The sequence below is a fragment of the Melopsittacus undulatus genome, chromosome 5 (genome assembly GCF_012275295.1).
Source record: "Melopsittacus undulatus isolate bMelUnd1 chromosome 5, bMelUnd1.mat.Z, whole genome shotgun sequence".
Lineage (NCBI taxonomy): Eukaryota > Metazoa > Chordata > Aves > Psittaciformes > Psittaculidae > Melopsittacus > Melopsittacus undulatus.
In genome coordinates, this window is record NC_047531.1 from 48,326,575 (window position 1) to 48,398,663 (window position 72,089).

At 42.0% G+C, this 72,089-nt stretch overlaps 1 protein-coding gene across 1 annotated transcript; it reads left to right on the forward strand.

Moving 5' to 3' along the window:
* Positions 1 to 28,630: 28,630 nt before the first annotated feature.
* ISX (intestine specific homeobox) lies at positions 28,631 to 55,930 on the forward strand. Its single transcript, XM_013129340.1, has 5 exons — positions 28,631 to 28,802; positions 36,759 to 37,001; positions 51,391 to 51,542; positions 54,903 to 55,019; positions 55,694 to 55,930. Exons 1-5 carry the CDS (start codon positions 28,631 to 28,633, stop codon positions 55,928 to 55,930), a joined length of 921 nt encoding a protein of 306 aa, XP_012984794.1.
* Positions 55,931 to 72,089: the final 16,159 nt, after the last annotated feature.

The window sequence follows — 72,089 nt, forward strand, 5'->3', positions numbered from 1 at the left end:
TTGAGTCGCTTAACAACCTGCTCATCTTTTAGGCTTTCCCAAACCTTATCCAGCATGGGCTACAAAGCAGATGGGAATGGTCAATCATCAGGTCAGGCAGCAGGAAAGTACAAGAGACTGTTGCTCTCTACTCTGCTGATCAGAGCTTTTGCCTGTGCAGACAGAATATCTGAATTTGGCATTTTAGTCTAAACAGTTGTTGATGCATTAGGTAACAATTTCCCGAGGCAGAGCTTACTAGCTTGGCCACATTAATATGATCTGAATGTCTTTAAACTGGAATTTGTATTCCCAACGTAATGCTGCTTTGTGGAGAGACCCAGATGGCAAATGGCTGGCCTCAATGCTCAAAGACTAGAAGGCAATGCTCGGTAGAAAGAGTTTCTCAGCCTTTTCCTGTAGTAGGCAGCTTCCCTATCACCTTTAATAGATGTGGGATTGGTCCTCTTTTTATTAGTATTTTAACTAGGCTTGCCAAAGGCTCATTGTTACAGCTTAGTGCAGGAATTGCAAATGTTCATCTTTTGATCAACTGCCAAGTGCTTCTTCAGGAACAAGGAGAGGGATGGATGCTTAGTGAAGCCAGCATGCATCCTGAGCTACAGCTTTGTTGCTGCCACATTTTAGATTGCATCCATGTTCAAAGTGCAGCAGAGGCCATAAGTCACCAAAAACTATGAAATCCGATCACAAAAAAAGATAAGAATAAAGTTCAGGAGTATTTTTCTTCCCTGTCCTCTGTCTCTTTCCCATAGATCACAACAGTAGGAGAGAAGTCTGTATGAGATAAGAGTGGGTTTTTTTCTGAAAGTCTGCATCCTTTAAATCTCTTTAAAGTTCTAAAGCATTTGAAACATAGTCAGGTCATTATGCATTAAGAGTAGGGTTACAGGGTATATTGGTTGTTAAAAAAATAAGCCTGTAACCCTATTTTATAAAGACCCACTCCCCACACACTCTGTATGTGTTTTGGTCATTCTGTTAGAGCCAAGGGAACTGCTCAGAGCATGCAAAGCTAAACATTTGTACAAGTCTCTCCAAGTTTAGCATTATAAGGCAAAATTAGGAAGGAAAAAAAATAGAAGAAGAAAAAGCCTTTACAACACATCGTTGGTATGGGATTTTCAAACATTCAAATGTTAGTTAAATAAAAATCTATTTCCTTCATAATAAGTCTGGGCATTGCAACTTAAGCATTGCTATTACTATGGCAAATCACAGTTTTTAACTGCCAGCTATTTTGCCCATATGAATTGTTGAAATGGGTCACAAGATACAATTGGAGAAATATATTCTGCTTCTCATTGTCACTTGAAAATGGTCTGAATGCCTTATATGTAAAATTTTCCAAATTATTCAGCAATCATGGCAAACTTCAGTGTAGAAGGTGGGTATTTCACAAGCTACAACTACTGAAAAACAGGGTTTCATAATAAAACCAATTTTTCCATCTTAAATATAGAGTTAGCTGTAACTTACCTTAATACCTAGTTATACAGTTTTATAAATATACAAATAACATTTTTGTTTGCATAGAGTGCCTTGATTCTAGGCTTTTAAGAGTTCTAGCAAGAAGAAACTAACAGCATATGAAGAAATGTGACAAAAAAATCAGGGCTTTTTTTTCCATTCACTTTTGCAGCACAAGAAGCATAAAGATGTTAGTGTTTCTAGGCATTGGAAGAACTGGTAAAACATTGGCTTACTTGGTTTTACAGAGGGATCATTCTGCTTTAATCTTGCAAGGATTTTAGAGTGATAAATGTAAAAGAGTTCTCATGCTTTTTCCTACACTAAACAAGAGACCCCATCATCACAAACCAAATTCTCAAACTTGAGCACAAGCCTCTGCTGTGCTGCAAGAGCTTCTTTGGAAGATCAACTATAACAGCAAAGCAAAAAGCCAGTGCCTTAAACTGCAGAAGGAAAGCTGCCTTTCCACCTCTCAGAAAGAAGCCCCTACCACTGCAGAAAGCAAATATTCAATATTCATTTGGTTAACTCTGAGATGATGATGATGATGATTAATGTTGCAGTGTTTCAACTGAATTATTTTCTTTACTCACAAGACTTAACACTTGCTGAAGTCATTGGAAAACCTCCTCCCAGCTGAATGGGAAGAGATCAATCTTACAGAGAACACTTGGGATAGTAAGATAAATGGTGCAAATTGACAGCAATATGTGGACAGATACATTGTTCACATGTCACAGCCACTGTTAATTGCAGTAGGATTTGGCTCACTGTGGTATCCTGAGGTTATATCCATATGCCTGTATACATGTAGCTGAACATACCTTTTAGCCCCCTGGTCATGATAACTCCTCTATTTCAAGTTAGTGTTGTGCCTGATACTTGCTATGAGCCCATAAAGCATTTGGCAGGAATTCTTTTTAATTTTTAGTGGAAGATACAGAGTGATTCCTTGGGGCAGCAGATATGCTCCATAGGAAGGATTGGTCCTTTGGAAAGATAGGATAACCACCTTCCAGAACCACACACAAACTCTGCCAGATACAATTCCTCAGCCAGGACCAAAGCAGCTATAGAAAAACATCAGAAATGGCAACAATCTTTACAGTCCTTTCTCATGACTGGTCAGTATGCAGTACCAGAGGGTATGATTCTAAATATGCTCCTGCAAAATACAACCTGCCTTCATTTGCTTTGTTTGTCAGAAGACAAATGCCACCTTCTTTGCTGAGATATGTAACTCCACCTAAAGTGCCAGAGATTGTTGATTTTTGATTCCCTGTTCTCTCAGAATAAATGTGTTCTGTAATGACAAAGAAGGATGTAATTCTTGGCCATTTACACAGCATATGCACTGGCCTGAATTACAATTCTCAGCAGATATGTGTGAAATGCAGAAGCTGACACAATAGAGCTGCAGACTGCCTAGGCCACTGTCCTACCTCCGACAGCCATGGATGCAGTTATATCTAAAAGAGACAGCCCTAATCCCACCCTTATCTCAGAACCAGCACCTTTCTTCCAACACTGCCTCAAAGCTTTCACTGGCACCAGGGATCTTATACTCTGACTGTACTAAAGACATATCCCTCATTTATGCTGCACAAACTGTGGCCTCCCAGAATCTCTCCTAGGTGACAAAATAGTGGGGAAAATACCTCTTCAGAACAGAAGTTCACATTGTACCACCTGAGGCAGATACCGTAGTAGCAGCTGTAAATGTAGAGCTGCCATTAGCATTTTCTTCCTCCCACTAGACTTTGTGCTGCTTTGGAGTAGCTAAGGTGATGCTAACGGCACCTTTGTTACCATTTGGGAGTATGAGTAGTTTTGGATATGGCAGACTTTGCAAAGATGCAAAGTGACATTCAAGTCACATCTAGCCTTAGGGCAGGGAAGCAGAAGGTAAATTCAGGCAAATATTATTGAGTGATTTTAATACATTTGTTGTTCTTGGTATTTTTTCCTTTTTTACTTTCTTGCTGGTGTAATTGATCCTTTGGAAATTAAAAAAGAAAGATTCAGCAAATTCATTTTGGATTGTAATGAATAACAGCTTATGGGATGATTGCAAGGTGCCTGAATTAAGACAAAACATAAATGTGTAGATGCACACAGAGAAAAAGGAGAAGGAGAAATGGAAATTTTAAAGTAACATTTATGATTTATAAAAAAAACCTTCATTTTACTGCTAATCATAATGGACTCCTGCTGCTCATAATCTTATTGTAATCAAAAGGGTATATTCCTTTCTTGCATAGTTATGTGCACATAATTCCTGCTGAGGCTAATAAGTGTTATGTGCTCACTGTGAGGGGCAAAGAGGTACCACACAATTAAATCTTTTGCTATAGCTGCACAGTAAACGATAAAAATAGCCTAAAATCTTATAATTATAAATACCATTGACCATTTTTAATTTTTAAGAGGACGTATAGCATCAGCCCTTTGGCCTTGTGATTGGGGGAAGACAGAAATGGTCATAGACAGTGAGGCAGTGGGAGGACAGGTTTCGCTGCATGGTCAAGCTCTCTACAGGCCTCCAGCAAGTCTTGCTACATGCTATAAGGAGATTGCTTAATCACTTTTCAATAAAGCTTTTCCTGGGTGCCTGCTGGGCTGGGTAAAGTCACATCACCATGCCTAAAGATGTGGAAGAAACGTGTCTTGGTGGGACCAGACACAGTGCTGAAAATATCATACATAGCAGCTTTGAAGAAATACCAGCAAAGTCTGTACTGACCAGCAGGAAATTAATATCCCTTTCTTAAGGGTATTAAGGAACCTGCAAGCAATTTTCTTGCATACCTTGGTTTGGTGTATTTTAGATGTAACCCATTGGTCAGGTCTGACATCAGTGTTCAAAACAGTGGCGGGATGTTCAGCTGGTGCAGTTAATTGACGTGCTCCCTTCTGAGAAAAGCGATCTAGATCCCTTGGACAGTGTAACCACAGCTGCAGGTAAACAAGAAAAAGATCTTATTTATATATGAATAGTGCCATTTTGGCTATATCATTTTAATTTTATACGGCAGGCTGAGATGAACTTTCAATATTAGAAGCCAAAATGGTGTAGCTTAGCTATCAGACTAACCTAAAAGCTCTTTTGACAATGCTTAACCAAAACATTTCCATTGTGCTAAGATAATGTCACATAAGGTGATGTTGATGAAATGGATAAATCCTAAAAAATAAAATACTTTGATTTTAATAAATTACTATTTTCTAAAAGACAACTGAAGTGATATTCTCCAGTTCTAAGCAGTATTTTCCAAACTGTGACATTTACATCAAAAAGAAATTTCTCAAAATGAAATAACATAAAAAGAAAATAATGAAAAGTTACAAACCTGCATAAGGGACTATGCACTCAGATGGTGAAGGAACAATTCATCATAGTAAAATTCACTGTGTATAGAAGCATTTGAAAGATGACTATTTTAGGCTGCTGCCCTTCACATGGATGTCCTGAGATGAGTGTTCCTGAATACAACAGTCAAGGGCACCTTAGCAAAGAAGGATAATGTAGAAATCAGAAAGAAGAAAAAAAAAAAAAAAAAAAAAAAAAAAAGAAGCAGGTTCCAAAGCTGAGTTCTTCAGAAATTTTGGGTCTTGAGTTTAGACAGCCTGATTTGGAACAAAAGGCACCTCATGGATTGATGGATGTCACAGCAGAACTCCCCTTCCTCTTACTTCATAGTAGAAATAGGCATCATTGTCTTCTCATGTGTTACACAACACTTAATAGAGGAGATGCCACCAGTAACTGCAGCAGCCAAATCTTCAATACTTACCCAGCACACAAAAGCCTATGAATGTTACAATCTGGAAATAAGGACAAATATCCAAATCTCTATTTAGTTAACTAAATAAGTAGCACTTATTCTCAGATGTACCAGACCACCCAAGGCTCCAGTTTAATCGTTTTCAGTGGCTGTAGACAAACAGTCTCCTTCAGATCCAGCTGTGCTGCTGAAGACCTCATAGCAGCCTTTCATTATCTGAAGAGGATTTATAAAGATACAAGGGGACGGACTGTTCATCAGGGACTGTAGTGATAGGACAAAGGGTAACAGGTTCAAACTTAAACAGAGGATGTTCAGGTTAGATATGAGGAAGTTCTTTACTGTGAGGGTGGTGAGGTACTGGAATGGGCTGCCCAGGGAGGTTGTGAATGCTCCATCCCTGGCAGTGTTCAAGGCCAGGCTGGACGAAGCCTTGGGTGATATGGTTTAGTGTGAGGTGTCCCTGCCCATGGCAGGGAGGTTGGAACTAGACGATCTTAAGGTGCTTTCCAACCCTAACTATTCTATGATTCTATGTTACCACTGTAGCTGCTCATCTGTGTTCCTTGTCGTCTTCCCATCCCTTCCCTCCCCTAGTGCTAAGCACCCTTTAGAACCAGCCTGCACAGCAGTTTTCGTCAGCATTCCTTTATTTGTGCCAAGTAAATTCATCCATGTTAGTTTAATCAGTTTAAATGGGTGGCAGTAGTGACTGTAGCCTTGAAAGGCACCAGATTTTGGACAGCAAGGCAAAGATAAGTGGCAAGCCATCAGCAGCCTGGGAGATCATGAAGAGAACCAAGGTAGAGTACCAGTTCAGAGCTATTTAATCCTTTAGTGGTGCTGGGGTGTGTGGGGGAAAGGAGAAGCAGGACTATCTGCACTAGTTGCTCCCTTAGGTGGGACCTACTAATCTCATGCCATCCTGTATATCTGGTTTTCCAGGCTCTCCCATGATCTGAGGTGTCCCACCTGCTGTGAATGAAATACACTATTCCAGCATAGCTACCATCTATCCACTACGTCCTTTATTCCTCTGCTTGTAAATCCTGTACCAGTGACTTTTCAGATCAGTCATTATTCAGTATTTTTCAGGGAATCAGGCAAACATTGCTAATTGAGAATTGTTGCTTGGCACAATCAGTCCAGAAAGGATTTGCTGCCCCCAAGATACACACTGAGCAGCTAGCTGTGATGCAACCAGGGAGTGTCTAGCTCCCCATATGTGGTTGTGCTTCCCATCCAGGAAATCCCTTTCAGAAATGTGGCAGCATTACCTGGATGGCACACATAACCTAGAAAGCTTGACTGGTCCCAAAAACACTGGCTGTACTATGTTTGGGGACGCAGCATTTGCACCTGCAACACATTCTCTTTCGGTCAGCGGCTCTGAACAGCAGATCTTGTAGCCCTTTACATGTAGGAGATGATTCAGCCTGACTTCCTCTTCTCTTTCCTTTGCCCAGCCTGAACTGTTTGAAGATGCTGCTATGCAGTGTTTGCTAATAATACTAACGTGTTAAAATGGTGACAGTAGCACCTGTGTGAGAGACAGCCCAGTCTCCTCACCCGTCTATTTGGGGAGCCCAGTGATGCGTGAAGCATACCAGCAGCTTTCTCATCAAGTGAAACTCAGCTGCAGAGAAGTTGGGAATCCCCATCCAAACCAGCAGACCAGGCTGGAGACCTAGGGCATGGGAAGAAATGGCAATCCATAGGAAACCAGATCAAGATAGCAATTATAACCACCTTGCTCTCAGTGAGGAGAGGTCATAATCCTCCTTGCATCCCAGTGGGAACATAAGAGCTTAAATACTGAATCTCAAAGTCTCCTTTGTGAGATGCAACACCTCTTTCTGCTCCTCAGCTTGTCCTCTGCAGCAATTTGATTCCCAAGGAATTGCAGTGAACATACAGATTCTTCCCTAAAACCCAGAAGAGGAGGGAACATACACCAAAGAGCTATTCTTACATTTCCAGTCACCTCCTGTCCTGCCCCAGACAAATTATGAAGCTGTGATAGAGACTTTTAAGTAGTGACTATATTCTGCCTCACTAGCTGCATTCAGAGGGGTGAGCAAAATCTGGCCTTCTCTCAGTTTCAGTGTCCTCTGGATTAAAAATCAAAGGGGACATACTTGTGTTAACTTTCCTCATAACCTGGGGAAGTATTTAAACAATTTGAAACCTCAGATAGCTTAAGAGAGACATTCTGCAGTTATGCTGCTAGACACAGTTACTCCTCGTAACCCTGAGGAAGACAGGGCAATGGCTTACAATAACAAGTATGTATACACTTCTGTGTATACAGGCATACACTTCTGTGTATACACTTCTGTGTATACAGACACTGATTCTTATTTCCACTCCCCTTACAATGGACCATAAGATGAAGGTAAATACTATTTTGCACAATTCTTCCTTGCTGTTACAGCAGAGATAGACTTGTAGGGAGAAGAGTTGATGGAGCTATAGCTCTGCTTTTGGCATATACTGGATGCCATGTATCCTCTTAGCTGCAGGTTGGAAAGCAGCTGCTTCTCTTCCACAGTTTCTTAGATTGTGGTCATATTCCACTCACCTCCACACCACCAAAATTTGTAAAAAGACCTTTCTGTAAATGTGACCATAAAGCAATATACTTTTTTTTTTATCAGTTCCTCTTTTGTTTTGTTTTGCAACAGGCAGTGAAAAATATTATTCTTACAGTTACAGATGTGTAACACAGTTCATCTTGGAAACTTTCTAAAGTGAGATTAGAAAGTAGAAATGATCTTGTGGTTGATAAAATGTGCATGCACATTATGAGATGATGAGTGGTTCCTTAAGAAGCTCCAGTAAATTATGTCCTCAAATGAAGATATTCTGCTGTCTGTGTCCAACGTTACTAATTTCCTTTGTACAAGAAGAACAAACATCATGCAGAGGTATGAAGGACACCTACAGTATCCCTCCTTTATGACTCATGTATGCCCATCTTCACAGCCTTTTCTTCTGGACTGACCCTTTGAAGTCTTTTTTGCTCTTCCTTTTCCAGAAAATATTCATACTCTGAATGGCCAGATTTCCTAAGACAAATTAATCTAATTCACTGTAATTAGGAACATGGTAAACTTCTACTCGTGTACAAAGATGAAAGGTAACATCTAGCAAGTGATTATTTCTATCAGTAGGCTTCTCTATAGCATTTCAGACAAAACATTCCTGCTCTTAATAGCTTGAATGTCTCAAAAGAAATCCATGGTAACTTGATCAACAGTGTCTGAATCTTTTCACAGGCTGGATGCTTTTCAAGAAATAATGATATTTGAATCATCTTTCTTAATGAAGAAGAGAGCAGCAATACAATGTGCCAGTTCTGTTGCTTAGGCACTCAAAGTTGGCACTGGCTTCACATTAGGGTTGTTCTCTTGGTGACTGCAGATTGCTAAGGCCCTTATCCAAGACAGTAATGAAGCAAGTGTGCCTAAAAATAAGCCTGGAGGTAATTCTTCAGACTATCTCATGTTCAATACCATGTTCCTACTCTGAGTACCTTGCAGAAACAGGATGGGAAAGCCAGGAGGAAGGGGAGGTGGGTATTATTTGCAAACACTTTTGACAAACAGATCCCAGTGTGGAAGTGCTTACGCAGCCCCAGGAGTGGTGGTCTCCTGAGCACATCCAGGGAATGTAAATCATACACATCAGTCTCCTTAACTGCTTGGAAGATCGGGAGGCACAAAGCCATTGTAGTGAACTGCACTACATAGGATTGCTGCAGCTGGCACCTCTAAGCGCGTTAAACCCACTGGAGCAGGGATCCTGTTACTAGTTCTGCTTTTCTTCCTGTGAGATCTATGACAATCAGCCTAAAATCACTCAGTTAAAATGATCCTTGCATCCACTGAGAAGTGTGAAGCAGGAACTACAAACAGATGTGGAGCCTAGTAATTATTTAATCCCAAATTCACCATTTGACCGGCTCTGGCAGTTTGTTCATGCCAGAACAGCATACAGCATGCCCCTACCCCTGGTCTAGGTAATTGATCTATGGGCAGAGAAGGGATTCTTCTCTCTCTAGCTTCTCAGGACCATTGATCAATAGAATCTGATGCCCTGATATGCCTGATTCTGCAGGCCTTCTGATGTGAGAAAATAAGAAACTTTGGCCTGAAGCAATGGAGTCTGGCCACAGAAACCACAGACCTCAAGGTTCCTAGACTGAGGAAAATCTGTGAGAGTTGTTGGGAGATTATGGCTCTGCAGAGACCCAGTAAAGCAGAAGCATGCCTGTATAACATCAGTCTGCGTAAGAGGGAGGATGCAGTAAGTGAAGCACACTTCAGTTTATGAAGACTGTCCTAAAGGAAGATATTGTTGCATTTTATTTCATGTTAATTGTGTGCATATTTCTCATCAGCATCCCATGGTCAGACTAGAATACTGGAAACCTCTCCTTTTTTATTTTTTTCTTCAGCTGCATTCCTATTCTTTGCAGAGGCAAAATCACTCATGAATCTTAAACAGCTTTTGCACAGAATCAGCTCAACTAATGAAAAAGCAGAGAAGATTGCCATAATCTCTTGAATCTAAGGAGTAATATAGAGCACTGATTCCATCAGGATGAGGAAGAAAGAAAGACATGAACAAGACACCCAGGTGCATTATGAATGTTTTGCAATATATTTCTTTTTAAAAAAGTGGGGGAGGGAGAGTTGACAGTATTTTAACAATAAAATTATTTTACATCATCCTTCTCATTACTTATGGACAGGCTAATGTTGAGATTTAGCACAGGAAACAGTTTCAAGAATCCATATATTCTTGGCTACAGTTCATGCCCTCAGCCTGTGCCAGAACTCCAAGTGAATGTTAAATATCTAATCTACCTATGCATTTTTAATGCATGCGTTACCATAATATTAAAATAACACAGAAAGCTAATGACAACTCTTCTGTATTTTAGCAAATAAAAGGCAGTACCCAGAAACTATATTGAAACAGGAGGTGTAGCCAAAACTGATTTACACTGTAAAAACATATTTATTTTTTCTTTCCCCAGAGATGTTGTGACATGCACAGTATAGTGAAAAACATGGAATTAGATGTGACCAAACTTGTGGATAAGGTTTGCTGGACTGGGAGCTCTTCATCTGGAAGATTTAGGCAGGTCTGCAATTCTAGCACTGCTCCTCTGTGTGCTCTCAGCTAAGCCACTAGGTGCATTTGTCACTGAAGGCAAGATGAGTGATGGCTCTGTTGCCAGTGCTTCACAGACTTGCTGTGGAGCAATCCTACATCAAAGGAGGGCCTCTGGTACAAGCACAGCATCCCATCTATGCGGATTTTCTGGGTCCAGGACTTGCTCTAGGTTACTGTGTGCACAGTATTACTGTGGGACAGTTCAAGGCACTTGCTTGGTCAGCAGTATCTAACCAAGAACTGCTTTGTGTAAAAGTTCCTTAGAAATTATGGGGATAGTCAGAGAAATTAAACAGGGAAGATGTCTGCTCTCTCTTGCCATGTCTTCTCTTGTCTAGTTAGGCTCTGACAGCTTCAAGGCTAGGACTCTTCCTTAGTATTTTGCAGATACAGCATAAGGAAGCTTCAATTTCAGCAGCAGCTGCTAAGCACCATTGCAATACATGATAATTAATATGAATTAATTGTGTACGCCAAAGAAACCAGCTGACTAGCAGGCCCTATGTACTGACTTCTGAAAAGATGATTAGCCCTTTGTTTTTCTCTCTGCTTATAAATATGTACAGAAGTGTATATACATATTTCTTTTATACAGAAAAAAAAATTAGTGATTGACCATTTAATAAGGTATATAATGTACATAAGGCTTAAGATCTGGAGAGAATGAAAGGAATGTTCTTAAACCATGACATTTTCAGGATTATGAAATGGTGTCTTCCATTTCTGTAATTATTTCTGGAACAAACATACTCAGTATTCATTACTGCTCAAGTCTCTGATCCATTAAGCTTTTCTGTTGAAAACAGAAAAACACCCAGTGCAAAGGGAAGGAGATCAGCTACTACAGAAGCAATTAAAAAGAAAAGAAAAAAAAAAGAATAAAATGAGAGAAATAATCTGTGTCCCTGGAACAGATTCATACAAAGCTAGTCCCCTCCTTCCTACCTTCTAGAACATACAGGTTAAAGTATTGTTGTATTCGCATTACCTTCTGCAATATTCTGCTTTGGTTCTGCCCATTATTAATCTAAAACACTTTTGCTGAAGTTAACTTGCTAACTCTTGCTAACCTAACCTAATTCTGAGGAATGCTACTTCCTCACTGTCAGAAGGCCTTTCTTCCCTAGAAAACAATGAAATCCTGGCTAGACAAAGCAATTACAGCTCTACAACAATTCACTAATAACCTAAGGTGGGATCCCTATTCCATAATCCTGCGCAAAAAGAGATATCTGTGCTTGTAATGCAAATACTGTTTCTGGGTTTTGCTCACTCGTTCTGTCATTGAGACACTGAAAAGAATGGGTACTATGTTACATCCCAAAGGCAAACACTATCACATTTATTTTCCTTGGGAAAATTAATTTGTCTGCTCATGTCTTTACCCCAAGGTACCCAAACACCATCATCTTCATTCCCTATTTCAGATGCCAGAGAACAGGAAAGGTGACTTATGCTCTTGATCCTTTAGTTGTTGGGGTTTTTTTAATCTGGGAACATGATATGTATTTTGTCCTTGTTTCCTCTGGCAAACTTGGTACCACTGTAGACACACTGTGACAGGAACACATACCTCAGTTGTGTAAAGAATAAGCACCTAGTTCTCACCTAGTTCTCACCACCAGCTAAAGTTAGCTGAAATGAATCCCACTCATAGTCACTGCTGCTTTCTGGGTAGCTCAAAGCTACCTGTTATAAGCTGCTCATGCTGTGCCAGCAGTCTCGCTTCAATCAATGCAACACCTCAAACAGTGAGACATGACCCAGCTAGAGGCAGAACTGATTTCCCTGTTCTTTAAATCAATGAATTTTGGCATTGATTTTCCTTAGGACTAAGATATTTTTTTATCTTTAGCATAATGATATAAGTATGGCCTTGCTGGTTAAAAGCAAAGGTCTGTGCAGCCCAACAGATAAACAAAAGTGTTAGAAGCAAGGCTGGAATAGAGTGATTGTTCCCTATTTCCATCAGCCTTTCCAGCAGCTAGAAACCGCGTTGTTTCCTGGGCTTGTAGTTGTGTCTACATCACTCAAAAAATACAACCTTTGTTTGGCCTAATGCCATGCCAACAGTTTTATTTAATTGTTGGTAGCTTAATTTCAATACATTTGGGCTTTCAGAATTTCCTGTGGCAATGAGTTCCACAGTCCTGTGGAATACCTCAATACTTGAATGTGCTCTTGAATTCTTACAGTGCTTCTTTTAAACCTGCTGCCTAATAAATTGTTCCCTCCCTCCAGTGAACCTTGTCATTTTCTTAATGAAATTTCTAGTTCTATATTTCCATAACTACCTCATGCTTTTTTTTTTTATTCTACCAGGAGATCAGAACTCCAGGTAGCATTCAAGATGTGAGCACAGCATAGACTTGCATGGTAACAAAACGTATGTTTTTATTGTGTTGTTTATTTCTTTCTTCTAATATTCCATTTGTCTTTTTGACCACTGCTAGCTTTGAGATGATGCTTTTGAAGAATTATGTGTAATGATTCCCAAATCTGTCTTCTGAGTGGTAATAGCTCATTTAGAGTCCATCATTGTGAACCTACAGTTAAGGTTGTTTTCTTCTGTGTGCATTACTTTGCATTTATTGACACTGAATTTCAGCTGCTATTTTATTACCGAATCACTCAGTTTCTCGAGTTCCTTCTGCAAGCCTTCACAAACAGTTCTAGCTCTGGCTGCTGTAGATAATGTGATGCCAACAGCTGGCTATGCCAATTTACTTTCACCTCTAAATACTATGGGACAACACCAAAAACTTCCCTCTTCTGCGAAACTGTCCCTACCTTCTAAGGTCTCCAAACTGACATGCTTCAAACTGCCCTGTATCTTGAAGTACCCAGATGATGTGGCTTTTCCCTTCTCCTTCTAGATGCTCACCCTCATCCGCAGCATCTCCCCATACCAAAACTCCCTTTGGCCATTCCCAGAGCCAGGCCTCCTAGTCCCAGCCTTGAGGGGTTAGGCGAGGAGCACAGTTATAGTTTACTTCCCGCACAGGGCCCCCCGAAGAACCCCCTCCAGCCCAGGGCGCTGAAGCAGCCCTCCGCTATCTCCAAGCCTTCGGTGCCCTTTGCCTGTGCCGCTTGGCCGGACCACCCCATAGGCGGAGCACTGACCCTGCCGCGCTCATGGCTCCCTCTGGTGGCCGCGACAGGCATGGCTCTCCCCTGCGGCACCCTCAGCATGGTGGGCACCCCTGTGGGGGCTCCGCGTCGCTTACAGAGCAAGCAAGAAACGGGCTACTCTGCAGGTAGGGGAAGGGAAGCAGCCAGCCTCCTTGATAGATCTCCGAGATCGCATGGGCAGCGCAGGAAGCACTCCGGAGCTTGGCGTTTGAAGCTTTTGGAGAAAGGTTGTTGCAGCTATGGTCCCAGATCCTTGCTAGCAGTGTCAGTCATTCCCTGACGTAGTTGTTCCCAAGCCATGGCACTGCCACAGCGCTTTAGAATTGTTGTGGGTCTCAGCAACAGTGGCAGATGAATGTTTTTACATGGGGGAAAAATACAAATCCTCTTTACCATTCTGTTCAAAACTTCCCTAAAGGGAGATGGGAGAAGAAAATTAAACTGAAGATCCTGAAGAGGAATAGCTGATGAACAGGAAGCCAAGGACCCTGACAGAGTAGTTCTCATCTGGAAACTTACCTGCCATAACTCAGAGCTCAGTGTTTTCGTTAGCATACTGATAACTGCTGACAGACTAGCTACCTGTGCTGTACAGGGCAGACTGAGAGAAGCTGAGAAAGAAGTAAATTTCTAGTTAATTCTTCACTTCCTCACAGAGAGGGCACTGAGAGTTGAGTTTCATCTCCATCACTCTGGGCAACACTGTGTGTTGATGTATAAGACAGTGTTGTAATAGATAATTACTTCATCAGGCTCACAACACGGAATGGGACTAAGTAGCCTGTTTAGAACTATGTATTAACTGAGATAGTTCCACTGGTCTTAGAAGCAGCTTTTCAGTACACCAAAGTTCAGCACAGTCCCCCCTGGAAGAACCAATAGGTTTGAAACTGTCCCATACATAGAATCTCTGCAAGGCATAGTGCTGACATTCCCTGATTCACCTGGAAGGAAGTTCAGGTACAAATGCTTAAACTACGTCCATGGTTTAGCTAAGTACAGCGCATTCCACCAAGGACAGCATGAAGATACAAGATTTTTTGTAACATTTTTGTTTTAATAAGATCACTGCTTTATTCTGGCACCTCTCGTCTTACACACCCAAGTGTCTCCTTTTACAGCACCTACTACAAAGAGGTTCTTAGGTACTAAATGTGAGCTCTAAACTCAGGTTAGTGCCTTGAGAAGTCCAGGTGGAAGTTGCATTTCAGATAATTAACCAAACACAGAATGCAAACTAAGTGAATATGACCACATTCCCCACTGTCGTGGTTTAAACCAAGTCCCCCAACTCCCGGAGAGTTAGGAAGGAGAATCCAAAGAATGTAGCCCCCACGGATTGAGATAAGAACGGTTTAATTGCTAAGGCATAACACAAAACCCCTACTGCCATTTACTACTACAAATAATAATGATACAGCAAACAGCAAGTGAAGAGAACACAACACCCCACCAGCCACCGACCCATAACTCACTCCACCCTGCCCGGCCGAGCACCATGTGCTCCCTCCTCCATTTTTCTCCAGAGCTCCCCCCTCCAGCCTTCTCTTTCCCAATATGCATCCTGGGCATCACGTGCTATGGTATGGAATACCTCATTGGCTAGCCTGGGTCAGGTGTCCTGTCTCTCCTTCCTCCCAGACTCCCCCTGGCTGGAAAAAACCTTGAACAAAAACACCCTCAAAACATGCTCAAACCATGACACCCACGTTAATAGAAAACTGCAACAATTTGGAGCGTGTTTCCAAGCTGATAGCTTCCAGTCTCTGTTTGTGACCTCAGGGTATTGGTCTGAAGGCTACATGCTTGGACTCTTTATGGAGAGGATATACTGCAAGGCAGAATGCAGCCACAATGTCCAGGAGCACCTGTGAGCACACTGAGCTATTCTATTTTCCTCTGGCCTAGTACATGTTCTGTTTGGCCTGGGTGAAACTCCAGATGCCAAATGAGGTATTAAATCATCCTCAATCAGAAAGCTTTGTAACAGTTGTGACTAAGCCAAAAACCGGATCAATATTTCAGGTCAGCCAACACATGAATCAGGTACACTGCACAAACTGCAAATGGCTTCACTCCTTTTGTCTATGTTCCTCCAAATGCTCTCACTGCACTATGCTAGTGTGAGCCAAACCCTAGTGCTTTTCTCAGCCATGAATTAAGTCTGTATGAGCAATACAAGAAAGTGCATAAACCTTATTTCCTCTGCGTATGAAGGTCCTAGTGCACTGGAAGTCCAGTATGTGAGCTGTGGTCCAGGGATACTCAGCCAGCACCCCAAGCAGGAATCTTGACTGCATGGTCATAAAGAGTACACAGACCACTTGCTGGTCATGTTTTGTCAAGCAGAAGGTAAGGAAGCAAATTCATGTTGTCGTTCTCTTTTTCTCTCAGGAAGCAAAGAATACTCTCAAGCTATACTCATCACAGCTTCCTCATCACAGACACATGCCTGTGGAAATGTTTTCTCTCTCTCCATGTCTTTAAAACACTTTATGTGTTTGGTCTTCTAAAGATCACTGGGAAGATTTGTCAACAATTCATTGTGGAAACAAAAGCTAAAGATGAAGCTGACCATTAGCACAAAAGAGCAACTTCAAACTGGGATGGCACAAGTCACGATAAGCAACCAGCTTGTACATGAGGTTAAAAATGTTTCCCCATCTTTCTCCCTGCTCCAGCTGCAAATAGAAGAGATATGCAAGCTGGATTAATCATTGTTATAAAAAAGTGAATTCTGGTGGTGTTCATGGCCTAAGGACATTGCACTCTCTTTGGACTGAATTATCCTGAATTTGATTGGCTCAGTTACATATGGTGAAAAGTTCTTAATGGAAAGATTTTTGTGGAAAGAGAAGACTGTCTTTTTTGAGGGTGAAGCAAGAGATAAAAAGACTCTCCTTGATTCTCTATATGCCCATTATGAAAGTTGGATGTTAACTGTGAAGTTACCTGTGGGTGCTTCACTCGAACAGATATGCTATTTCCATATCCACAGAGGACATTGGCATGGTCCAAAGTCAGACATTGCCTCTGCTGGACATTGCCTTAATGGTGTCTGCACTGAAATGGTCTCTTAACTGCATCCTCTTCTCTATTGCATCTCTACCCTATTTCAAATGCATTCAGTGCAGATGTCTTACTGCTTTTTCTGGATTGTGTTATGCCATCTGTATCACTATTACCTTGCATTATCAAGATAAAAAGTCTTTGGCTGTGTATGACTCTCTGTTTATGTGTGTGTGTGCAAATTTTTAGTGCTCTGGAGCTCTGTGATGTACTAAGGTGGAGCCAAATGAATATTTAGCCATTTAGTTTGTTGTGCCTGAGGTGGATTTTTATTGGAATGTGATATTTCTATAATAAACTACAAGCCCCAAAGTCCAAAATGTGCATCTTCAGAACTCTTCAATTCAAAATATATATACAGTCTCAGAAAATTAATATTTCAGATGCATTTGTTAGTTCTAGCACTTGGGTATTAACGAAAATGCACCAACATGCTGCAAGCTTGATCCAGCCACCATTTCAATCACAGGAACTATTTATCTGACTTTTATGAGAGCTAAGTTGTGCCCTGAAAACACAATGTTTCAAATTTTGTCTTAAATGTTTAAGTGAAACTATAGATCTTCAGCTATAAGCAGGAGAATGCCTGAATGCAGCATTCAAATACCTTGGCAGTACAGCTTTGTTTATTTAATACAGTTTCTAAATAACCTATGCTGGAATATGCAATGGGGTCTAGACTTACTGTTTGTGTCACTATTGTTAGCCAAGTATTATTAGCTGAGCACTGGTTTAAAGGTGACAGATTTGGATATGTAAAAATAATGTGAATTTGCACTCCATATTCTTCACAGTTCTTCAAAGGAGTAAAAAAACCAACCACCCTTGTTATTTAAAATAGGAAATGATACACAATTATGAACTGATTCTTAACCTCATCTCACCTCTACTATTACAGGAGTACTAGCATGTAAACAAAACTTAGAAAAGTGTTTACAAAAAACTTGTCAAAGCTGACAGTGACTGTCTTGTGTATTCACCTAGTCATGTCAACAGCATAGGGATGGCAATTAGTATGTGGTGTCTGCAGGGAAGTTCCTGTATATAAAGCACGTACAAGGCTGTACCTGCCTTTGCAGAGCCTGAGGAACAAATCTACGTGATGCCTGGGACAGATTAATGCACAGGCATGTGCCTGGGGCTCCAGCTCTGCTTTGATGACAACAACATCTCTGTTTGCATTATTGAGAAATGCTTTTAGCCCTCCTAGACATGAAGAAAACCTGGAAATGGCAACCTGCATGTCATGGATAGAGCAACATGCACTTAAATCTGCTGCCAACATCCAGCAGAGGGAAAACCTGTACCTAAAGCTAAAGGGAAATGACAGGGACTTTTTTTCCCCTCTAAATATGTAAAGAAGACAGAAGAGATTTTTCATTTTAAAAAATGCTCTTTTTATAAATTTTATGAAAGAGCACTGACAACCTGAACATGTTTTAATTTTTCAAACCTTACTGCCATAGCAATACAACTAAGTAGAACATTTCAGCCAATTAGTTTTATTTTTGGCAACCTAAATTGTGAATAAGCTTCAGTATTCAGTCAGGAAGGAAACTCACTGCCCTGTTACATTACCACTAATGTAGGCAGAGGCAGAGAACCTGCACGAGCGGCCCCTAACAGCCCTCACCCATCCTTGACCAGATTTCTTTTTTGGCTGTGCAAGGGGGTTTCTTGGTGCTTTGTTTTGCCCGTGTACAGCCCAGCCACACTCCGTTGACATGGGGGGGCGGGGGGGGAATATTTCATTTTCTCCCCAGAATGGGCCATGGAAACATTTAGTGGATCATAAAATAGCGCTACTTTTGTAGCCCTTTTCAGTGCCTCACCAATGACTGGCAGCTTGTCACCAAAGGAGGCTGAATGAGCCAGGAATAAACCACAGAAAGGGGTTTATCTACCTAGCAGGTCCTGTCTGTTGCCTTCAGGGCTGGAAAATGCCCTTTCATTCCTCTCAGAGGACATCTGAACCAGACAGTCTTCACCTTCTGCATCCTTCTCCTCCTCTTTCCTGGTCTGCAGTGAAGTGCTTACAGCCCCCCTGGTTTTACTCCTACTTGGAGTTGTGGAGGACATGGACAGTAGACCAAAATGAGCAGAGGGAAGGGGTTTGGGTGCCTGGGCTGAGGAAGAAAGAGTTCATGCAAATGAGTTGCTTTTCAGGTAATTCATCAGTCCTACCTGTGAGACAGACCCTCCCACCATCTGCAGGAGTCTGACCATCTACAAGAGCTTTTAGGATGTCCTGACGCATCTGTCTCTTAATGTATGAGCAGAAGCACTCTCAAGTCTGGCATTGCCTTAGCTTTCCAGTACTTGACTCTGCAGCCTCAGCTAATAATGTTCTTTAGATGGACTTCTTGGAGTGTGATTTTAGGGATAAAAAGCAGAGAGTGAGCTTGAAGTGAGGCCAGGTTGGCACACAACTACAGAAAGGTTGTTTTCCTACTAAAAACTGCAAGGGGAAAAAAAAGAAAAAAAGACAACTATATAGCCCAGACAATTTTCACAGCCTGTGCCAGCAGCACGTCCGAAAATACAGAAGTATGTTTGAAATGTCTGTGGCTATAAAAACACAGGATGGCTTCTCACAGGAAATTTATTTGAAGCGCATGCTACATTAGGTGCCTCCTGGGGGAATCAAACTAGCCCTTTTCTCACCCAAAGGCATAGGCAGCTTTAGCAGCTGGAGCTAACCTTTGGCTCTAGTGTATGTGCTTTGTGGGCCAGACCATAGAAGGACTTGCAGTCAGCAGGCAAGAAGTGTGTATTTCCCTGAAGCTGAAGTTCTTGTGCCACTACATGAGTGGAAATACCATGTCTCAGAAAGCAACTTAGAAGGAAAACTACCCAAAACATACTTCTGTCCTGTAATTGGACTACTTATTCCAGTATGTAACTCGGTCCCTGCAGCAGACCCCTATGGGCCCATGTAGCTTTAGAGATATCATGCCTTTATCCAAACCCTAAAGTGGACTTGCTGCTCCCCTCCAAAAATCCTGTAATTCCCAGAGCCAGGAGACCCTCTCTCTACCCCTTCTTGTGCCACTTCAGCACCTGGCCTTTCTCTGGAGGGATGCAGCAAGGAAGCTTTTAATGGGCCCCTGTGGGATATCACAGAGAAGTCCAGGAGTGAGGAAGAACATCAGGCACATAATTCATGACCTGCCTCAGGCAGAAGGGGACAAACAACAACAGCAGCAGCGACAACAAAAAAGGTCTTCTCTCTAGAGTGGATTAATAGGAGTTCCCACTGGAGCCCATTAAACAAAACAAAATGCCGAAAGCCTAGGAGTATTGTGCACTTTATCATTTTTCCAGTATCCCCAGGGAGAGGGCAGTAAAAGTTGCAATGCTACCAAAGTGAAGGAGCCTGGGAGAGGGCTGGTTTAGGAAGAGAGAGCAGTGCCAGATGAGAGAGGCTCATGTCTCCTCAGTAAGTGGAGTGTGCCTGCAGGTGATACTTTTCCTTCTCTAGTCTGTACACAGATATCTTGTGCTCTCACAAGATTTTTGAGGGCCTCAGTGGACTTCTTGCTTGTTTTGCCATCCTGCCATCTGGGCAGCCTAACACAACTGTCCCTGGCTGAAGTTGAAATCTTGATGTATCGTCTAAATTTGGAAGTGACATTTTCCGCAGGTTTTGTAAGCAGAACTAATGAATCAGTACAGCACAATCTCTTTCACTCTTTCTTCATGGAATTTGACCTGAATTTAGCACTAATGAAGACTATGTGTTGACAGGACAGGTCGCAAGGATATTTCCCAGTCTGCTCTACTGATGTATCTTGCTCCTGTTCAGTATCTTCTCCTGCTATCAATACTTTTTTGTTTACTGCTCTCACTCCTCCATCAGCAAAGAGTTTATTCTCCTCTCGGGACCCCCTTTGTATGGCTCTGAGGATACATCTTCATGCGCTCCTGCCATTCCTGTTTTAGACATAAGAGAAATTGGAAAAAATAAACCATTCCAGCTCCCAGCTTATCCTGAGATAATAGTTAAAGTCTCATCAGGCAAAAGGCTGTTTGGCCCAGCAGGCCTGGATCAGGATCAGTTCACTCCCTATTCTTTCTTGGATAAAAAGAGTTTGGGGTGTTTGACAGGAAAATCATGAGTGATTGTCACATTTCCCATTATTAATTTCTTTAAAACTGCATGTCTAAGTGCTGGGAATTCTGAAGTTTAAAAAAGACAGGACAACTCTCAACTTCCGTTTGTGCTTTCTAGAATAAGTCAACTGGAAAAAATGGCTTTAGTGACTAGCCTTTATAGATTTTTAATTTACTGGCTTGCTTTATATACAGTGTGCTCTCTACAGTGCCATTAAGAACATGCTTTACTTGGTAAGCCCTGCATTGGTCAGACAGTTGTGCTACATGATTGTTGTAGATCCCTTCCAACTGAAGCAGTCCTGTTCTGTTCTGTTCTGCTCTGTGCTGTGCTGTTCTGTTCCAGTCATTTCTGTAATTCTTTCCTACCCTGAAAAGCTGCAGAAGCCCATACATGTAAGAAATCAAGGCTGTTCTTGGCTTGGGGCTTACTATGTCAAGTAACTGCAGGAGAATATTTACATGGAAATAAGGTGCACAAGAGTATCACTTCTTTGCATTCTGCGACATCTTGTCACCATAAAAATGACTCAAAGTGGAAAACAAGGATGTAGGACAATTTTCACTTCCCTTCCTGGGCTGTTGCAGCCCCGATGTGCTGTCCCATGGGACATTCTGCCCTCTCCTGCTTGGCTTTGAGAAGCAGAAATGGTTCAAGCAGTCATCACCTGATACTGGCTCAGCCAGAATATTGAACTAATCACTGGTAACTAGAGGACTGTTTTAAAATACTGTTTGCAAAGCCTATCACATGGAGGGTGTTGACTGATTAAAATCTATGCAGAGTGTCAGAGCCAGTTGGGATCTTCATGACACAGGATTGCTATTTTCTTGTGGAAAACAGAACAGTTTTAAAGAAAGGTAAGGTTGGCAAACTTTTATACACTGAAATCTGTGACTATTCCAGACAGATAAGTGCCCTGTTATTCATGCAATATAGAATTTATTTATTCCCACATAAACTATCTCTGCAACAGCTGCTTTCCAGGATGCCTCACAGACTGCACTCCTGGATTTGAGAAAAATACCTATGCAATTAGAGGAAAAGCCTTTTAAAAAAGGGGGTTGATAATTAAGTACACCACGTCTTTATCAAGACAGGTAGCAGCCTTAGGAAAAGCATAAATAATATACTTCTGAATGGTTTCTGGCAAACAGCTGATTTTCCCATTACATCTAGGACAGCTAGGTCAGTGCACTAGGTCAGTGGCAAACACATTTGTTCTGCAGACACAGAGCACTACACCACCAGGCTGGTGGCGTTTGGATTCACTATTAATTAAATTTTAAAAGTATTATTAAAATACTTCAAATTGTTTAAACTTGTTCCAATAGTTTTTTAAAAGGTTGTTTTTCTGTGTTTGAGAATACTTCTTTGTTTAAAAATAAATGAATTATGGTGAAAATAAATAATTGTAAGTTCAACAGCAACACAACACATTTTACTACAATCAAAATGAAGCATTTTTATTGAGCTGAGACTCATGAGCTGGAAGTTTTTTTGAGTCCTTGAGAGTTTGACTTTTTGCTCTGATTTGGAATAGTTGCATCTCTTGAAATCTCAAAATACTCCCAGCATGAGAAGGCTACTTCTCATGAAACTGTACCTAGGAGGTAAATGACTCTAGACCAGTCTTCTCAAGAATGAGACAATATCTAGCAGCTCCACCTCATTAGAACAGCATAAACATTTCCCATATAGACACTGATAGTCGGCTCAATCTCATTGACTTCTGCCTACTGCTAGGCTCACTTTGTTTGTGTGCACTTTTTCTCATAGAAGCACATTGAAAAAGCTGTCTACCAAAACAAAACAGTCCAGTGCACACATCGTTAAGAGCACAGGACAAAGAAGGTCAGTCTTACACTCCCCATCTGTATTGCATGATCTATTTGATGGGGGGTTGTGTATGTGTGTTTAACCACATTCTAGACTCCTAACTTCCAGATAATGAATCTAAACTACTTCTTGAGACTTTCTCTGTTGAAAATGTAGAGAACAAGTGCCTCCTGAAGGAGGTTAGGAACACCTCTCAGACACTGACCTGATGATAGTTTGAGTTGCCCATGATTCTATGATTTGGAAGTGCCGTTCTCTTCCCCACTGGTGATTGAGACAGCTTGCCATGGCATTGTTCAAAAGATTGTCTTCTGCTGGCCATCTCCACAATGGGAAATGCAGTGAAGGCCTAATTCTATAATTGCAGATAGCTTTACAAAACTACAGCAGTTCAGCACGGGTTGAAACTTAAACAGCAGAGGTTTCGATTGGATATAAGGAAGGGTGGTGAGGTACTGGAATGGGTTGCCCAGGGAGGTTGTGAATGCTCCATCCCTGGCAGTGTTCAAGACCAGGTTGGATGAAGCCTTGGGTGATACGGTTTAGTGTGAGGTGTCCCTGCCCATGGCAGGGGGGTCCTTTCCAATCCTAACTATTCTATGATTCTATGATTCAGTGCCTTCTCCACATCTGGTGATGAAGAAACATTCTGAAACATGGGAAGTTCATTTTCATGCATCACTATGGACATTTATTCACCACCAAACTGCAGCCTATTTGAAATTATGATCTAGAGGTCATGGACTTTCTGTTTTATTCTGTTACCAATTCCTGGAGCTTTTTTTTATTTTTTCCTGGAGAAATGTTGTTGTTTCTCTACATGCAGCCTCTGTAGCCTTCTTCAGCAGTTGGAGAGAGAATTGTTGTTCTTCCCATGTTTGTAAGGACGGACTACATTAAGCACATTCCTTCTTTATTTTTAACTTTCCATCAGCTAAAGAGCAGGCAGATCAAAGCCAGTTTATAGCCATGCCAGACAGTACTCCATGGCAATTGCTGCTCAGAGGCATGAATTGCTGTGAAAAGGACAACCTTTGATCTCTCCAGCCGTTCCCACATATAACAATTCCTGCTCTATTTGAAGCAAAGAGCTCCCCATCATGGATTAACTAAAGATTTTTGCTAGAAATGCCTCTACGAAGGGCTCGAGGGGCCTGGCAGGAACGAATACGCATTATGAAATACAGGAATGAATCGAACTGAGCGTGAAGTTGCTAAAAAACACCTCCAGATTATGTAATCAGTGATCTGATTCAGACTGGTCTTGTGCTTCCTCTCTTGCAGTCCTGCTGCTGCTGCTGTTACTATTATTTTTTTGCCTGGAAGAAATATCTTTCTGAGTCCGTTTCACCTTGATGAATTATGATGCCATTTTAAATGTCAATTGATAATAATTGTGCCATTAAAATAATTTTAAAAAAAGTTATCATTTTAAACCTACAGTGTTCCTTTTATTAATATTTCTAATAAATTAACTTGTTGAGAAATATATGGAGACAGCAGGACTAATAAATCCAAGGCTAAAAGGACTCCAGAAAGTAGGCTGCATAGGCTTTCTGCTAGATCACAGGCAGCTGTTGGACTTTGAGAAGAGCAGAGCAGCTCACCTGTCACTGGGGAAGTTGTCAGAGTCCAGTAAGGCGTAAAGGATGGAAGACAAACATACAAGGATATGAGGCTCCAGAGGTGATGTGGGCAATTTACAGCTGCATCATCCCTGGCAATTGCCAATGCACCTATGCACCGGTGCCTCTGACTGCCTGAGCTCGTAGACTTGCTCTGTACAGCTGATTGAGCACCAGCTGATAGAGGAGAAGTGTTGTGAGCTGCAGCATTCATTCTGTAACATAAACATTGGACAGCTCAGACTCTGAGTCACATAAAGAAGTGAGAACTTAAGGTTTTAAGATGTTTCAAATATCATGTGGGATATTGTCCCATCATCATCTTTATCATCTTTATCCAGAGGAAGAGACCAGCAGGGCTGAAACAGTTGTGCTTCCCTACTAACAGCATAAATACAATTCTTCTTCCTCTTTGAGACAGGCAATATAGGACAGAAAACTCCCAAGTATTGATCCCAGTTGATTTTGAGTCCATGCATCCAGGATTCTTCACTTTCTGAAAGTACACTGTATTTTAAAAAAACATATTTTTATTGGCTTTGTGAGCCTCTAGGTTTGCCTGGCACAGGCAGGGCAGGTTGAGAAAATCAACACAGCATGATTTTGTTCTAGACAGCTGCCTTCTGGTGTAAAGAGTTGCCCTCAGAGCTCAGCAACCCTAAAAGAAGGTGTTTCCTGCCTCAATGAATTTATAGATTAAATTAGACAGGTAACATGATAACTGTCATGAATAAGAGTCATCTGCATTTCCAGGTCAAGCATAAATGCAAAAATATCCCCAAAATAGCCTTCAAAATCCATCACATTAGAACTTGGCAGAAAAAGAAATTCTTCATTCTTTGGTAATTTTAAAGTATACTATTTCTTGGTTTGAACATAAATGAATTGTTACATTTCAGCAACTTGATCATTTGAAAAAGGGAGTCAACTTAACTATTTTAATTGGCAAAATGTTCATTTGCATTTCAAGTTCTGTTTTTTGCAACTCATCTTTATTTTAACCTAGCACAGAGAAAAGGAATTCAGTTATTCCAATAAAGTTTTGGGGTTTTGGGTTTTTTTTTTAGATTAATGAAATAGTATTTGTCACTATTTTTCCATTTTTTAATTTAAAAGTATTAAAATGTTCAAGTCTTTTGGTATTACTTAAGCATTTTGATATCAAATTTACATTTTTTCTGAAGAAACTTTTGTACACAAAATGTAGGATTTATACACCACTACACTGCTGATTTCTAATCCCCTTTCAAGAACCGTCACTTATTCATCCTGTTTCCTACTCTGGTGCTTTCTGGTTTTTTCTATATAGAACAGAAATATATTTCTAAGTTGGCATTGCTTTCAGTTACAATAAAAATAACAATACAATAAGACAGAACAAAAATAAAGCCTTCAGAAGGAAGCTTTCAAGTTGTAAATTTGCATGAGAGCATCTCATTTAAGCACACATAGAAAATCAACTTGTCCTTGCGAGCAGCAGGGAGTTTAAAGTTGCAGACTAAGACAGAATAGTTATACAAACAGGCACAATTTGATTTTGTGACATTGGACTACAGTGTTATCTCAGCAGGTACCCACCCAGAGTGAGTTGATGGCAGTGAAGATAGGCAGCGCATACTCTGAATACAGAGATACTCTGGTTTCAGTTGGTACATGTTGTCAGCGTGATCATTGAACAAAGGTATTTCACTGAGATGAAAACTTGGAGTGTGCCTGTCTCACCTCTCTCTTCTTCAGAAATTTTCTAACACAGAGGCTCATGTATTTCTTTGGAAGCTGGTGTGAGCGTTCATAGAGACATAACTGCCAAAAGGCTACGTTTCTTCCTTTCAAAATGGTGTGTATTTAACTTGGCTAAAACAGAGCTGGAGCAAAGAGGAAAGACAGGAAGTATGGTTTTTCCCCTGAGATGCTTTAGGCTAATTTACCCAGTCAGTGATCTCCAAAGATATGAGACCTCTTATAGGGAGTGTGGGACCTGTCAGACTTTCCTGTGAAATCCTCCTCCCCGTACAGCAAAAAAAATTAGCTCTTTGAACACAAAGAGACTTTAATAACAAATCAAAGCCAAACATTTCCACAGCAATGGAAAGCGTATCCTTTCTTGGCCTTCACTTGGCAACTGGAACAGACAAATCCAGGGTCTTCACTCCTTCACCTACATAGAGCTTTTGGAAAAATGAACAGCAGGGGAGGCTTAAAAAACAGAGGCTCCAGGTCCCTAGAGGTGGTTGCCCTGTGCCTGAAAGCTTCCTTTAAATAAACGGTAGCACAGTAAAATCAGAGAGTTCAGACACTTTCATATGTGCTGAATTAATACACTGAAGGCTGGACTTACAACTCATGACATCTGGGAAGTATGGGTGGAAGCCACTGCTCTATGAGAAGCTGGTAAAAGCAAGAAGAGTGGCCCATTTTTAGTGCTTCAGGCAAGCTGAGTAAGGAAGGCAAGGCATTTGTAAAAGAATGCACGAGGTTTTTCCTTGTGCTTTTCATGAGTCTTGAATCAGAAATCATGAGGGAAAAAGGGCAACTCTGTTGTTAAATAAATGGTTTTCAGCCAGGGTGTAGATTCAGAGCATCTTTCTTTCCATTCCCTCTCCACACAGATGACATGCTCACCTCTTCTCAGCCCATAAAATTACCCACTCTCTCATTCTGCCTAAGCAGAGAAGGGGAAGGCATTCCTCTTTGTGTCCCCAGCCAGAGTTACAGGCACTGGCAGAAAAGCAGCAGAGCATGGCTTGGCTAGAACAGCATTCCCTTATGCATATCAGTTGAAACAGCAAGGTGTCCTCTGCTTACGGAGAGGGCCACAAGCCCTTTTGCACCCACACAACAGCTGCTACCTCATCACCTAACCAGGGAGGCATGAGATCCTCCTTTACACAAACAGGTCCACTGAGCCACCAGGCAGAGGGATGAAAAGGGGACAAAGAAAAGCACTTCCCACCCTCTATCCCATGCATTTCATCAGTGTGAAAGATACTCTCTTGTCTACCCTGTCATCTGGGCAGAAGCTTGACTAATAAAATCAGACAATTAAATATTCTTCATCACCACTGGCTGCATCATTTTTTACCTCTTTCATTGTTCTTTTCCCCACCTCCCCCACCGTTTTACCAGTATCTTGAATATGGAATAAGCCGAAAGCCTTTCATCTTATCAGGTGTGGTTTATTGCCCCCTGGTTACATAGTAATTTTGGTCTCCATTCTTTGGAGAGGTCATATGATGGGATATCAGCACAATAATTGTCAGTTCATTGGACAAATAAGGCAGGGCCTGCCAATACAATTATAAGAGCCTGATAAGGAAGACACAGAGAAGAGCCAGCAGGAGAGGGAGACACAACCATAACAGTTTAAAAGGTGAGGGGCAATCCCAGAAGAAGGCAAGAATGCCAGTGGGGGCAGGGAAAGAGAAGGAACGGGAGTGTATCTAACCATGCATTCTCCCCAAAGTAAGAATTAACAAGACAGAAAAGGCTCAGGAAAGGAATCATTGGCATTCATTCTCATTATCCAGGAAATCTCCCATTCAGTGGATGCCAGACTAGGAAACACAAGCAACTGGTGGGATAATTACCAAGCTACCTTCCCTCATAGCTCAGAAGGGAAAGAAAATAATGTTTTATCTTTAGGATTATAGGTGGGGGGCAGAGGGCACTAATTCCTATTCCTAAGCATGTTGCAGGGGGCATCGCTTTTTCTCTTGTGACTGATAAGATGGGATGATGTTGAAAAGCACCTGTTTGGAAAGTTCAAAGGGTTTCCAAAGCAGAAAAAAAGAGAATCTGAACTAAAGCTGATGGATGGGGGACATAGGTGAAGGATAACCTGGGAATTGCTATTGAGGGAGGTTTCTCTCTTGTTGCAAGAGAAGTTCACAAGGTTTCTCTCTTACTAGTAAAACACACAAGGGACAGGTATTCATCCTGCTGGTTAACTCTAATAGTACAAATCCAATGGGCTTGCCAAAGATTTCAGCATGAAAGCAGAAAAGGAGGATAACTGCCCCACCAATAGGCTTTACGAACAAGAAGCAATCCTTCCCAGAGCATTTTCCGCCTGGGTCTGTGAGGAGCACACATCTTCCCAGGAGGCTCAGAGCTCTGTAATCTGCACTGGCTGGGGGATGCTGGGCAGTGGGTAGGATGGGCAAGACTTTACACCCCCCCTTGTAATGCTGTCTTCCCCAGACACAGGGGCGTATGCCTTGGTCCCAGGCTGATCAGCAGAGAGGAGCAGGCGCATGTGCTCACTCTGAGTGGCCTTTGTTTTTTCTCTGAGTGCTGCTGCAGGTCAGCTGGGCACGGGTGAAGAGAGACAGGCACATGCGTCTTGGGGCACACTGAGAGCCAGGAGAACAGGAGAGGACTCTCTGCCCCGTAGCCACTTTGGCGAGAAGATGACAGACCCTCAGGGGTGTGCTGGCCAGGGGAAGCCCAGCCTGTCCTTTTCCATAGAGGAGATCCTGAAGAAACCTTCTGCCAGCACTGCCCTAAGCAGGGAAAACAGGAACAGAAGTAGCTACACAGAGAGACCACCAGCCCTAAAAGCAGTGTCACCACTGGCCTTTGGTAAGTACCAATTATAACACTTAATGAAAATGTTCCTTTCTTTTTAACCCCTAGAGCTATCACATTTGACACAGGGGGGTGGAACTAGATGTTCTTAAGGTCCTTTCCAACTCAAACCATTCTGTGGTTCTATGATTATATAGAATTTTTATTCTTTAGCTTTTGTAGGAATCTAGGATTTCCTGAATCAGGTATAAATCATAAATTGTATATACAGAAATGATCCTTAAAAATTATTTGCTTTCAACCTTGCAGTAGACTGGGCTCTGTCCCCAGGCTTTGGTGGGATTTTATACATTATGAAGTTCCAGTGTCATTGGAGAGGTGGGTATGCAACCTGAACAGTTACTGCAGGTAGCTCTCTTCAACAACAGTGAGAACTGCTTATAGTAAACAAATACAACATCATCCCAGTGTCTTTCCCTTTAAAGGGCAATATTCTTGATATTAAAAGAAAAAGATCTCCTGTCATAAGGAAAGACAGCCATTCAAATTCAGGAAGTTACCTAAAACTGCTGAAACATACTGAAGTTGTTGCAGTTTCACTTAAATCAAGAGCTGACTATTGTCTGGAATTACAGCCAAATCTCATATTAGTACCATTCTCTGATAAATTCAGCTACTCATCCTCAAGCAGGAGAAATGGTCTGCAAAGGTAATGGTAGCTAAGGAGTGTTAGAACTCAATTGCTGGAACAAGAAAAGAGAAAGCATTTGTGTTTAATCATTTCTCCTTATCATCAGGGACGCTAGGTTTTTTCATGAACTAAAGCAAGCCAGCTAGTAGAAAACTAGCATGACTTCAGTCTTAGCAAACCAGCAGTGCATTAGCCTTTTTCAGTTTCCTCAGATTAGTTGCTTTGGCCTTGAGTGAACTTTTACCCTCAAGAAATTCTCTCTTTTATTTTCCTTAAACAAAGACCAAGGGCCAGAATTTTCAGGATTTAGTATTCCCTTTTCTTTTTTAATTTACATCATCCATGAAATGGAGATGTTTTAAGCACACAAACACACCCACTTAACTGGAAAATGACCTGTAGTTTTGACAGAAAAGTGTCACTCACCTCTCGCTCAACTGCTTTTAACAAAGCTTAAGGCTCCACTTCAATTTTTGTAACGCACAGACATTCTTTCACGGTTCAGGACCCCATTTCCCAGGACACTGGGTGAATCACCCACTAGTATGGGAGAGACTTTTTCCAAAACCCTGGCAGTCTAAGTAATCGTTGTTTATTTGCATAGCTTCAGCTCTGTTTATGTCCATAAGTGGATACTGATCTGGACTAGAAAGAAAACAAGATCTAAATTGGGAAGGAAACTACAATGACGTGAACACCTCACTTACTACTGTAACATTAGTCACCAGTCCCACTAACACTGCCTCTCAGTCATGCTTTGCACAGGATTTGCCCTTTCTTGTTCAGCTCTGACACAGGGTAATTTCATTCACTCTGCACAGTTTGTTTCCTAACCATGGGACAGAGGCAGCCCACAAGACACCTCACAGCTGTGGGAGCCCCAAGAACGGGGCTGAGTACGCAACCGCTGCGCCAGTACCTGCGGCTTTCCACAGAAACCTATGTGTGGGGAAGAAGGATAGCATGCTGCTGAATTTTCACAGAACCATAGGATAACTGAGGTTGGATGGGAGCTCTTGAGGTCCTGTGGAAGTCCAGCCTGCTTCTCAAAGAAAGGACAGCTTCAAAGACAGACAAGGTTGTCTATCTTTGAAGCTGCCACGGTGAGTGTTGCTTGGTTGTTTCACTACTGGTACTGTTGGAGGACGGCAGAATTTAGAGGCCTCCTAAAGCTGCCAGTGCAGATTGGACTGGAACAACAGCAGGCCCAGGTCATGCTTTAAATGTGGCCCAGCCCTGAAACAAGTAAGAGCTTGGTAGTTTGTAGGGTGGACAACATATTATGCTTTCTGGTGCAAGCATAATGGGGCTTGAGTGCCGAAGGAGCCAAATTGCTACATTGTGAAGGGGAAATGCTGGTGTGAGCTCCATGGGAGTGAGTTTTCGTGAACTGAAAGTCCTTTGCAGAGGGCAGTTTCTGTGCCACTGGATCCAAAGTGAGACAGATAACACTGCTGAAAATGAAGTCAGTGCTGTTCATAACATGGACCATAGAACTGCATTTTAACAGCATGAAACTCTTCTCTGGGACCAGAGAAGCGTGTCAGAGACAGGACCTTTTTATATTAAGTCTGTTTTGCGATCAATACGTTGAAGCCCTATTTCGTTGTATGCCTCAGCTCAGTGTGCTGCCCCAAGAGCAAGGTCTGACAAATCTGTATGCAGGACATGATGGGTTCCTAGGACTGCATTACTGAACAGCCAGTACTGCCTCATCCCAAATTGCTCCACCTGAGAGTACAGTCAGTTTTTCACCTTGAAAGCAATGCAGGCAGAAAAGCCAGGCCTTGCCATTGACTTCGCTTCATCACCTAGCCAAGAGAGAGACTGTAGCTGTAGCAAGAGAGTATAGTAACTCTTTTATCCCCTGCTAGAAAACAAAGTTGGATTAATACACTTAAGGCAATGTAAAATGTTAACTTATGAAAATAGTAGATTCATTTAGCTGTCACTGAAGCTGAGCAAACAGGAAAGCTGTAGAGTTATTCCAAACTGTTTTTGTTGGTTGCTCTTGCAATTGACCAAGGGTGTTTAAAAAAAAAAGGCTGAAAATGAATCTTTTTCACTGTTGGTTTCTCACTAACACCAAATTGATACTTAGGATTATTACCCTTTGCTTTCCCAGCAGAACTGCCGATTTTTGCAGATAAGGTTTATTTATTTCAGAAGTGCAATACCCTATGCTGTACATCTTGGGATAATTGCTGTATTTCATCAGTCATTCAACTTCATGCCATATAACTGCCATTAAGCAAGTTGTGTAAATAGTCAGCTATATCTAATTTGCCTCAGTGCTGGCCAAGGTCAGGGCACTGAAATGCGCAAGGGAACTTGTTGGAAATTCCAGAAAGGGACACACATCCAGCTCCTTTCCCAGAACAGTTCAGCACTGTTCAGCAAAGAAGGAAGTATTGCAGGTCAGACCTGAGTTATACCTTACTACGGATTTTAAGAACATTTCCCATATCCCATATGGTATGTATCTGAATCAAGCCATGATCCATATGAGAGCGAACTGGCACCACACACATACTCATGGCTACCAAAAGGAAAATACCAGGGCCAGAAATTATCATCCACCTCATCTGCTACTCTAGGCAGCCTAGGTACTGAGATCACACTTGTCTAAATCTAAAATTAAGAGCTGAGGAGATGGGTAGTACCAGAGAACCAGAAGATGCAGAATGTCAGAAATTAGGGATACAGACAAAGTTTGCCCTGGAGTAATTTTCTAAGAAAACCTGAGAGTGCTAGGTCAGATGGCTTACTAGAGGTTGCTTCTAACCTAAATTATTCTGTGATTCTTTAACAAAAAAGATGTTGTGATGTACCATTGCAGCCTCTTATGGAAAGCTGGGGCAGGACTTGATGATGTATGAGAAGATCTCTGGACCTGACTTTGAAGTTCATGGTTTTCTCTGAGTGTACTTCCAGTGGGACTTAGAATAAGGAATGTACAGTCTTCCCAGGAGTGTGTGACTTTCCAATTTTAGTGAGTTTACTGCATACAAACACAACTACTAGGTAGCCTGAAACTGCATCTGTTGATCTGACATCTACTGAAAGACTCTTACTAAGTTAAAAAAGGAACAGTGAACAAGACATTTTAGTATTCAGTCTATGCTTTCTTCTTTTTGTCATAATGCCTCAAAAGGGTAACCATGGCTTTTGCAAGTGACACAAATAAGCATCCACCAAGTGCTGATCTCCTCCCTAGTGCCAAATCTTTAATTTTAAACAAAGAAGACTAGGAGGCTTATTTCAGAAGAAATCCTTCTTCTGAAATCCCTGGGAACTTGATTTCAGTGTGCTTGAAAGTACATCTGAAATAATTGTTCATTACTTCACCACCAGTGAAGTTCCACCAGCAGGAGGTTCTTCATCAAGTCAAAGGAGAGTTTGGGATGAGTACGTTACATCTGGGAAATTAATAGTAAAACCAGTAACAGATACAGCAATTTTGTCATTCTGCCTGTATTATGATCCATTATGTTAAGGACATGCAAATTAACAGGAATACAACTGCTGCTTCACATACAAAAATGTCAATATGGTGATTGTTTACTTCACCCTTAGCAACACTCCACCCAGCTTTATTGCAAAAGAGGAAACAAGCTGAAGGAATAAAACTGAACAGATACCACCTGGCCAATATCACCAGTTCACCCCACCTATTATAAGGCAAAACAATCCACTTTAAAAAAAGGTAGAGAAGCAATAGAAAAACAGCACAATAAAAAGATGCTTGCATATCTCAGTGACAGACTTCTCTGTTCACAGCCATAGTAAGATCTTAAAGTCGTAAGCCCTATGCCTACAACACGTCTTTCTCTCCAGCGATTACACAGAAAGGCTTAAATGGAACTTAGGCCATCTGAAATAGCCTCCCACTTCCAAAAGAAAATCTTACTATCTTGAAAGAAATTTCCCATCCTTTCTTATGCAATTGAAAGTTAAACTAAAAAGACCATTTTGAGCCACAAGTCAAAGTAATTTCTGTGCATGACAGTAAAAAGTGCCTCATGTTGTGCCAGGCTGAAATGTCATAGCCATCCCTGAAAAAAAGAAAAAAAAATGGAAAGGAAAGAGAAAAGGAAAGAGAAAAGGAAAGGAAAGGAAAGGAAAGGAAAGGAAAGGAGAAAAGAAAAAAGAAAAAAGAAAAGAAAAGAAAAGAGAAGAGAAAAGAAAAGAAAAAAGAAAAGAAAAGAAAAGAAAAGAAAAGAAAAGAAAAGAAAAGAAAAGAAAAGAAAAGAAAAGAAAAGAAAAGAAAAGAAAAGAAAAGAAAAGAAAAGAAAAGAAAAGAAAAGAAAAGAAAAGAAAAGAAAAGAAAAGAAAAGAAAAGAAAAGACCTGCATTTATTGAAGAAAATTTTACCCCATGCCTATTTGTAGGTATTTTTCATAGCTCTCTGCTGGAGTCACATGAATATGCACTAAAAAATACTACCTGGCCTAAAGAGTTATCACTTCAGTCTCCTTGCTTGTTCAGGACAACAAGCACCAGAGAAGGTTGCAATGCAAACAGGACTAGACTTTAGGGCTCCTAAGTCTCAGATATGTGCTTTAAACTCAGTATCATCTACCTTCAATCTTATCCTCCAGAAAACTTCTTGATCTTTTCTGACTCTCTTTAGGGTTCATAGCATTCTAATTTACTGCTTCTATCTCAAACAACCGATCCTCCCACTCCTTTTCACCAGTTCACAGCAACATTGGTATTTTCCCATCTGCCGAGGACAGTCTTCCATTCCCTCCCTGTTTTCTCCTCTTCGGTCTATAATTATTCTATCTGTGTACACACAAAAGTTGTGCTCATCACTGGGGTACGTAAGCATCTCAGAAAAAAAAAAAATCAGAGGGAGGGAAGTTGTGTATGAAGGATGAAGATATGTGAAAAGTCTTCTATAATTTAGAAAATGCCAGTGTCATTCTCAGAAAGCTTTAATCACTGCTTGGAAGAGCACCTTGCTCAGGCATTGTTACGTTCTTTATTACTGTAGGATGTAAGCACCAGTGATTCTGTAGCATACCCATTTTCTCAGCATCACATCTAGCAAAGGAGTGCATCTAGTCCTCAATTTAGGGATGGGAGACTGAGATATAAAAACCTATGCCAACACTAATATTCTCTGAGTTCTTGAATAAATCATTTAACACCAGCCACGAGCCAGTGACCACTGCCAGGTCTATCCCTCTCCTTCATTCCACAAATATTGTCAAAAACCTCACCTGTTTTCTCACCAGAAAACTCAAACCTAGTTGATCCAAAAGGAATTAAATTAACCTCATTTTGCACAATACGCCTCAAACACAGAGGTGGATGTCATACCAGGATTTTAAGTTTCACAGGCAATTGTGTTTAGAAGTTTACCCAAAGATTGGTGATAATTTGAAAAGATAACATTTGAACAGTCATCCTTTATTGACATGAGGCTTTGGCTAATTTCCAGTGCTCTTGTAACTGCATTTTCCTCATGTCACTGTCAACCCTCTGTAAAATTCCTCTTGTGTGGGCTTTTGCTGAGGGCAAAAAAGGGCACTTTGTCTCTGGATGTTATAATTATCATTGCTCCTAGGCTGGTTACAAATAGAACTGTTATTTGTTCAGAAAATAAAGCTCTGGACAAGTTTAAAAAGTTAGATGTTTTGCCAATGCACCAGAAGTAATATATGTATTAAAATAACGGAGTTTCTTCCAGTATAACCTGTTGGGGTTCATGCAAGCTGCTATTTAGATGTAAGAGGGGAACAGCCACAGGTGCTGCAAACCCCAGGACCTAGGTATGGGTAACTGCTCAATAAAAAGATGTTTGCAGTCCATTAATGCATTAAGATTTTAAAGTTCTTTGATGGCAACAGCAGCCAAACCTGTGCTGCCACATTCACTTCAGTGTTATGTTAAACATGGAACCTAATGGGTCCATTATATTTATGTGTTGCCTCTTCCTCTGCCTTTCCCAACAAAGAAATCCAGGCATGGAGGAAAACTAGATCAAATTCTAGGTTTGCCATTAAAACAGATGCAATCAGGGCTTGACTCTTCAGAGACAAGATAACTGGGGTTGTGCTGTCAAGGGCAGCACATAAAGCACTAGGAAGCAGGGATTATGGTAAGGCTTTAGAGTAGAAGAAAAGGGGTAAAAGAGTGGGAGTATTTGGTCTAGCATCCTCTCTTGGGATACTAACAGCCATCAACAGACCCCAGCCTGAACAATGAAGCTTCCCAGCAACTTATACTTCAGTGTGTGTCTTTCCAAGCTCCGCTTGCTCTTAAAAAAGAATAAGGATTCACTAGATCCACAAGGGCAGAAAATTAATCTGAAAGATATTTGCAGTACTCCTGTCCACACAGAGATGGTAGTGTTTGTAATGAGGCAGAAGAAAGATTATGGTTTCTGTGACCAATTTTATCACCAGTCAGTGACAAGAATCCTAGCACATGTCACCACTGGCTACTACTGATGTTACCTTCAGCTCCCAAGGTGACTGTTTGTAGTGCCCATGCTCAAATCTAAGATAACCATATGGCTGCACTTCCTGAAAATGGGCCAGTATGCACTTCTCTTATGTTTGTCCTGTCAACAAGAGCATGCAGGGGATTTCATGAAGATGAGTTGGCTGTCAGCACCTTCCTAGATACCACCAGTGTCACCTGTCACAAAGGCAGATGGGTAATGTTGACATCATGGGCAAAGGCTGCTTTTAGAATTATCCAATGCCTAAATCTGAGAGGCAGGCAGCCCAGATGTAGGAGAAAGGACAAATGGACCTAAATCAGGGAAGACAGTGACCTTTAGCTTATTCTGGCTCATTTTCCTTAGGGCAGATGTACCTACAGGGACATTTAAGAAAGGAACAATTTTTAAAAGCATTTGACATGCAGCAAATTCCATAGTGATCTTGCTGACAGATTTTCAGAGCACTCCACATCTACTGCACTTCCAAGTTGTTAGAAAAGGCAGCTACTGATTTGGGTACTGACAAGGAAGTTGAGCTTTCTTGACATTGGGTGTGCCTCCCTTCTTTTACAGTCCCTTCTTGAAAATATTCCACAAGGACCACTGAAAGTTTTAAGGCGGAAGGAAGCAGAGAACAGGCTGGATTTTGGGGTCAAATTCACCAGGATCATGCCTCTGCAACATGGGTTCATCTTGGCATTGATGCACAGCACGAAAGGATTAAGGCCATTTTAAATATTATCAAGTTTGAATACTAAAGTATTTAGCCCACATCTGTGCTTCTATTTTTTCACACAAACTGGAAGATGCACTGAACAATGGCTGATTTATTCAAAGCTATTTTGTGCTATGTCCTTCACAGATTCCAGCAGCAGGAGTCAGTTAGACTGTGACTTATATTCAGCCAAAATGCTTTTCCCTGCCACGCATGCTACACCCGGAGCCAGGGCAAAGAACATGCAGGCAATTCACTGCAGAAGACCTACTGACAGCCCAACTTCCCTTCTGGGTGAGGACGCACAACATCAACACCTGGAAGGCAAAAGAAAACACGAGGAAGAGGAAGATCAGATATGTGACTTTCCGGTGGACCATCCACTTCTTGGTGAGTATTTCTACATCCGTATTTTCTCCCAGAGTACCCAAAACCAGAGCTGTTATCTTACAGTGATGTACATGGCTGTTGTGGTTTAAACCAATCCGCACAGCTCATTCATTCACTCCCCCACCTCGCTCCCCCAACTCCTGGGGAGTTAGGAAGGAGAATCCAAAGAATGTAGCCCCCACTGGTTGAGATAAGAACAGTTTAATAGCTAAGTTATGACACAAATCACTACTGCTACTACTACTACAAATAATAATGATAAAGCCAATAACAAGTGAAGAGAATACAACACCTCACCAGCCACCGACCCATAACTCACGCCACTCTGCCCGACCGAGCACTGACCAATACCTCCTCCATCCCCCCAGAGAGCTCTAGCCCTTCTGGGTAACTCTCAGTTACCTCCTGGGTATGATGTGCTATGGTATGGAATACCTCTTTGGCTAGCCTGGGTCAGGTGTCCTGTCTCTGCTTCCTCCCGGCCTCCCTCCTTCCCTGGCAGAGCATGAGGCTCAGAAAAAGCCTTGGACAAACCAAACATTTGAGCAATAACTCAAAACATATTTGCTATCAGCAACCGTTCTCAGCCCGAAAGTCAAAACACAGCACTGCACCAGCTACCGAGAAGGAGAAAAAATGATTGCTACTGCTCAGACCAGGACAACGGCAATACCTGGTAATAGACGTCACAAATATGGATGATTCACAGGAATGATTCTGCAGTGTTGCCATCAAAAACATGGAGACTCACCCTTTGAGCTAAAGATCTAGATCTTGCCAACCAACCCTACCAATTTTAGTGATAGGAACTGCTTGGGGTGTTTATTGCCCTTCTAGTTGGGATAGCAATCTACAGAGTTACCATGCTCAGCAGCATCTCTTCCCGGGTTGTGCAACACCTGTTTCCTGGCAAATGGGCATTGCACAACGCTGGGAACAAGGCTAGTGAACGTGACAAATCAGCTCCATGTGTTCCATACACCTTGGACCCACTGTGCAGGTGATGAGGTCATCAGCATGCACATAGGCAAACTGTCCATGTGCAACAGGTCTGGCATGCAGGATGGGCCATGCACAATTTTCAAGCATGGCTATGTTGGCAGGTCTGGTAATTTCATTAGTTGTGAGCACTGGTGAACAGCAGTATATCTCTTAACTAAACAAAAGGGCAATACAAATACATTTTGCCAGCGTGTTACACAGAGGCTTTAAACTAAGCAGGGTACCTGGTACCTGAGCAAGATAAATTCGTAACAGACAGACTGCAATTTATTAGGAGCTTGTAGCAAAAAGTGCTTTAAGTTCTCTGGGTTTTAGGAAAGGTTAATAATACAGATTATCATACTGCACTCCAGAAAACAACTCAGTAGCAGCAATAAGGTGTTTCCTGCATAGTTTATTATTATTCACTCCTTTCTGAAAGAAAAAAAAAAAAAAGCAATTCCAATTAAGGCCATGGAAGACTCTTAATGGAGCTCATGTGACCACAGATGCAGTTGTTCTGCTGTCTTCACTGAGATTCACAATCTTCCTCAGCCCATACTTTGCACATTGGCAAAGGAAACATTTCTCTCTGTGAAATACATTTGAAAGAAAAGCTTTATTCCTGCTGCTGCTGCTATGGTATGCACAAGCCTTGTGATGAGCTGCTGTCACCTCCTTCTCCTGCATGAGACAGTATCTGTCTTGACACAGACAGAAGGCTTGTAAGATAACTGGATATTTTAGCCTATCTGTGTCCTGTAAGCTGCATGCAGCTGATGGCAACAGGGCAAAATCAAGTTCCTCACAGAAGAGCTAAGGATGTAAGTATCTGGCATTCGGAGTCGCCCATTAATGCTAAAAATGAGTATATTTCATGCAGGAGGGAGTCCCCAGCCACAGGGATCACACTGGAGCTGGCTGGTGGCTTTCCCAGGGTGATAGAGGAGGGAGGCAGCTATCCCGACTCAGCACTTAGCCTCACTGACCAGCACAGTGGTTGGTACCAGCCTCATCAGCAAAGCAGGCTGGGGAGGATGTAATTATCTGCACAAAACCAAGCCGATCTGAACAGGCCCTTTCAATGGAAACATATTTTAAAGGCATTTTAAACAAAATCCCTCTGTTCCCTGGTGGCAGTGGGGTTTTGAAACCAAGCAGAGGTTTAATGATCTGCCATTTTCTAGGCTAATGGATCCTGCAGTTGCTGAGCCTTTGATAGAAACTGGCTCAAGGAGGGGGGAAGATCCTGAAGCACTGAATTGGCATTTTCCCTGCAGTGCATAGTGATGTTTCATATCCCGTTCATTCACTGTGTCATTCTTAGCAGAGAGCTGGAGGCCTGGGCTTAAAATCCTTTCCAGCATCATAAACTTCAGCCTCTTTTCTCTACATTAGGGGAGAAGAGCTGGCAGCTCTTTTTCTCCTGCCTCTGGCTGTGGCATGAGTCATCTTTGCCAGACAAGGTCAGTAACAGTTCCTGCAGGAAAGGTAGACCACATCACCCTTGAAAACAGTCTCTAGTCCTTACATTTTGTGCTGATAGCAAATTAACTTCAGTTTCAATGCCTATCAACTCTGTGGTGCTTCAGACACACTCGTGGCATGGTAACTATAGTCATCCAACAAGGCACAAGAGCAGTTCCAAATGCTCATAGAATGTGCCATGGAGGTGTCCCCAGGACCTCCCTCACATCTGCACTGAGGATGCCAACAAGTGGCCAGAACAATGGCACCAACCCTCTGCACCAGGAGAACTTTCTGATGTGAAAGACACCTGAAGATTTTGGCTGAGCATTCCCTTTCCTCTTTCTCACAGCCCACCTCTATTTCTATAAAACACCTGCATAATTTGTGAGGAAGGGCACTAGGCTCTGGCTAAGAACACGCATCTGTACAGTTGTCAGGGAGCAGAAGAAATCAAGAGTGCTGTGCAATCACCTTGGTGGCAGGAGAGCTGGGATTTGTCTGGTGCCTTTTTGGATAGGAAGAGAAAGATGGGGAGGATGCTATGACATTACGCCCTTCATGGGCAGGTATTCTGAGATAGCAAGAGCACCCCAACTCTATCATGAGTGTGAATTTGGAGTGTATTTCCAGCAAACTCTGTAACTCTCTAGTGTTCCTAAAAATGTTTCTCTCCAAAAATGCCTTCTGTGGCAAAGTGGTTTAGAAATGCAGTGTCTTCTAAACTTAACAGATTTATGCCCTTATCACAAACCATTTACAGGTAGCAATGCCTCTTGCACTTTGAACTTAGAGGCTGCACCGTAAGCAAAAGAAAGATAAAAGCCCTCACATGCAGGAGACCTGCTGACAGTGACATTTAGTTTTGCGAAGCTCCTGTTTGAATTTGGAAGCTTTGTTCTGAATGTTGGATGCTCTCACCTGTAGCCTTCTGCATGAAAAACTCAGCACAGCCTGTTCAGAAAACCTCATTCCTGAAAAGAAGTGCTTATAAAATCTGTTTTAGGAGACCACTCTGAGAGAGGCCTTACTTTGGAGCTGGGTATAGACTGTGCTTGGGCCAGCTCCCTGTGAAATGATTAATTGCTGCTGGTTTGCTGTGTACAACCATCATTGCCAGGGTCTTCAAAACTTAAGAACAAGAAGGGCAAGCTGTTGTGGCTGTCAGTCAGCATCACAACAGCACATCCCAAGTTGTGAGCTCCCACTTTCCATTTAATTCTTTCTCTCTGCCCTACATGACACCCCTGAGACTTGACCAGCTCAAGACAGACAAGTGCTGGAGCCTGAGAGGATTACCTGCCCCCATGCTTGCGTGACCTGCTGGAGACTGCCACGTACTAAATCCCAGCCTAGTTCACATCCTTATGGGCAATTCTTTTGCAACGTGTTCTACACATGCTGGATCTGGCTGCATACATCCATGTGCGTGTGCTGTAACTATTTACATCCAAATGAGTGTGCCCAACACTGTACGCAGGCAATAGTTGCAGACCTTTACTCCAGCAAGGGAGCAGCTTGTACCTTGGAGAAGCCAGACAGATAGCAGCATCACCTTAAGACACTGGCAGATGCCCAGTCTTGTTAGATTTCTTCTCTGAGAAATAATTCAAGTACAAGGTAGAACAGGCTTCAATAAATGGAGCTGACTCCTAATTCCAGCAGAAATTGAGGGTTTCAGGCCATCGGAAAAAGCTGGAATGTATTATTTCCTGCAGCTCATGTTTTCTTTATTCACTGTAGAGGATGATGCCATCATGAGTCAATATCACCCAAATATTTCCATAGCAGTTATCTTCTGCACATTTCTGACTGGAAGCCTGGGGACCTTTTTATTAATTAAATTATTTTATTATTATGATAGCATCTTTGATCCCAAAGCATAGTGTCAAATTCTGGTGGCAATTATAAAGACAATGGGAAATTTAGAGATTATCTCAGCTCTGGAGAACTTCCGGTGTAAGTAAGTCATGTCCCCTCTGTACTGATGTCAGTTGCATGCATCTTTAGCTTACTGTTAATGTTCTCTTTAACTCCATAAATTAATTTGTACTATTCATTTGTGGACAATATGGTTAAATCCATGTACCCCTGTGAAACAGCATGGTTTATCTCTTGCAGAACAGTCTTTCCCCCAGTATGCTGACTTATCTTAATGCATTTATAAGGCAGCCAAGAAACTATGAAGCACTGTGTAATCACAATCGCAGATAAATATCAGCTGCCCAGAATACACCAAAGGGACTGCAAGAAAGGGCATAAGCATCCCATTATCCTGCAGAACAAAAGAAAGCAATCCTAAATGAAAAGGAAAAGCAGAAGGAAAAAATAAATGCCTATATATATATATAATTTGCTGCCATTAGCTGTCTTACCAGTCTTCTGTTTATCAGCATGAATAGTCCCTGCAGCCATGTGTCTCTGAAGTGCGGTATTCCTATAGACATTTAGAAATGCAGCAGACCATTGACCTTGTTTTGGTGCGTTTACCTGAGGCATTGTTAAAGGCTGGCTCTTTGCTTTTCTCCCTCTTTGAAGACTGACTGTTTATAATCACACCCTGGATATTAAAAGAAAGGCATGACACCTGAATCCTTTACTCCCACCCTTCAGATTCTGTTCACATAGAATTCTCACTGATACAAGTGAGCACAGAAGAAAGCAAAGCTGTTAGCAGTTAGGGGACTATAATAAATACTGTTTGTATTGTTTCTTTGTGGATTTGTGGTTTTGGGTTGTTTTGTATTTGTTGTTTTTTTTTTTTACTTAGAGCAAATGTTAGCATTCAATGCTTTCCTCTATCAGCCTCTGCTTTCCTGGGAACTCTGGATCTGAAGGGTATATTACACAGGACTCAGAGATTAATTTGTTCCTGCTAGTCAAATCTGTGTGATGTGACCATTTGTAAAGCTGATTGCACACCTTGATAAGCTTATTTCAGAGGTCTTATGAGTACTTATTTAGCTTCTTCTAAATTAGTATCCCAGAATCATAGAATGGTTTGCATTGGAAGGAACCTTAAAGCTCATTCAGTTCCAGTCCCCTGCAACCCCTTCTAGTGGAAGGCATGGACACCTTCCACTAGAAGGGGTTGCTCTGAGCCCTGTCCAACTGGCCTTGAACACTGCCAAGGATGGGGCAGCCACAGCTTCTCTGGACAACCTGTGCCAGGGCCTCACCACCATCATAGTGAAGAATTTCTTCCTAATAGCCATTCTAAATCTACCTTCTTTCAACTTGAAGCCATTCCCCCTTGTCCTATAGCTACATGCCCTCTCCAGCTTTCTTGTTGGCCCCTTTAGGTATTGAAAGGCTGCAATAAGGACTCCCTGGAGCTTCCTCTTCTCCAGGCTGAACAAGCCCAACTCTGTCAGCCTGTCTCCATAGGAGAGGTGCTCCAGCCCTCTGATCATCTTCATGGACCTCCCCTGGACTCATTCAAACAGGTCCAATTCCTTCTTATGCTGAGGGGTCCCAGAGCTGGATACATTACTGCAGTTACCATATCTCATCAGAGTAGAGCGGAGGGGCAAAATCTCCCTCAACCTGCTGGTCACACTCCTATTTATGGAGCCCAGAATATGGCTGGTCTCTGGGCTCAAGCACACACTGAAGTGGCTCATGTTGAGATTCTCATCAGTCAATATCCTCAGGTCCTTCTCCTCAAGGCTGCTCTCAAACCACTCTCTGCCCAGCCTGTATTTGTGGTTGGGATTGCCCTGACCTACATACACCAATGCTGTAACCCCATCATGGAAGGCCACCAAATTTGTCAGACGTGACTGTGAAGCCATGCTAGCTGTCACAAATCACCTCCTTGTTTTCCATGTACCTCAGCATAATTTCTGTGAGGATTTGCTCCATGAACTTGACAGGCATTGAGGTGACACTGACTGGCCTGTAGTTCCCTGGGTCTTTGTTTTTTTCTGGTTTTAAAAACAGGGGTTATGCTTCCCCTGTTCCAGTCAGTAGGATCTTCACCGGATGGCCACAACATCTCAAATATAATGGGTAGTGTCTTATCCACTTCATCCACAGGTTCCCTCAGGACCTGCACATGAATTTCAGGAGGTCACAGGGACCTGTGCACCTTCAGGTTCCTTAGATGGTCCTGATTGCCTCTGACAGCGGGTGATTCTTCATTCTTCCAGCCCCTGCCTTTGCCTTCTGCAACTTGGGCAGTGTGGCTGGAGCACTTGCCGGTGAAGACTGAGACAAAAGTGTTGCGGAATATCTCAGCCTTCTCCATATCCCAGGTAACCAGGTCTCCAGTTTCATTCCAGAGAGGGACCACATTTTTCCAGTCTTCCTTTCACTTTTGTCATACCTACAGAAGTTTTCCTTGTTGCCCTTGATGTCCCTGACCAGATTTAATTCTATCAGAACTTTAGGTTTCCTAACCTGATCCCTGGCTGTTTGGACAATTTCTCTGTAATCCTCTCCCTGCTTCTACCCTCTGTAGGTTTTCTTTTTCTGTTGGAATTTCTCCAGGAGCTTGTGGTTCATCCATGCAGGCCTCTGGCATCTTTGCCTGACTTCCTCTTTGCTGGGATGCACCACTGCTGAGATTTGTCTGAGAATTTTTCATTACATCCCCAGGATTTGGTACTTTTAATTACTGTTCTTTGAAATTGAGGGCAAGCCTTTACCTGCTGTATTAGCAAGCGTTTTATGCTGAAATGGGAAACTAGGGAGTGCAGACTCTGAGGCAGGGATGTAAACAAGCATGTCTGATTGATGTCTAGAGGTTTGCAGGTACAAATAACCACAAAGAACAGCCAAAACCAGGCTGCCTGTGACCTGCAATAAGCTCAGCTTTCTCCATGGGCAGATGGCTGTTTTCTAACAAAGGCAGTTGATCAAACAGTGTGAGGATAGTGGTGGGGAACCTGTTTTCCCCAGTGAGAGCCATTATTAGATGAGGCTCGCCACTGCTTCTAAGGTGAAGTTTGACAACTGCTGAACCTTCACAGAAAGTACATTTCAAACTTGATATTTAGCTGAATGGAGAAACTACACATATACCTACCCCAAATCCATTAGGATCTGAAGGAGTTCATGAGGGTGCAAGCCATTTAGCCTAAGTACAGATTTGAACACACACTCCTGTCAGTTAGGGTCTTTCATATCATGGCCTGCATGCTTCTCTCTCCATATATATTGCTGACTGCTGGCTATGCCAGAGTTACACACAGCACCATTTCAGGGCAGCAGCATTGTAGACACTGACATCATTTTGCAGGCAGATGGGAAGGGTTAAACTCACCAGGGGCTCAAGCTGATGGCGAGCACCATCCTCCACCACCAACTTCCAAGTGAATGGTTTCATATATAGCATCTACTCTGACAAGCAGACTGAGAAGCTCAAGTGGTCACCACTAGCCTGGTATTTTTAGAATCCCGTCTCGTTCCACCTAAAGTCTGCACCTCTCTGCATTCCAGACATGCTGTCGGGTGATTAGGCACTGAACTCAGTGCCAGGGTGGAAGCAACTCTCCATCAAAGAGTTGTAGATTGAAGGGAAGAAGTCAGGTCTTTGTAGGTTCAAGTCGTGCTGCTCTGTCTTATCTTTGGCAGTGCCTGAACGGCCAGCAGCTGGATCCTAAATGCTGCATTTTGCTAGCAGGAGGCTCTATCCAGAGCACATTGTACCTATCCAATTAGGATCAGTATCACTGGCTATGCCAGTCCTTCATAACAAAGGCAGAAAAGACACTTTAATAAAGATTACCACGCTGCCATACTCCCACTTAAATATTGCAGTGCAAGCTCTTTCGAAAGCCACAAGCCACCTCTTTAACTAGGAGAGGGACTATAATGGGAACTTCTCTGTACACAGGCAAGCACATTTTGTCCTGATGCCATCAGCACCCTGTAATAACTCTGATAGAATTGCAATTGGGGTTTTTTTTTGCTATGGGCTTGGTGGCAGGGTGTCACCACAAGAGGCAACATTCAGAAAAGCCACACAAAGGAATTGGCTGGGAAACCCACATATGTGTGATTGGATGAATTAAAATGAAGAGACAGAGGAACACCTTTTAAAGGATCTAAAAAGGAAAAATAGAACTTAACCAGTTATAATGAAGCCCTTTTTTAGTGCTCTCGAGTTTCTTTTTGAGAAAGAAATGATACAACTTTATGACATAAAGAAAAATATATTTCTGAGAATATGTAGCTAAAGCCACTTTGTTGCTTATGTGACTGCATTCTCTCTTCTTGTCAAAGAAGCTGCAAAATCTTTGGATCTGTTTATTGCATACCATGAGAGGGTATCTGTCCAGAAATGAGAGTATTGCAGCAAGATAAACCGATCCCAACAGCTTTCATCTACCTATATTATGTATTCCAAAGCAAATATGTGCCACCACTGACTTCTAGCCTTCCTCTTGGGTTTTTAATTTCTTATCCCTACAAGCGATAAGTATGCACCCTTGTAAAGAGACCAAGTAGTCTTGATACAGTAGTCTTAGACTGCTAATAGGCTAAGTGCAAATGGGAGATGCAATTGCAAAGATCTCCCTGAAGTAGCATTTATCTGGCTGGTTCAGGAACACAGAGCAGCTGAGAAACAGCAGTACAAGGTGTACCTTAGGATATATACCAACTATAGATTATAGTCCAGAATGAATTTGCCCAAGCATGGCATTGCTGCAGCTGCACATCTTTTACTTTGCAAACTCAGGTACAAGCAGTAGTCTTCAGTACTTGTTTGTTCATACCTCTAATATCTTGTGATTGTGTTATACTAGACAGTGGAAATAAGTTGTAATACACTAAGCTAAAACTGTGTAAACAAGCAATTGCAAATCAGACTCCTTGAGCTATGCATAGTATCAGAGCCTTACATTCCCTTACTCATTAGGAAAGGAATGAATAGGGGTGAGGCTTCATTCCATGTGGATATTTGGAGATCAGAGATCAGATAATAAAGTCAGTTGGGAGGGACCTCTGGAGACCATCTTGCCCAATACCAGCTCAAAGCACAGCCAGCTTAAATCAGGTTGCTTAGACCTTTGGCCAGTCAAGTTTAGAATATCTCCAAGGACTGAGACTTCTCAGCCTCTCCAGGCTCATGTCAGACCACCTTCATGGTGGAAACCATCCTGTTGTGCAACCAGAATTTTATTTGATGCAGTTTTTACCCACTGATCTCATCCTTTCACCACACATCTTCAAGAAGAATCTGTATTTCTATGAAGATCGGATGTTTCAACTTGCTCCAAGTCTGACCTAGTAATAAAGTCAGATCTGCAGGGACAAATGGAGCCTGTTACTGAATTTAGAGGATCTATACTGCTTTACTAGTGTAGAGAATCTTGGTCCTTCCAATGCCAATTTTCCAATTGCCAAGGAAATGTATAGACAGCTGTATCTCTAAGTGTCTGTAAACGCTAATGTATTTAGCTGCCTGGTATTTTCAGGCTTGGTTTCAGCTAACCTGCAAGTGACTTTCAAGAGAGCATAAAACCACACTTGAATATCCCCAGCTTTTACATAGAAAATAGCTCAGGAAACTCAGACAGAATCTTATTTCCCCAGAGACTCTAGAGCCACGTTTGTAAAGCCAATGTTACACTTCCAACACTTTCTAGCCTTATATCTTCCACCCACATTCTTTATTAGACTGTAATTCTGAATGCAGTTGTTTGCTATGGGATCTCTAAGCTAAGGTCCCAAGGCAAAGAGATGTATCAACACTATAGTCAGAAAAAGTTTTATCTTGCAAGAAAAAATGTTAACGGATAGTCCCAGATTTTTTGTATTTTTATAGGGGTTGTTTCATAATAAACAAAAATAGAATGACAGAAAAAATGCACTTTTCTAGATTTCCTCCTGTCAAAAGCCTTGATTAGCTCACAGAGTCTATTTTGTTAGCAATTTAATTTAATTTCCAGTTAAAATCTAATCCTGTCTTTCAGTCTCTACTGGCCTATAGCTGATGTCATGTTATTGTATTTTGTTTAGTCTGATGGGTTTCAGCTTTGAAAAATCTGGTTTCAGAAGGATTGGCACTTCTGAGCATTGTGTAGACCTTTCCCTTACATAAGAGTCTCATCTGTAAAAAAGTTCACCTTTCAAGAAGGAAAGATGTAGAGGATATAAGAGTGAACTAATAGTGAGTTTCTTTTGCCCATCACCAAGTTATCTGGGTCATATTCATACCAAGAAAGGTGTTATGAGACCCCAGAAACTCACAAACCTGTTCTCTCTGAAGCTATGCTCTCTAGTTCTGGACACTTCTTAGCTACCAGTGGGACAGAATACTGTAAGAGATTATCTGACAGATCAATTTCCCATCCCATCTCCAGCACAGTTTTTAAAATACTGTGTGGTTCAAGGCAATGGATCTACCTCCTAGGTACCGTAAGGTGTTCCAGCTCAACTAAAAGTTTCTTCTCAAACCTACACTAGCTATGCACAGCCTTTGTCATCTCATTCTTGCATATACTTTGTAGGGTAGACTTTGTAGCTCCTTCTAGACTCAAGAACTTCAGTACTGACTTTGTTCCATGCCTTGGCCCTGCAGAGATGGTATTGCATTGCTTGTAGCAGCTGATTTCTTGAGATCATCTGAGTTGATTAATCCAATGAGCTCTGTACCAAGTGCCCTGCCAGCGTCCACAAGTTCTTAAGGTGGTAACCAAGGACAGATAGCGACATCATTGTCTCTGGTGTGTATGAATATACTCTCTATGGAGCAGTCCTCCAGCTAGCATGGTCTAATAGTGTAAACCATTCCTTTCTAGTTCAGGTAGTAGTTTCTGGTTTGGGCACTAAAAGTCTTGCATTAGCCTTGATTCCCCATTAGAAAGAGGAGATGATAGCTGTCATCACATGTGCTTAAGGGCAAGAACTAATGAATGCTGTTTGTATGGTGTCTGCTACAATGAGGGCTGATGGAATACTAAAATCTGCCTTTTTTACTTATTATTTGATGTGACATCTTAGGTTTTAAAATGTAGACTGTTGGTTCTTAATTTTCTTAGTTATGAGATTCTATTTCAGTTCATTAATAGTTTTTTTTTTAAAGGAACATTGGGATTTTTTGCTAGTTCAGAAATCTTCCAGGAGCTGGTCAGGTTTGTTCTCTTTCTCCTGAAGGCTTTCTGATTGCTTGAATAGACTGCCGGGTATACAAAACCTGGCAGGACAAGAATCCTGCCAGAATCCTAGATGTTTATGTGCAGTGGAGACCACAGGAACAAGGAAGTGGTCACAGTTTGAGCTTGGATCTCTTGCTCCACTCTTGAAGTGATGGAGGTAGACTGCAGCTTCTCCCAGGTTTGTGGAGCCACTCTTCTACCTTGCATAGATGCAGGAGCTCAGCTCAGTGTTCAGGGATACATAAAGGACATCTCAGGGAGGCCTCAAATTTTTGGGACCGTGACAAGGTTGGGGCAATTTTCACTTGCTGTCAAGATCTGCTATATGAAATGCCTTGTGCTAGAGAAATCTAAATACCATATGTTGTCATGATACACATACAACTGAGAGATTTATTACCATATGACAGAACATGATATGCTTGACAAAATATAAGCTTGGTGCACAAACTTACCTCTCTGCAGTACCTCCCAGAACTATATAGAGGCCAGCCTCATACCAGAGATGTATGAGGTGAAAATCTTCCAGACAAGAGACACCAGCTCTTTCATATCTACAGGGGACATAAAGTGTCCTGAAATTTATATTATCAACACTCCCTTTTAATTTATATAGCAATATATCCCCCTTACAGCCTTTTTCTGGGAAGGTTCAAGCAGATGCAGCTTTGTAATCAGGACTTATTAGGAGAGGGTGCCTATTGCTATCTTCAGCATAAATGCACAAAATTATTTCTCATTTCAGCTCTCTATCCTAGTAGTGCCAGCCACATTCAATGTAAATAACATTTTTCTCTTGGGGCTGAAGCCAGCACTGCAGTCTAATGAGTAGTACTTTCACAGCCCAGTGAAAAGTCTAATGATACAGATTTAAATGTGTTGGACATCATCTTCATTAGGCTGCTTCTGAGATACATGAGTATTGACAGTTATTTATGATAAATGATGCTTCTCAGTTATTCTTACATGTCTGTTTTCCTTTCAAAGTGCTCAAGAGGTTTTAGTGAAGATGAAATACAATGGAACGTTTTCTCTTACTGGTCCCCAGGTATTGTGTCCTAGGCACCTTCCTACTAAGTCAGTGGACAGATTTTTTTAATCCCTTATTTTCTGTCTCAACAGAGTTACAATGAGGTTTCAAATACAGAAAGAAAAATGTCATTTTCTGATTGGCACAGAGCCCAGGTTATATTGGCCAAGGTATTTAGTTACCTTTTTTCACTGTTTTAGCCTCCAAAAGGAAAAGTTTATGCCAATGGTTGAGCAAAAGGGGCACACAAAGCAAAAAGTCTCTTTGAGGGACTAAGGTAGTCTTCTCTGGTTAAGCGTTCCCTTTAGGAAGTGTATTGCATCTAGTTACATAATATGAATTGGTAGTTGTTGTGAGACCATGTAAGACCAAAGCAGTTATTCAGAAAGGTAATTTTCTCATTGTGGTGTCATTGCCAGTTACTTCAGGTCGTTGAGTAGCAAGCTTATCATAGTTACAAGTGATATTAGAATTTTTATGCTCCTATCAGGCTGCAGTTTTCCAAGCTCAGCAGAAAAGAATCCTGTGACTCACAACACTTAGGGGATAGTTTTCTACACTGGCCATTCAATATCATCTGGAAGATACTTCCAGTGCCATTTGTGCATCAGAGAGGATTCCAGCTCTGGGACGAGGCGGAACTCCACGTTCTGCAGATCATCTGCCTTAGAGCTCACTTCTGTTGCTCCTTTCTCCTCATCCTTGCAAGATATCAGCCCTTCAAGCATCATTTCAGAGCAACCTAGACTATATTTAAATTTACACCATGTGGCATACTGAGTTCATGATTTGAATAACATGCTCTGGTGTACAAACGCATGTGTAGGAATGCAGAGGAAAGTGTTTAGTGTGGTCCCACCACCTCAGATAAAGGAATAGAGCAGCCTGGGAGTCTCCTTAGGAATTCACAGCAGCCAAAATTCCCTGTAGGCTGCTCCATGGTTTTTAAAGCCTTGCAGTTCTTCAGGTTAAGCTTGTTTAGAAAGTCCCCACACCACAATAGTGCAATGAGGAGAATACCATGGATTTTCTTTTAAGGTAGCACTTTTAATGACACAGTCACACTGAAGTGAAAATGTTGGCTATGTCTAAATACTGCCAGAGGAATGGTATGGAAAGAAAACATCAGTCAGTTTGGAATGGTTGACTTCTCTCTACAGCATTCATGCATTTTGAGTACTCTTTGATACTGAAGGACGAGATAATTCATCAAAATCAGTAGAGTGACAATGGAATAAAATAACACCTCACAGCTTGAGGAAAGCAAGTAAGACCAGTATGATGGGAAAAGATAGGGATGGAAAATTTATGAGCTGAAAGATGGCGATTTGTTACAGGCATGAGAACAGCATCAAGACAAAATACAGTATCTACTCTTCCATTCTGTTTACATTTAGGGTTTCTTCACGAATAGTTAATACAGGATTGCATATTAGCAACAGATGTGTGCATGTGACAGGGGCAAAAAGGGGTCAAGGGTTGGTCCAACACTAATGGAATTTCATGACAAATCCAGGGCTGGTGTGGTTAAAATACATAGGGGTTTCTAGCCTTTTACATGAAGTGGATCCATGGAATTAGCACTGCAAATGGGCTCATTTGACTCCTTGAAAGACAAAGGAATCCATTCACATTCACTGCTGGGTCAGGAGACAGTCACCTATTGCAAGCATATCTCTAGAAGGTGCAGTAGGTGCCATCCCACCTACACAGCAATTTACAGAGATTGCTGGATTTCTCAATCTTCTTGTGGCCCTGTAGCATTTTCCTATAAAATGCAATACACCTTTTCTTGTTTACACAGTTGAGAGGAAAGGGAAGCGGAGAATCCGGACAACATTCACAGCCGAGCAGCTCCAGGAACTGGAGAAGATTTTCCAAGTGACTCACTACCCAGATGTCCATATTCGCAATCAACTGGCAGCAAAGATAAACCTCCCAGAAGCCAGAGTTCAGGTACATTTGTCTCCAAAAGGCTATGCTCACTGCAGCAATTCTTTATTCAGAGTACATTCTTAATAGCTTATGCCTGGCTGACAACACTAATGAAATACGTGACCTCCCTGTTACCTCACAGAAGAGGCCAGTATCACTGCTCTCCTTTTACAAATAGGGAAAAAAGTATTTATCACTCAGCTGGTACTAAACAAATGGGATTAATCAAAGGGTTAACAGGAGCTCTAAGCATACTAAATGAATAGCAAATAGGAATTACAGATGGTTATGAGCAACCTGTTGGACTCTGTACTGACAGAAGAGCCATTTATGAAAATAATTATTAATCGTTTTTCAACCTTTTATAGACTAATGTACATCCAGTACAAACTGTCATCCACATCCATCTTCTACAGGGTTTCAAGAAAATAAAAATAACTGCCCAAATGAAAATGCTTTCTTAATGTTCTGTATTTTGATATCACAGGCTATAAATGCCCTGGCTGTAATTTCAGTCCATGAAAACTAATCCAGTTCCCCCCAGCTGTAGTGTAGTCTAGCTGACTGTGCTTAAAATTGACCCCAAATGTTTACTGCATATGAAATCTGCTACATTAAAATATACTTTCCACTATGTATTGGAATTTGGTGTTGTTTACCAGGCACTGTTGTGATGATTTTTGCATGAGTCAGTTTCTGTACTTGCCATAAGGCTAGAATCATCAGTGTACTTCCATGCACGTATTCCCCTGTAACAATTAAAGTTCAACACCAAGCAGTTTATTGATTATGACATGTCTGGGACTATTGACTAACCATGATGATATTACTTCATAGTTAGGTGACAGGAAGAATTGTAACAGCATAGCCATAATATGTCCATCAACAATATCGTTGTACCCACAATGCATTTCCAATGGTATAAAGCACAAGCCGGGCTACTAGTCAGTGTTCCCAACAGAACAGCAAATCACATGAAAGAACAGGGCAATCTTCTGTTTAGAAAATATTTATAATCTGTAGGCTGAAAAGTAAAGAAGAGTTATGATGGGAAACATCAACCTGAAGCGTAGACAAAAGAAGAAAAAGCCCCTCATGTATGAACTGCAGATGGCAAATTCCCAGTTTACACAGTGTTATACATGACACAGGAAATTCTGTGTTTGACCTCATCTTGGGAATCAAGGACAACCAAGGGATCAAGGGAAAACCAGACACAGAACTAAAAATAAGCAGTATCTTAGGCACAAGTTACAAGTTGTTATATTTTGATTGATTGTATTTGTCACATATAAACAAAACAGCATGCAGAGAGATTGTACATGCTCTTGTACTTTGAAATAATAGTTTTGACAAAGGTAAGAGCAGAAAAGTCAAATCACCTCAGAAAGATAATTTAACTGGAAACAAAAAAAGCAAGTGAGCAACTATTGGGTAACCAAGTGAAGCATTTCATAACTGTGAAAATGCTTGGGTCCTCCAATCAAGAAACAAAGGTATGATTACTGTGAAACAGTTTAAGTGGATAAATGGAATTATATCCCTGCATGTGTGCATACCTACCTGCAACACAAAATGAAGAATGCTGTACGAGTAAATATTAGAAAAAAGAAATTATAAAAAATTAATAAGCAAAGCAGAAGGACACAGGCCAAAGCTTTGGTTGGGAATTTTAAGGATCGTTAGAAGCTCAATAAAAGTCCATTAAAAATGAAAAACCAAACAATCAAGTCAACAATTATATTGATCTGCTACTTTCTAGAAACTCTGGGACTGAGAGGGATAATGCAGAAATGGCAAAGATATTCAGTCATAATTTCTGCTCTATCCTTGGAAATGTCAGGTAAGGTGATAGTATCACATGATGATGAAACACTTATCCATAAGGACAATGTCAAACAGCAGGTGCTACAGACAGATATTTTTAAATCCAGACATCTAGGTGACTTACCTCCAGTAGTTCTTAAAAAGTTGCTTGAGAAGCACTTCAGGTCATCAATGTTGATATTTAATAGTCCTGGGTCAGAAGAAAACAAAAAATCATTTTAGGGGTAAGAGTATTGGAGAGCTGGATGGGCAAAAAAAGAGCCACTTGGTCTGTGAATACTGTTTTGCCTTTATGAAATAAAAAAAAAAAAAATAAATCCTGAAATGAGGACTTTATCCCATGTGCAGACTTCAGAAGGAGCACTTCAGAGGTTGAATTTTGGCTTCAGTCCCCCTTCTGCCCTCAATCACTTTGTCGCTGTTAAACAGGAGTCATTTTTATGATGCTGTTTCACCATATAATTCCTGCATGGCAGAAAGGGAATGGAGCAGTTTATACAGACTAAGCAGTTCTCAAATACATGCAAACCCAGATAAACAAAACTGTCCTTTCAGTAACCTCAGATACTGCTAACTATCAGCAATACAGCAGAGGGCTCCTGACATTCCCATTAGTTCCTGTGCAACAGATGCAGAAATTATTGAGCTGCTTGTTATTTGGTTTAAAATACATATATATTTACATCCAGTAGCATCTGGTTCTGATCACTAACACCTTGTGTTCGTGTGAAACACTTGCTTACATCCAAACAGCAAGTTCCTAAGCCAGCTAGAAACTACAGTGAAAGGGGGATTCAACTTTTCACAGCAGTGCAGCAAGATGCACTACAGTGGCTGCACAGTAACTACTTGTGTACCCATGCCAGAAACCAGACTGGTCAGATGAAAGAAACTCCCCTCAGAAAATTAGCTTTCCAGTGAAAAAGAGATGTCAGATAACATACTCAGACTGCTGAGTGATCCCCTTTGGTCTGCGCTTAGTTCTCTTATGTGAACTTCAAAATGTTACCAGTTAAATATAGAAAGAGCCCTGCTACTACGTCTCCACTGGTAACACATTTTTACTGCAGCCCAGCAAAATATCTAAGTGGGTCTTTTCTCAGTCTATTAATTTGGGAACTGGGAACAGGGTGAAAAACCCATGTCATGAAACAAATCACACCTCCTAGGGAAAACAGAATGCCATTTGCCTTGACTGCTGCAAAGCTTTGACCACAAAAGGATCTGCTTCCCCAGGAGAGCCCTGGAAGGCATGCTCCTCCCTATGACATTGTCTTTCCAGTAGATCCTAGCTATTTCACAGGTAGAGCCTAGCTCTTCTGTGAGTTGCAAGAGAAAAAAGGATGTCATCCCACATCCCACATGCTGTGTGAAGTGTGAAAGCTGCTGTGTCAAACCCAATGTTTTCCCTCAGATTCAGTCCCTAACTCTGCTGAGCTGGAGGTCAACTTTTTCTGATGTTTGCTTAGAGAATAGGGAAATTAGTTGGATGAGAGCAGTTCCTCCTTCATCTCCTGTTCATTTCTGTACCTTTTCTTTCTTGCCTGTATTCAGATCTGGTTCCAGAACCAGCGAGCCAAGTGGAGGAAACATGAAAAATTTGGCAACTTTGGTGGCCTTCAGCATCTGGCAGAAGTTGATTTCATCCCTGCTCCCAAGTCATATATCACAGTGAGTATCAGGGGCTACACAAAAAGCCACTAAAGGAGAGATAGCTATCATTTACCAGGTCATCTCTTCACATGGGACTATACCAGTGAAGAAGGACTGGAAAAGACAAACATGGCAATATGATTAAGAAATATCCCACCAAATATGGTTAAATAACACATTTCTTCATTAAATTAATTCTGGTTTGTAAATATGTTGTGAAGTGCCTCTTGCAGGATGGTCCTTCCCCATTTTACTTCTGAATCACTTCCCTGTAAATTATATTTTGATTGAAAATACCTTTACCATCAGAAATTTCCTAAACAGGAAGAAATACAACATTTTCAGGGACAAAGCCATGTTTCCTTATAGACATTGTCTCTTTACAACATCTAGACTTCTTATGTTGACCAGCCATTTTTTGCCTCTGACCTACATCCTTGCCAAGTCCAGGACAGTTAACATGATCTAGGCTGGCACATGTGCTTTCCCTCTCAGGAGTTTTTCTACAGCTATAAAAAGGGTATTTTGCCTTGATACATGGGTGACAGCAAACCATTGGGTTTAGGGAGTCTATTCTTAAACTTTCCTTCTTAATTACTGAGCACCAGGGAAACAGATAAGGTTGATTGTAAATTGTATTTAATTAAAAGTCTTTATTGATTCACCTGTGACTTCATTTTTACTCTTGAAAGGCTCCAAGCTTGATGCCAAGGAAGCTTCCTGCTACCATCCCTGCTGTGGGCTACTACTCACCGCTGCAAGGGCAGCTGACCACTGCCTGGCTGCCCAGCACACTCTCCTTTGTCCCCCACCACTTGGAGCTGCTGCCCTTCCCAAAACCATACTTGTTCTTCAATGTCCTCCCCACTTATGGTGTGCCGCTACCCCACAAGTTGGAGAGGAGCAGTATCTGCGCCAGTTCCACATAGAGAAGCATACAGGGGAGCAGGGGAAATCTGGGGCATGTTTTTCCCACCCATGACTAATTTGGGAGTGTGCAGTTCCTCTCCTTGAACAAGACTGCTGGGACGATGGGTGGCCTGTGGTGCAAAGTCAGCTTCCTGCAGGAGTGCCGCCATGAGTAACCACAGCCTAGCAAGCAGAGGCAAGAGCCACCATGGACCAGGAAGGAATTCCCCATCCAATAGAGGAGCAGCATTCTCTGAAGAAACCGAACCACTCAACTGATAGCCTCTTCCTGGGGGAATGGTGCATGGAGCAGCCCTGCAAAAGAACTAGAGTTTTACTCAGCCCTGAGACAATTCTGGATGACCCTATTGCACTGGTGGATTGAAGCAGACAAGATGCCTGCCAAGGTGTGCATAGACACATGGTCCAGCCAAAGGGGCTTTTCTCCTGAGGTTTATGTTGCTTTCCTCATATATTCTGGTCCTCATCTGCTGGGGAGAGCAAAGAACATATTTAGGTCAAAAATAAAACTTTGAAGATACTTTTTTTCCCCAAAGTAGTCAATGCGGGAGGGGGTGGGTTTGATTTGCTGTGTTTGTGACTTGAATAAAGGGGCACAAACACAATTTGAGCTGAAATACAACAGTTTGAGAGGTGTAGCAGTGCTGAGCTCTGGATTTGGTACTTTGAGTCTCTGGGGGCAATAGAATTCTTCAGCTGGTTAATTAAAATGCTTATTAGGAAGCCTCTCATTTTTGACCCAAATTAAGAAAGCTCCAAAACTCTCACAGAAACAATAACGAAAAGAGACAGTCTTAATCTGCTAGACATAATAGGATGGTTTGACCCCACAGTTTGGTTTAATTGTAGATCAATAATGAGATCAGCCTGCCCACTTACAAGATGACTGTATGAGTTATTATTTACATAATATTAATCTCCCTCCAACATATGGTGCTTTTTTTTTTCCCCTGCTTATTCAGAGTCCAATCCTACTTCCACTAATGTCTGCACTCACTTTCATGAGAAGCACTGTTGGAAAGCACTGTTTAAAGGGTTGAACAATCTTTTGTCTTGCAGTCACAGCACATATTGCACACTGACAGGGCAAGCTACTGAGCAAAGCCATTAAATGTGGTCTTCCTCCCAGACATACCACTTGTAAGTGTGGCCATTCGTGACAGAATCCAAAAGCAATGCAAATTGTGACCCAAAGGCTTGCTGGGAAGGCTGTCCTGTGCACATGGGAGTGCAAGTAGGTTAATGACTCTGAATAGGTTGCTTACTTAAGAAATCCCTCCAGCCAGACTGCAGCTGCCAGGTCTTCAGCTTTCTTCTAGCTGCTAATTGTTAGTTACATAGTGGATCACAGTGAGTCAATATCTTTCTTGTCTGGTTGGTACTAGCTTTCCATGTACTTCAGGTTTGGGAGTCTTGTATGCCAGGCAGTAGGTGATTGTTGCAGGGAAAAGAAAGAAAAGATAAATCCTACCCTTATGAGTTCATTTTTCCAGGCCACAACTATTCAGACGAAGTCAGATATACTGTGTCCCTCCTCTTACAGATATTAAACAAGACTTTTCCCACCCCTGCTTGGATCTTTACAACCTCTTCATCCCTATCATTTTATGTCATCTGAAGGGCAGTCCAGTTAGATACACGACTAAACTTCAGCTCCAACAAAGGGATTTAAGCACATCACTGATGAAAGTCAACAGGGATTATCAATGGTGCTCACCTCATACAACTTTAGGTGACTGCACTGCAGCCACATACACCTGCATTAAGAATCCTGGGCTCACTTTAAAGAAGTAAAAGTGTTCATGCTTAGGCTTCTGGGTTAGATGAAGTCCCTGCATTAGTGCAGTTTCCACGGAGTGAATTGTCCCTGTGTAATGATTAGCTTGGATATAAACACTGGCATTGTAATCATCTAATGCTAAGGGGCCGTGATTCTTACCCCAAGTAGACAAGGGCTGCAAGCCAGCACCCACACTGAGACAGCTTATCATCATGTGTGAATATTTGAGTAGCATAGAGGAGGATTCTGGGATTATCATAATGTGACAGTTTTTCTTCGTCAGTATATGGAGTGGTTTAACTTCACCATTCTTCTAATAGAAACCAAACAGTTTTCTAGGGTTATTGCTTACTTTCTGTCCTCTTAATGTGTCTGCCTGATAACTGCATGGCCATGATGCCTGCCCAGAATCTGGAAACTCTGCTTCACATCATCCATCAACTTCATTTTGAAAAATCAAAGCCTTAGAATTCCTTTTTGCTAGCAAAATCAGTACTTGGGGGGTTTGTTTTGAGGTAGAACAATTTTGCTTGGGCTTTCTTGTGTATTTATGAAGTTTAAGAATTTCCCACTGAACAGCAAATCTAGGTTTCAGAGTATGTGTAGCATCTCTATCCACATGCAGCTGTTCAAATGCCAAGGAAACCTAATACTATTACCTCTTTTTCACCAGTTTAATTATTTTATTTTGGGATGCAGCCAGAACAAATGGACACAGAGTGGGGCAGTTTCTGGCACTGGCATCTTGTTAAAACCCAACACCTCCTACTCTTTCAGTTTTCATCCTGTCTCATCTAATACTGGGAGACTTCCCTCTGTCCTGGGCTCAGCAGTAGCAGTCATTTTTCTCCTTCCTAGTAGCCAGTGCAGTGCTGTGGTTTTGACTTTCAGCCTGGGAACAGTGCTGGTAACACCAATGTTTTTAGTTGTTGCTCAGTAATGTTTAGTCTGACCAAGGACTTTCTGAGTCTCATGCTCTGCCAGGGAGGAGAGGAAGCCAGGAGGAAGCAGAGACAGGACACCTGACCCAAACTAGCCAAAGAGGTATTCCATACCACAGCACATCATGCCTACTATATAAACTGGGAGCAGTTACCCAGAAGGGCTAGATCACTGCTCAGTCAGGCTGGATATCAGTCGGCAGGTGGTGAGCGGTTGTATTTTCTTCCTTTGTTAATTTCCTTACCATTATTATTATTGGTGTTAGCAGCAGTGGTTTGTGTTGTACCTTAGTTACTAAACTTTTCTGACCTCAACCCATGGGAGTTACATTCTTTCAATTCTCCTCCCCATCTCTCCAGGAGCAGGGGGAAAGAAGGTGGAGGGGGAGTGACTCTCTCGACTGCATGGGTCTGAGTTACAGCTGGGCTTAAACCATGACACCCTCCCTCTGCACCCTCTACCTATCTTCCATGCAAGAAAGTCCACTTGTTTCATGGCTTTGATAGTTTTCAGGATGCTATTTTTGCACTGATGCTTTTTGCACTTCTTTTTGCCTTGATGTTTCCAGAAAATGCCAAGTTGGGCACACCAGTCTTTGTGACACCCGAAACTCCACTGTCCTTCAGACATATAGAACTGCTTTGGGCATAAATGTATCTTAAACCTGACAAAGGGTTGCTAGAGCAGGTCATCCAAGGAAGCTGGTCACACAATAGCAAGACCTGCATATAGTAATGTAGTCGTAGTTTCATCCTAACTTCACAGTAATAGTTTATGGCATTCCCTGAGCATTTGAGTGGAAAAAAAAGCAACCAGATTTCTCACCATTGGTGTATGGCTCTAGCTGCACTGTTTCAGAATGAGCCAGTCCATCTAATCTCCCAGAACATGTCCCAACCTTGTCCAGGCCAGAAACACTTTGACCATCTCGCAACAGACTCATCCTACTTCTCAAACAAAAATGTATGGCTGTCATCTCTGTCCAAAGGGCCTGGCAGAGAGCTTGGGCTCAAATCCAGTCATGATAACATTTTGTTCCCTCAGCAGATCACAATCAGTTCTCCAATGCACTGGCAATGAGAGACAACAACGTGGAGCTATGCACTCTTCATCGATGGCCATCCTGGAAAGCTGTTGCCACAGTCTGCTGGTTCAGTTCACATTAACCTAATAGCATCTCAGAAATGAGTGATGGGAGAGGCCCATCTTATCCTAGTCCCTGACAAAAATGAAGAGCCATTATTTCTGGTAGATGCTTAGAGGTTTTGCCTCACCTGATTTCAAGTGACTCAAGTGACAGGGCTTACAGCCCCCTCAGGGGAGACCCTGCTGCAGTGTCACAGCTCTCCATGACAATTTGCTTACATTATTCACATCACAGTTTCACCCTTCAACCCCCCACGAAACCCCTTGTAACCTGAACAATACCTCCTCTCAGCTTATAGCCTTGATTTCCATTTTTACACTGACTTTCCTCAGTAAGCCAGGCCACTGATTTCAAGGCAACTAGTCCTCTTCAGCACAAGGAAGACATGATCCTGCTGATGCTGTTTGCACACCACAGACACCTCTGGGCCCTCAGACTTCCCTAGCTTGTTCTTTAGGTCACCTAGCTATCTGGAGTCCTTAATCTTTCCTTGTAAATCCTTCTGGGACATAGATATTGAGGGCAAAATTCTCAATTGGATTGAAAACAATTAGATGGACGACCAAGGTCCGAGAACCAGCGTTAATTAGCACCAATCAAGAGGGCGGAGACTGGGACAAAGTCCGAAGGGGGTGGTAAATATGCATCAGAGAGAAGGGGATGGGGAGCACAAGTTGGCATGGTTGGGACCAGCTTTGCCCATGGGACCAGGCTTCTCCCACCTGGGAGAAGAGGCCCTGTGCTACTGAGGGGGAAGAGGGCATGACTGTACAGAAGGAAAACTGGGCTTAAAAAGGACTACACATGAAAAATGGATAATGAGGCTACCTGATTCTTACTTAGACTATTTAATATGGAAAACTTGCTGCATATCAGACTGAAAGGTACATCAGTGGGCAAGCAAGAAAACACATGTGCAATGATTGCTCTTTTGATCAAAAACTCATTTTGGGGTATTTTTTTACTCTTAACTGGAGTTTTCAGATGGGCCAGCTTCTAACTGTATGACAGTAAGAGAGCCCAGCGGCCTTTAGAAACTTTTTGTGCTACTGTTGCTGCTGTTGGTTTGTGGTGGTGGCCAGAAAAGAGAGCTGGGGCTTGGGGAGGGTTGCTGACTTTTAAAGGTTTCTTCGTTTTTACGTTCGTTGGTTGGTTGGTTTTTTGTCCCTGTGATTACCACATGCTCTGATCACAGTCAGAAACCGAGCATGCGGAGAGGGTGCTGCCTGCTCTGCAACTCCAAACAGGTACACACTACACCTTTGGTCAAAAACGGCTATGATTTAAAGCAGCCAAACATCTGGTTCTTCATGCTTGTTGACCAAGCTCTGTCCTTTTCCTGCTCTGATCTAACTCTGCCAAGTGACTGCAAGTGTCTTTCCTCTATTACCTCATGTCTCCCCTTAGCCTTAGGTCTCACTAAAGTGTCTACTTTTGTTTTCTTGTTCTGCTCCCTTTTTGCCCCTTGGTAGCCGCATGCATTTTTGTGTTACGAGAAAATGCTATCACTTCTAGCCCACATCTGGGTATCTCAGGGAGATCAACCAGAAAGACTGGGTGTAAACAAGGGCTAAATTTAAAATATACTGGTTAGTGCAATAATTCATTGGGGCTTTTATCCAATCAGGAGAGCATGATTATTTCAAGAATGCCTCTTGTGACACTTTTTCCTTGCTTGAGTCTTTATGCAAACCTGCTCTATTCCTGAGCCAGTTTTTACCCCATTTCCACGATACGTTCTTGCTTTTGCTGAAATCCATCATTTACAGTGTCTATCCGAAGATACCTGCACAGACTAATTTTATTTTCAAGTGGTTAGCAATAAAATCTCAGCCCCTGACCTCCTGAAGCCCAGCAGAATGGTGAGGATGGGAAGCGAAAATGCCTTTCATTTCAGCTCTTCAGAGGTTCTGAAAGGACTCTGGAGTTTGATCAAAAGTGAACCTGGTGTCAAAGCCACAAGGGGGGTTTAGATTAAATGCTTTAAAAGGAAAACCAAACAGATTTCTTTTCCAATAAGCTCAAAGAAAACAAAAAATCTGTCTCAAAGTAGCAAATGATTCATTACTCTGACAGCCATTTTCAGAGGCATTTCAAGGAGAGGATGACCCCTTATGGGGTAGGTTGCATTGGCACTGTGACAGTTTCTGGGACCAGCATATCAAGCAATATGTGTTGGCCACCTGAATGATCTGCAGCCTGTTAAAGAATTACAGACTACCAGCCAGAAACTGTGTGCCAGGAATTCACAGAAGCTGCCCCTTCTTCTGCATTTCAAAACTCTCATAGATGCATTCTTTGCCATTGCATTCCTCATCTTTGTCACACAGATGACGTAGAGCTTACAGGACAGAAATTCACTGAATCCTTCATCATCTTCAATTAAAGATAGATGCTGCTATTTACAGCTTTACTGACCCCAGGCCTTGTTAAGCTTTTAATGATTTAGTAAGCTTCCAATAGCAGAAAAGAGCCATTTCATCTGCTACCCAACAATAGGAAAAACCAATTTAACACTTTTCTTTCTTTCTCTGCAGGAAGCATGTTCCTGACTCTAGGATGGCACCCTTTGCTTTGTTTGTGACTGCTGAAGCTAGGAATATGTTTAGAGCTCTCAGCAATATCAACCCTGCCTGTCAATAATTTTCCACTCCCTGAAGCCTTGCTATTCCCCAGCTCTTTTCTTTTGTCTCCCCCATATATTAACAGAACAAATGCTATTGCTACTTTTGATTTATTCCCTTGGCTAATCCCTTTTTGCTGCTCTGAACTTAGGGCTGTCCCGGACAATGCTATCAGGATTTGCCAGCAGCAATAGGTGCACACACTTTCAAAGGCACCAGTTAGTGCAAAACACTTCCTCACTGCCATGAAACAGTTGCTGGTGTAGGGAGCTACTCACAGAGGCTTTCTCCTCTTCTTGCCTGGAGGAGAAATAGATAAGGATCCAGTGTTCAGGATATACCATATGATTCCCAGGGTTATCCTTATAGTTAAGGAAAAGCATGTCCCCAGCCAGGGGTCTTAAATCTCAGCCTGCATCACAGGTGTTTACTCAGTCTTTTATTGATGGCTTTTCACAGCGCTCCTCAGTGCAATTCCTCTGTTTTCCGACACTTTGAATTTTACTAAATTTTAATTTTTAAAATTTAACATCTTTCTGTGTCACCTGTCTGCCTCAAGCTGATGTCTTAAGTCTAAGAAATTCCATCCTTGAGGCTGGGGAAAGTGCATTCTTTTGCTCATGATGACAAAATTCTGGTCCCATTTTTAGAATAGCACTTAGAGCGGAAGCTTGAAATCTGGCACGGAGGTGTCCTTTTCTGTTAATTGTGCTCATTTGCCAGCTACTGACATCTGGCCAAAGTATCAGTCTTTGAAAAGTATAATTTTGCACAGGTTTATTTTGTGTCTTTCAGATTATAGCAATGACATTCCTTGTGGAGCTGATGCTTTCTAGCAGTGCTTTTTCTGGTGCCTCAGCAAAACTTCCCACAAGCTCAGTTCTTAGTTTGCTGTGAACCTCCACATACCCTGAGCCCTCATGATAGCCACCAGAGGCCTTTTCCCCTGGTTTCTAAATACCCCATTCCCTCAATCGCAGGACCACAATGATAGAGCAACCTCCTAAAGCCTAATAGCAGGAGCACAATACCAAAGAAGGTGGGGTGGCAAGGAAGGGCTGTGGCTGGAGAGGGAATATAGGACAAAGACTGGCATAGGCAGAGAAGTCTCTGCTGGGGTTGTGTTACCAGAGGTGATGCCTGTGGGTTCCTGAAGCCAGGACGAGCATGTAGCAGTGGACTGTACAAGGACAAAGAACTGATCTGAGGCAGGGCGGGGGGCAGGTTTGGCCCTACTTGTTCCTATGTCATGCTCAGCTAGTGGCTTGAACTGGAGGTTTCATATATGCAAGGTTCCTTTTCCACATGCCTTGCTCGGCTGTATCACACTACAACTCTATTTGGCACTGCCTGCCTGCAAATATAAGATCCTTAAACTTCAACAGTGGCATGCCAGGCTCAGAAGTGCTCCCAGCCTTTGCCAGCCTGTGCCCCAGCTCCTGTCTGCAATACAGGGGTTGCATATCCTTGAAGGACATGAGTTTGTGGGGCTCATACCCCCAAAGTGGAGCACTGCAGAGAACCCAGTGAGCTGGGAACACTTCTAACATCAGAGCAGCAGCTAAGGCATGAAAGTTCACTATTAATAATAAGGAAAAATGAAACAGTCCTACCTAAGGCCTGTTTTTCAGTAAATCCTTCCATCCTGTGCATTCAATGAAGTCTGGTCCCAAAGGAAAAAAAAAACCCATTGTGTAATCATTTAATTAAGGAATTAAGGACTCTGACACAATTCAAACACAAAAAGGGGCAGAGCTGAAGATTCACTCCACCCTCTTGGGGTTTCCTACCCTTTTCAGTGCCGGATTTATCTACCTTGATAGATTTTTCTTTACTCAGCTTTTGCCTGTGGTGCTGTGCAGAGCATCAATAGAGAGACTGAATGGTGAGGAGAGTAAGAATCCTTTGTGACATACAGAGCAGAAAGCTCTTGTTGACTGGTTAAAAAAAATTGACCAAACTAGCAAGTATTTTAGTATCTATCATTCATTACTAAAAAGCAGTGATAGAATAATATACGGAATACTAAACATACTGATGAATGTACGTGTGTTTTAAGCATGGGTGTGTATGTATGTGTGCATTTCTTGAATGACACTGTTTAGAGTCTACTGGTAAATCCCACTGATAAAACTGCTTATTTTATAGAAACTTGAAGTGAAAGAACATAAAACAAGCCACATTACATCAAACCCCAAATGAACTCCCAGCCCAGTACCGGACAGCTCCCAGGTGATCAGTACTGGATATTCTCAGCGTGTGCTCTTCCGTGTTGTGTTGTGTGCACCAGGTTATTCCTGTGCATTCACTCAGGTCAAGCAAACAACCCAACATGCTGTCACTTCTCAATGACAGCCTCTCTGTCCTTGACATCATCTTCTTATGAGGGTTGTGTCAAGTGGGAGAGTTGTGGTATCTCTCCAGCCACCAGAAAACCTCTGTGACCAAGACTATCCTTTTCCTCCTCTGTGAAAAAATTCAGTCACAGCCTACTGCCTCTATCTGTTCCAGAACAAAAAGCCCACCCATAATATCTCCCCATCCTGCACAAGCACTTGCCTCCCTGGGTAGTCACAGCACACCCACTTTTCACTAGACTTGTTGAGGACTGATCAAAGTCTGAAGCAGATGCAAGGTCTCTTAAGCAAAAAGCAGATCCATTGTCAACCCTCAAATATCCAAAATGGTCCCCAGGTCTCATCAGCCTCTGCTGACTCTTGAAACCCCTAAATTACACAGAAAACAATTTTTTTATGACCAGACACAAAACAAGCAGGGGCCTATGTGGCAAACACTGCCTTCTGATCTATACCTGGTAAAAACCCACTTTTCAGCTCTTTGTAACTTGGTGCTAGGGACGGCTCTTGGAAGGATGGTGAGTTTGGCTGTGGGAGTCTGGTTCAGTCCCTGTTGTTACCAGCAGGAAAACATCCATCATCTTTGGCAGAACCAGAGAATGGTGTATACTGGAAATAAAAAACCTCTAACACCTACTCACTGAAAAAAACTACAGCCAGAGGCCTACTGATGTTGCACTAGGAGTTACTCAAGTGCAGACCAGCATAGCACAGCATTCCAGGACTTCATATCATTCCAGGCAATTTACTGTTCTCTATTATTAAAGCTGCTGCTCTTATGAAAACAACAGTGTGTGATGGTGTCTCATATTTTCTGTGTTTAACTGAGCTACCTTACAAATCCTGCTTTAATAAAGTTGAATTTGTACTCATGTTACAATGAACGATAGTGCTGAAAGAACTGTGAGAGTTAGCTCCTCCTCTTCTTGGAAGTCAGGTGTTCTCAGCTCTTGTAGAATCTGTTGCAGCACAAGGCACTAGCCCAGAAAATGTTTTATCACACTGTTATGTAGTAACTGGTTCTTGTTATAAGAATTTACTAGAAATCAAATTAATCTTGTGCTTTTGTTTTGCATGGGGAGGATGGGATCAGGGAGACAAACCCCAGTCCTACTTCTCCCAGCAGACTACTGTGATTACTAGGTCTTGTTTGGGCACTTTGATGTTTCCTTCTGGCCTCACAGCATTTGTATTCCTGCCTGTCATTCCTGATGACACAGCCTGTAAAGGAATTCCTCTTTTGCCCCATACCAGAGCTGTGCACCCCATCTTCCTCAAGGCAGAGAAAACTTAGGGAGCACATCCTGGTGAATAAAACCTGTAATGAATAGGTCTGAGGTCTTGCCATGGCTTTTTACCTGGGAGTTGCAGCAGTGACAAAATCATACCTTCAGCACTGGTGGTGGCACATACCCTCAGTGGTGCTGGTTGCTCCAACCTCCAAAACGAATTGGGTACCATGGTAAGTGGCAGTGCCTTTTGGATTTCAAGCATGCCTAAATCTCTCCACAGAGTCTATAGGGAGACTATGTAATTCAGGCAGCCCAGATACAGCCACTAAACTATGGCTCCACAACACCTGTATCAGACACAGTCTGGATACTGTCCTTGATGTAACATGTATATCTTAGCAATACTTATCTTCTTAGAAGGCTGTCTTCAACATCCACCATGGTAAATAAAGGATGCAGCATTATATCTTTTCATTCAGGCTCACAGAACACCCACTCCTGCAGAGAATCACACGTAGAGAAAGAGGCCAAAAAGAAGTCTTTTTAAAAACTGAAAAATCAGATGAGGATAGCTTAATTGAAAGATAGACACAAATGAAATGAAAACAATCAATGGTAGTTGAGTTTCATTGTCAGAAGATCTGCTGATGCTCTTTCGCCTTTCCTCCCAAAATTAGAAGCTCTGGGAAGGAAATTTGTGTCATCGAATTTCACATTCAGTTGAATTAGTCTGGGAATCTTTTTAATAAAAACTGAAAATAATAAAAAAAAAACCCAAACCACCCAACAAACAAACACATAAAAGCCCCCACAAACCAACTTGAAAGAAAACTCTATTTCCAGCTAAGGCACTTAAACCAACCACCCTGTGCCAGGCCATTCCATGAGGGAACTGGATGGTGTCAGCACTAACCATCTGCCCCTGTTTTCTGAGGGCAAATTCAGCATGTGTCTCAGAGCTGGAAAGAAGAGGCTCCAGAGTCCCCCAAGGAATTGGATTGAAATTCTGATGTGATGGCATCAGCTAATTAGCAGCCTTAGCAAACCTCACCTCCAGCTCCTTGCTGGATTTTTCTCCAATTACGGCTAACAGTAAAGCCTGCAAGCAGCAGAGGTGAGACCATAGTTATTGAAGGTTACACAGCTGCAGAGAATAAAAATGACTGCAGGATTTAACAACGCTCCTGTTTAATTCTGACAATCAAGAGCGTTAACAACCTGCAAATAGGGACAAATTAATGTGGAGGATCCTAAGCAGAGACAAGCGCCAAAGCACCTTCTCCATCCCTTTGCACAGACCTACATTTCACCATTATTGACGTAAGGGACTTGGCAGCCTTTGAGCATGATTACTCCTTTACATATGTGTGTGACTATAAATATGTAATTTCCTTGAGGTTCTGCTTTATTAAAATTCGTAACTACAGAGGTTTTCTTCAAGCACTCTTTTCTCATACATGTGGTGCAAAGAAACAAATACTGTTTACCACAAAAAGAATAACCACTTACATGCCAAAGGCAGAAAACACTTTAATTGCTGCTGTCCTCAGAAGAGTTTTCTGCTGTGCTCAGAAAGTTTGGATATGTTTTTTGTCTCTCAGTGGCACTGGAAATTTTTCCCACTGAAACCAGTGTAGTCCATTTTTCACTGAAATCACAGCATTTCCCAGCTGCCATAAAATCGCACAGAATTTTACAAACGCCATAAACGTGGCTATGCAAAGAGTGAAAAATGTTCAAAGTGTGGTTGCATCTTTCCCAAATAACTGTGACACCCCTGTCACAGTACAAAGCTTTGCAGCGGTTGTATCACCACGCATAGCAACATAAAGTGCAGATGATGACACCAACAAATGCTCAGTGCTGACACTTAAAAGAGCAGCTGTAAAAAACAGCAGTCCATGATAAAAAGCACAGCATCAGCCATTGACTTTATGCAAAATATTATTTACTGTACAAACATACTGGACTGCAAAATATAGCTAATAAAGTAGGTGATTTGCCTGCCTGCTGCTTCCAGAATCACTCACGATCTCCAGTAAGCAGTTCCCTAGGGGTGATGGAAAGCATTTCTTAGCAGTAGACAAGCAACTCTTGATGAATTTTTTTCCCCCCTTTCACTGGCAGTGAAAAGCCACCCTTGAAAATCTGATTTTAACTTACTAAGCTCATGTCAGGAAAATTAAAAGCAGGAGCACAGGTGCTAAATAAATCAAATAGATTACATCTCCCAGGGACAAGACCTGCTCCTCCAGCTCCGAAACAGTCAAATGGCATGCTGACATTGTTAGGTAGCATGGAGCACAAGCAGCAGTCATGCTAAATATCACCTCACAGTAAGCTGGTGTCACAGTCAAGGTGTGCTTAGTTTTGGCCAATGTAGAGCAATTTAGATCGGATATAAGGAAGAAATTCTTACTGTGAGGGTGGTGAGGTACTGGAATGGGTTGCCCAGGGAAGCTGTGAATGCTCCATCCCTGGCAGTGTTCAAGGCCATGTTGGATGAAGCCTTGGGTGATATGGTTTAGTGTGAGGTGTCCCTGCCCATGGCAGGGGGGTTGGAACTAGATGATCTTAAGGTCCTTTCCAACCCTAACAATTTTATGATTCTATGATTTTACAATAACCTGATGAGGCATCAGCCAGGGTCAGCCTACAAGCTATTTAGGCACACGAGCCCAGGAGCTGCATCTGAGCTAAGGTATCAACCCCTTGGCTCAGGTGGCTCACAGATGGCTCCCTGGACACTGCCTGTGCATCCCTGTGTCACACATACATCCTTTCTTACTTCCCTCTTGCCTGTACTTGAGCTGAATAAAATCCCTCCCTGCACAGGCCATCAATTTTGAGATCTATGTACCAATAAAGATCAACCTGGAAAAACTCTAGATAGGTCAAGGAGGCCTCAGAGTTTCTCTGTTGACAATGATGAGTTTTGCTGCCTAAATACAACACAAACAGCAAATCTTCTGGTAGTATCTAGACCACACTAATTTCTGAACAGAAACCAAAGATCTTTTCCTTGGCTGATCTCTGAATGATCTTGTTTCTCAGCCACCAGCGGGGTCACCTGCATCCTGTTCATGCGTGAAGATTCAGAAGAAATCATCTAAATTAACTTAGGAAAAGGAAAATTTCTCCAGAAATGCCAGCAGCCACCATGCCCAAGAGATGAATAGCTGCTACATTGATACTACAGCGTTACAAGTTACTCTGCATGTACTCCAAGGAGAAGTAACTGGCTGTACTGTTGTCTCTTCTTCTACTTCTTAAACAGATAACCCCCTGTTCGAGGAAGCATTTCACCAGAGAGCCAAGCTCAAGGCAGGAAGAAGGAGTTGTGGGCATGTTGGGAAGGGTTTTCCCCCACCAGATCCTTCCCAGTGACAGGCAGTCCACATTCACCAAAAGTCAACCACCTACACCTTGGAAGCATTGTACACAGTCTGGATGCTGGGTTCTGTTCCTGGGGATCTCACTTCTCACCATCGCAAGGCACATCAGACATGAGCTACCACCCATCCCTCTGTGCCTGCTTATATTGCGCTACTTCAGCTCAGCTTTTCTCCACAGAGAGCTGCCTCACTTAGGAAAATAACCCAAGTACCTGAAACCCACCATGGTGCTTTCAGGTTTTCCTACAAAGCCTCTTGGAATTGCCCTGACATTTCAGGGATAGCATCCTGGGAGCACTGAGGAGCTAACACGGAACACAGGGACAGCAAAGCAAGTTTACTGCTTGAGGAATCTAAGCAAAAGCAAAGCAATGTCCTTTCTGGATGGTGTTTCTAAGATGGATTCCATTTTGTCCACTGGGAGTTTCTTTGTTGGTTGTTTTGGGTTGGGTTTCTTTTTTCTCCTTTCCTTGTTTTAAAACACTGACACATTGACAGATGCTTCCCATATATTTCCATCCTATGGTGTATTAAATCGTGCTGCTGAAGGAGCTACACATCCTTTCCAGGGAGTATTTATTTCATTGTTACACCTGGGTCATCTGGAAATCTGAGGGGAGAGAGCAACATTCTCCGAAGGCTCTGTGATTAAAATGATTTATCTTGCCACATTTCGCAGCATCACAATGAGCAGAACGCCACCACCCTGTGTGCATGCTAACTTCTGCACAACTTTGCTAATGGCTTCTTTTCCCCAAGCGGGAATGGCTTCAAAACCCCAGAGATTTTTTTCTGAGGCTAGAAAAATACCTGATGCTCAAAGCCAAACTCAGATGGAAGCAACATATTAGGTAGGAACTATACTGAAAACTCAAAGCAACCTTGTTCTCCCTTATTAGTCGTGTAGTGTAAAGGCAGTGCCTGGGCTGGTGACAGCAGGAATGTATTCATTAACCAAAGGCATCACAGCTTCCTTCTTATTGCTGAGCTCTGCAACTGCATGCAGTATTCCCACCTAGCATCAACACTGCTACAGTAATATGGTTAAATCTAAGAATTCCTCCATTTATTCTATTACAGATTAAAGTATTATACTACTTTTTACATCATTTTTTTTCTCTCTGTGGCAAAATCGTGACGTGCCAGTTGAAAATACCATGGAGAAATAAAAAAAAAAAAATGGTCTTCTGACTGTTGAAGTTTTCTTTTTCTAAGTAAATATTTTACCATGCGTTCCCCTGCCTCTTGACTTTCCTGCCATATGAAAGGCCATTCACTCTGGTATCTGCCCCTCAGAAATTGTATACAATACATTTGCGCCTCCTCACATATCAGGCCCAGAGTTATCCTGCCTCTTGACAGATGCTGTTTCTGAGTATCTCAGTTGGTGAAGCAGAGCGCTTATAGGGGATTGGCAGCCATTGAAGAAGTATGGTGCAGAGGAACAGTATTATGTGTGGTACACACTTCAAGTCCTTGCTTTTACATTCCCGAGGCAGTACCACTGTGACCCTACATTAGAACCTGGCTTCACACCTGCAATTGAGTAATTTAGCAGCAAACAGGCTCCCAAGCAGCTTAACTTATTGTCAATTGTAGGATGGCTCCTAACAGCTCTGGAGTTACAAGATACTATTTGAACGAGGTTATAAACCACTTGGGTTGTTGGCAGGGCTGATCATGGGGCTAAATAAGCAAAAATAAGGTGTCCCATATAAAGGTTTAACCCTCAAGTGCCTCAAAGGAAACCACTGTTATACCATTTTAGTGATAAATGAGAAACATTACCACACTTACCCCCTTTCCAGACCAAAAACTATAGCATGAGCAGCTGACCAACTTATCCAACTTCTGCTTCTGTGTCTGTACAATAAAAGTTATCTTGCCTTCCTTAATGAAGAAAGAGGTAAAGTTTTGAATTCCCTAAGAAGCAGCATTGTATAGTGCATTCTTAATATTTCTGTAAGCATGACGCTATTTGTATTTATCTACTTGGTATTTTTAAGGTATTGGGACACCAAGACCCTTGGAGGAGCTGTAGCTGGCACTCAAACTCATGAATTAGATACAACTTCAGACTCTCTTAACAGCTCTTACAAAGACTTGGGCTCCATTTAGTTGCTCTAAATGACACCATACAGAGTCTTACCTGATTGCAGGGGGAGCTAATTTTTATATGCTAAACTGGACCATTGCAAATTGCTTCCCTGGTAATCCACCACTAAGTGTCTTGCATATGAAGAGATTAGATATCTGCTCTCCCACCCATAACGCTTTCCTGTTTTTTCCTTGCCAAAGTGTTGTCTACCTGTATCTGACATCTGACAGGCTAGAAATTGAAGCCCCCACAAGCCCTTACAACAACGTCAGTAGCACTGATGCACACCGCTGATCTCCACCTGCAGATTCTGACAGCCACAATAAGAACTACTGCTGAGCTGGTAAGGTTTGATCTCTTGTGCTGTCAACAGCTCACTCACTAGTTCATGATGTCCTGGGGGACAGTGAGGATGTGGATAAAATGCTGCAGCCAATTGTTAATCTGCTTGAGTCAGTGCTAAATTTGTTCTATAAACATTTGCCCTGAGTGCATGAGCATTGTGTGTGTGGTGCTTCTTTATTTTGCTGTTTATGAAGCTGCTGGAGCTGTTTTGTCCCTGTTGCCTCATGCAGTAGTCCTT

Bases quoted from the DNA above. Each gene is read 5' to 3' on its own strand.
- ISX (XM_013129340.1), top strand. From the start codon at position 28,631: ATGACAGACCCTCAGGGGTGTGCTGGCCAGGGGAAGCCCAGCCTGTCC. The intron at 28,803-36,758 runs GTAAGTACCAAT...TGTCCTTCACAG, and splicing joins AGTGTCACCACTGGCCTTTG to ATTCCAGCAGCAGGAGTCAG. The intron at 55,020-55,693 runs GTGAGTATCAGG...TACTCTTGAAAG, and splicing joins CTCCCAAGTCATATATCACA to GCTCCAAGCTTGATGCCAAG.